The 72,089-nt window shown below is 38.9% G+C and overlaps 1 protein-coding gene and 1 non-coding gene across 2 annotated transcripts; both read right to left on the bottom strand.

Annotated features, from left to right (window-relative positions):
* Positions 1–24,350: 24,350 nt before the first annotated feature.
* Positions 24,351–50,483, bottom strand: LOC141590225 (uncharacterized). Its single transcript, XM_074410831.1, has 2 exons — positions 50,070–50,483; positions 24,351–24,458 (listed from the first exon to the last, which is right to left on the bottom strand). The coding sequence occupies exons 1-2, from the start codon at positions 50,481–50,483 to the stop codon at positions 24,351–24,353; spliced, it is 522 nt and encodes a 173-aa protein (XP_074266932.1).
* A 19,414-nt stretch (positions 50,484–69,897) lies between these two features.
* Positions 69,898–70,003, bottom strand: LOC141593341 (small nucleolar RNA R71). Its single transcript, XR_012521430.1, has one exon. It is a non-coding gene; the product is annotated as a small nucleolar RNA R71 (small nucleolar RNA).
* Between the last annotated feature and the right edge of the window lie 2,086 nt (positions 70,004–72,089).

Raw genomic sequence — 72,089 nt, 5'->3', positions numbered from 1 at the left:
TCCTGCCACAGCCGAGGGCTTACAAAAATATGGCTAAGTGAGGCAATGGGTAAGAAAAGGCAAAACATTTATGGGAATGTGGAGGTATAGGTGGCCAAGCTAGTACCTAAACAAAACCATATGACAACATCCGTTTCTCATGCAATTAAAGAATTAAGCACATGTGCCCTTCATTTGGCACAAAACTCACCAAACCGACCTGAGAATACTCCTCAAAAGATACAGATAAAGCATAGGAGCGAAACCGTCTCATCAAACAACATCTTTTTTTTTCTATTTTTTCACGGTTTCCTTCTTTTCTTTTTTTTTCTTTTTTTTTCACGTTTTTTTTCTTTTTTTTTTCATCTCATCCTCCTTCTTTCTTTTCTACCAACTTCAAATCAAATAATGCAAGCCAAACTTGGCACAATAAATTATATACCGCAAAACAATCTAAACTAGCTTGACAAGGCAGGCTAAATTTGGATGTAGCTAAGGGTCAACATGCAGATTTGGCTAATGTGGAGTTAAATGGGCAAAAATAAAAGAAAAGGAAATGTAAGCACCTCCCTGCATGTGACACCAACCACTAACCCGAATGTATGAAGGCAAAAAGCAATTGAATTTCATATATGTGCAAATTGATGATACATGTTATGAAACTGGTCATAAATGACACCAGTTTATACGGCTCTAATTCCTTAGAATTTATAAGTAGGTTGCCAAAATTTCAGGTTAAGTCTATATGATCAGTTGTATTTTAACATTAACTCGTAGATATGCAATAAGACAAAGCTAATAAGATAACAGTTTTATGCAAGGCTTAAGCAAAGGACAAATTATAGAGCAATTTCATCATTGAAATCTACCGTTCCGACTCAACCTACATGTTAAAATAAACTTGAAGTTTCTGAAAATTTTGAAATTTTAATTTTTATGGGATTTTTGATTTTTTTTTTTGTTTTTGAAATAAATAACAATGCAAACGGAAATGCAATAAACGTGAAACAGAAATGCAATAAAAACAATATGTAGACACGGATATGGATGCATATACCCTCCCCAAACCGAACTGTACAATGCCCTCATTGTACAAAACAGCTAACAACAGCAGCACAAATAGGGGAAAGGGAAAAATGCAAATTAAAAGAGAACGAGTGTAGATGCGGAAAACTCACAAGATACGCGAATAAGGGACCTCCCCAAACCAGCCAGCAACGTGGGAGGTCACTAATAGCTTCATAGTGGCATCATAGGAAGCGAATCAAAGCAAGAAAACTCAATCGAGAGAACCGATTATTAAACAAAATAAAAACTGAAATGTTCGAAAAACAACTAAAAAAAATAAAATCTCTCCGGGTCGCCTCCCGGGTAGCGCTAGTTTCAGTCAGGTCCCAGCTCGACCTTCTTTTCTTCAACAGCTGCTCCAGTCAATCAGAATCAAAGCAACTCAAAGCTCTTAACAGTAGATCATATAACTGCGCTTGTGCTACACAAGAGCATAAGTAGCACCAAAGTATAATAGCAACATAGGAAAATAACATACATGAACGTTTAAGTCTAACGAATTTCCTATGAGAGCTCCTAAATTTGTCAACAAAATAAAGGAGCGCGGGAGCAATTATCAATAATCTAGGGTGCTGATTCAGGTTGACAAATTTCTGACGACAATTACGGTGAAAAACTATTAAATTAATCGTCCATCTAGGAAGGGGTACAGCATTAAAATACGAAGCATGAGTCAAATGAGGTAATGTACTATTTAAACAAACAATAATATAATTATCGTCAACTACCTCGGTGTGGTCGCTCTCAATGATGGAATCATTAACAAAGGAAGATATTACCTCTTCCGTGCTAGGAGCAATCACTGACTCAACTGTCTTCTCATCACCCTCCTTAGTGGAATCCGTCCCGTAAATTGCAGCCTCAAGCGCATCCAGCTCGGCCTTGAAAAGGGGAGATTCACCGTAACCATTATCTTCAGCAAAATCGTCTTCTAGAATGAACCCAAGTGATGTTACATTGCTCTCCATGGCCAAGATCAAAGGTGTAGGGTAATATCCGTATAAGACCCTCTAAATTTAGGACTATAACGTAAATTTAGCATGTGAATTATTGTCATAAAATGTAAATACAGCAATGAAACGATAAGTATAAAGAATCAACCTCGGGTCCTTTGATGCACGGCGTAAAGAACAGAAATCAAACGAGATTCCCTCCTAATTGTTGCACCCAAGACTTGTCCGAGATATGCCCTTGTGCTAGATGGTGTTCTCCGATTGCCTTGCAATATTGGGAGAACTGATGTGAGTTTTTCGAGATGAGAGATCTCGGTTTTTCAGAGAAGAATGCTCTTCAAAACCCTAGTAATTTTTGGCAAAATGAATTAGGTTAGACAAGAGGAGAAACTCTCCTTTTGTCTATGTGAGGCTCGGCCAAACCGAGTGAGAGGAGAGCTCGCGGGCTTTTTAATTTCGTCTTCACTTAAGCTCGCGGTCCGGTCCAAAACTCGCTAAGTGTATATGACGCGGTTTTTACTTATCATCATCGGTTATCGGCTATTAGAACATCAACTAATAACACGGGTTAGTTGAAGTATTAATACATGTCCGACAAAGACGATATTGTATAATTTATTCAATATACATTAATTAAATATAAATCGCTTATATTTAATTTTACGAATTAACTGGTTAATTCGCCTTAGCCCATGATATTTAATCCGTATTAAATATAATATCTCAACATCACATTTTGACTAATTACTAGTCAAATAACTCGGACTAACTGGTTAGTCAGATTTGGCATCTACATGACTGTATTTTCATACCGTCACGTCTCTCAAACGTATCCTATAGGTGTGACTTTTAGGGACCAGTTGATCACCGCCATCTGTATGACAATAACGTCAAACTTATCTAGCAAGCCAACCGTTATTGATAAACGTGGATCAACTGATAATAATACCAAAAGTATGCCCTTTGATCCTTTTAGAGGTTTATAAGTCCTTGCACTAACTGTTAAGGACACCAACCCCAACAAGCTCCCACTTGTCCGTACAAGTGCATGTGCAATGACGTTATCCGCACTAACTGGAGGACACAAGCTCCAACAAACTCCACTTGTCCGTACAAGTGTATGTGCGATAACCGATTCTCATATTCATTTAAAATTTCTCCCACTCAATGTAAAACAATTTGCAGATCTGGATCCACAAAGGTCGTATTTTACAATCGATCTGTATCTAGAGTGGTTTCCCCGACTAGAGAGTAACTTAACTGATAAAACGAATCCGTATCCGAGCATGGCCATGCATTTCGATTCTGACTCCTCGAGTGGCCCTGAGAAATATCGAGTACCTGATAAAGGCTGAATATTTCCTTCAACTCGACTCCTTCCGATCTAAGCACAGCATGAAATGACCCAGAAAAAATCTACTTGGCCCCCTGTTACGGATGACCGTGAGAAAGAAACCAAAGTCACCCAAAATCTGCCTTAGTCTCAAGAGACAGTCGATAGTCAAAAGAATCGACTCTTTGGATCACCATGGAGGTCCTATCCACGACCGGGCACCGAATGTTACAAAACATTTAGGACTCCACGTCGATGTCACAATTGTGTCCTACGAAATATCCGTATAAATCGCCTCTGTGATTGGTCAGTCAACCGGTTGACTTATGGCTCGTTGAACCCACCATCAACCAATGTCACAAAATAATTGCCGAGTTATCACTCATGTGGGCAATTAAGGACCGAAAAGATATAATGTTCGTTCAATTCACTTTGTGGTGTTCAAAATTTGTCGTACAAATCCACATGAAAAACAAAATATATATAAAATATCAAAACGATGATGTCGTATAGAGTACAAGAGAGAATGAATCTGATCCATAAAAGAGTACTACAACTTAGGAACACGTTTAATTCCCATGGAATTAACATGCCCTTCATGCTTATCTTGTCGTAATGCTTTAGTGAGAGGATCTCGCTATGTTATCATCTCAGTAGCAATCTTTTCTATCACTACTTCCTTTTGCTCCACGTAATCCCGGATTAGATGAGCTTTCCGTTGTACATGTCTAGACTTTGGCTCCTTAGCTTGGAAGATGGCACCACTATTGTCGCAATAGATGGTGATCGGGTCATTCGAACTAGGCACTACAGAGAGCCCATGTAAGAATTGACGCATCCATATCGCTTCCTTTGTAGCTTCGGACGCGGCATAGTACTCGGACTCGAGTCGTAGAATCTGCTGTAACATTTGTTTCGAACTCTTCCACCGATCGCAGCGCCATTAAGAGTAAAAACGAATCCAGACTGAGATTTCGAGTCATCTCGATCCGTTTGGAAGCTAGCATCTGCGTAACCGGTTGCGCATAGCTTTTGATCGCCTCCATAAGTCAATGCCCAATCTTTAGTCCTCCGTAGGTACTTAAGAATGTTCTTGACAGCCAGCCAATGTGGTTCACCTGGATCTTTGTTGGAATCGACTTGTCATACTCAATGCATATGCCACGTTCGGACGTGTGCATATCATGGCATACATGATTGATCCTATTGCCGAGGCATAAGGAATCCGTGTCATGCGCTCTTTCTCTTCCTGTCTCTCTTCGTGCTGCGACTTGCTCAAATGCACCCCTGGAGCCATAGGAAGGAACCCCTTCTTGGAGTTAGTCATGCTGAATCTCTCTAGGACTTTGTCTATGTAAGACTCTGATCGAGAGATAACATCCGTCGTGATCTATCTCGATAGATACGGATGCCTAGAATTCTTTGTGCCTCTCCCGGATCTTTCATCTGGAAATGGTTTTTCAACCATACTTTCACCGAAGTTAAGAGAGGTATGTCATTTCCAATCGAGTATGTCGTCAACATACAATATTAGGAAGACAATCTTGCTCCCACTCGACTTGATATATAAACATGGTTCCTCGACCGATCGAGTAAATCCATTTTCTTTAATCACTTGGTCGAAGCGATGATTCCATCTCCGAGATGCTTGCTTAAGTCCATAAATGGAACGCTTAAGTTTGCATACTTTCTTAGGATGTTGTGGATCGATGAAACCTTCGGGTTGCACCATGTACAACTCTTCCTCCAAAAAGCCGTTTAAGAAGGCGGTTTTCACGTCCATTTGCCAAATTTCATAGTCATGAAAAGCGGCGATCGCTAAGATAATCCGAATGGAACGCAGCATGACTACGGGTGCGAAAATTTCATCGTAGTGCAAACCTGGCACTTGGGTGAAACCTTTAGCAACTAGTCGTGCTTTATAGATATCTTGTTGACCTTCCACAGAATGCTTTATCTTGTAAAGCCATTTGCATTGAAGGGGACGAACCTTAGCAGGTAAGTCAACAAGATCCCACACGTTGTTCTCATACATGGAGTCCATCTCGGATTGCATGGCCTCAAGCCATAGCTTCGAGTCAGAACTGGTCATGGCACCTTTATAGGTTGCGGGTTCACTACTCGTTAAGAGTAGAACGTCATCTATGTCATGTTCCTCGACCATACCAATGTATCTGTCCGGAGGAATAGAGACTCTTCCCGACCTCCTAGGTTCCTCAGGAATATTCACCGCAGTCGGGATTGAAGGAACAGGTTCCTCCAATGGTTGCTCGGTGTTTGGTTCTGGAATCTCCGACAGGTCGAAGGTTCTATCACTCTTTGCATTCTCGAGAAATTCCTTCTCTAAGAATGTCGCACTAGCCGCAACAAAAACGCGTTGTTCGGTTGGCGAATAGAAGTAATGACCAAGCGTTCCTTTAGGATAACCTATAAAGTATGTCTTGACCGATCGCGGGCCGAGCTTATCCTCGTGTCTCCACTTGACATAAGCCTCGCAGCCCCAAACCCGTATAAAGGACAAGTTAGGGACCGTTCCCTTCCATAGTTCATATGGAGTCTTGTCAACAGACTTTAGACGGACTTGATTAAGTATTAGAGCGGTGACAGAAGAGCATAACCCCACAATGAGTCAGGCAACACGGTGTGACTCATCATGGATCGAACCATATCAAGTAGTGTTCGATTTCTCCGTTCGGACACACCATTCAGCTGAGGTGTTCCAGGTGGAGTTAACTGTAGGGCAATCCCACAGTCCTTTAGGTGTTGATCAAACTCGTGAGAAAGATACTCGCCACCACGATCTGAACGTAGTGTTTTAATCTTTCTACCCAATAGGTTACTGTACCCTATTCGGTATTCCTTGAATTTCTCAAAGGATTCACTTTTGTGCTTCATTAAGTAGACATAGCCATATCTACTTAAATCATCCGTGAAAGTGATGAAATACCTATAGCCTTCTCGTGCGGTGATTGACATAGGACCACATACATCCGTGTGTATGAGCCCTAATAGGTCGCGCGCGCATTCCAACACCTTTGAAGGAAATCCGAGTCATCTTACCGATGAGACATGATTCACACGTGCCAAATGATTGAAAATCAAAGGCCGAGATAGCTCCATGTTTGATGAGCTGTTTTTCGCGTTTCTCATTAATGTGTCCCATACGGCAATGCCATAGATACGTTTGATCTTTGTCACCAACCTTTAACTTTTTATTCATTACGTGTAATATTTCCGTGGTCCGATCTAAAACATAAATTCCGTTCATGGAGATCGCCTTGTCAGTAAATCATATCGTGTAATGAGAAAATGCAAGTATTATTTTCTATTACAAATGAAAAACCAAGTTTATCAAGTGCCGAAACTGAAATAATGTTTTTCGAAAGACTAGGTACATAATAGCAGTCATATAATGACAACTCAAATCCGCTAGGAAGTTGGATCACATATGTCCCCTTTGAGATGGCAGCCACTCTTGCTCCATTCCCGACACGCAGTCCACCTCACCCTTTACGAGGGGTTCGATGTTTCGGAGCCCCCGCACATGATTACACAGATGAGAACCACAACCAGTATCAAGTACCCAAGTTCCGTAACTTGCGTGGTTAATCTCAATCATATGAATAAAGTAGAAGAAGAGGAAGACATACCAACAGGTTTAACACGACCTGCCTTTAAGTCCTCATGATAAACAGGACATGTGCGTCTCCAATGCCCAATCTTGTGGCAATGATGGCATTCCATGTTTTCATTCTTGCTCTTTGTCGTGCCTGATGAGGTGCTCGACTCACCAGGCCCACTCTTACCTCGAACCCGACTTCTTGAACTTCGCCTTACCTCTTGCTAGGTTTGCACGAGCTTTGCCCTTACCCTTTCCCTTGTTTGTCACAACGAGAACATCCTGTTTCATGCTCCCACCGAACTTCATGTCCTTCTCGGTCTGTACGAGGAGGGAGTGCAATTCATGGGGAGTTTTCTTCAAATCATTCATATAGTAATTCGCTCTAAATTGCGAATAACCATCGTGGAGTGAGTGAAGTATGCGGTCGATCACAATGTTCTCGCTGATCTTACAATCAAAGGTCTCCAACTTCTCGACATTCTCAATCATGCTGAGAATGTGTGGGCTAACCGGTTGGCCCTTACGAGTCTCGTATCAAAGAAGCGAGTGGTATGCTCATAGGTCACGATTCTCGGTGCTTTCGAGAATTCCTTAGTGAGCGTGGTGAAAATCTTGTTCGCACCATGGGCTATGAAGCGTTTATGCAAATTGGGTTCCATTGCAAAAATAAGTACGTTTTTAATCGCACCCGCTTCCATACGAAATCATTAAACTTGGTGATTTCAAAGACTCTCTAGCCGTGGGACCTGGGTTTGCCGGGATGGGCTCTAAGAGATATTTGAGCTTCCGTCGGCGGCGCGGCATTCCGTAATGCCGCCTCCCGGTCATGAAGTTTGATCCATCATTCTTGATCGAGTGGACTGATTCATCTGATTCATGAAGATCCGAAGCCCGGACTCACGGTCCAATGTGGCACTTGGCATTGGGTTATCGTAGAACCACCATTTGTTTATTAGCGATTTAACGATTCGTGATCTACACCGAAAAAGAAAGAAAAACAAAAACGAAATAAGCAACTCATCGAGGTGATTTAAGTCTATTTTAAAATTCATTTTAAACATGTAGACTCTCGCACTTGCATAATTGATCTCCCTCAAGAATGATACAAGTGATCCCAAGATTCAATTTCTGTAAATTGATAAGCCAACTGTTTAGCTAATTCTTCCCTAAGAACTCTTGGTCGATAGATTTCCGTAAATCCTATCTATAGTCCACCATAGTCACAGGATCGTACGAGTGACCATAGTGTTGAGATAAAATAGGTCAATCGGTTCCAACTTACCCGACGTAGAAGGGGTCATATTATGCCTACCGACGAAGAAGGGACTCATTGGAGTTTGACCTATAAAGACCGTTCTCAATTTTTGTTTATACGAGGAAGATCCCATCAACTAAATTATAATTCATATTAAGTGAACGAATAACTAGCGTCTGCGTGAATGAATTAATTTGGGTGATGGCTTAAAAACGTGTGACATACGAATGTCAAAGAAAACTAACTCGTGACCTCTATATGTGTCAGTTTTCATGCAATTATTAGGTGGTTTGGTTTTTAGGCGGAATATGATGCATACTATCGTTACGATAAAATAAATAATTGAATGCAATACGTAAATAAAATTTCCTAGTGTGGCCTATCCTAATAAAAAGAACAAAATACAACTTTGGAATCCACCGTTGGACCCAAGAAGCTTGTCTTGTTGTTCCATCTTGATCCGGGTAGCGGGAGTGAGCATCCGGTCTCCGTCTTTGGTCTTCTCAAAAATTACAATTAAAATTACAAAATATAAACCTAATTACATTCTAATAAAAACTGTAATTACAAGTGAAAAATCCAAAACGGAGATACGAGATCTCAAAATACAACCAAGACCGTGTTCCATCATTACGGTAACACGTTCTACTAAGGCCACACTAAGTTACAACTGATTGCAAAATAAATAAATAAATACGTAATAAAAGCATGCAAAAACATTCATAATTAACGATAAATAAAATGCATCAACTAAAAACAAATTCATTCGTGACATAATTCCGTAATTATGTGAAATTTTTCCAAACCACCTTTTAATGATTAAAATTCATGTGATAAAACCGCTTCTATCAATTTAATTTTAATCCATTACAATCCGTTACTTTAAATACACGTTAAAATAACTTAATGGTACGTGTGTGAACCGTTTCACAATCATAGCGAGTGTACAATATCCGTATAAAGTACATATTATGGCCAAAAGAAAATTTAAAACAAAAAGAATAAATTTTCAAAGCTGCCAGAACAAAAATCCCTCGATCCAGGGACATAAGTGCTCGATCGAGGAACAAAAGGGCTCGATCGACTGAACTGCAAGTCGATCGAGAGGGTTGCCAAACAGAAAGTGCTCGATCGACTAAACTGGTGGTCGATCGAGTACCTTTATCAGCAAATCTGCTCGATCGAGTCCCGAGGACTTCTCGATCGGCGGTAGGGTTTTAAGCAGGTCGATCGAAATGCTGCAGGACTCGATCGAGTCAAAATGTGAAAAACCACTCGATCGATTAAAAACTTGCTCGATCGAGTACAAAATTTCTGGAAAACCTAGACCCTCGTGAAAACAGTTTGTCGAGACAAAATCAATTTCAATTTTTATCAAAAACGCATCAAGACAAATTTGACAATTGACAAAACATGACATATTGTTATAATCTCTGTATAAAACAACAATATGCATAAAAACAAATCGAAAACAAGATGATAAAACCGTGTAAAACATGTCACGGTTTCAACAAGAACAAAAACCCGAATCAGCCGTGTATACATGGCACGAATTCGAGACAAAACAATCGTTTCAAAATCGGTTTATGAAAAATCACAATGAAAATTTACGTGGCCTCGCTCCGATACCACTTGTAGGGTAATATCCGTATAAGACCCTCTAAATTTAGGACTATAACGTAAATTTAGCATGTGAATTATTGTCATAAAATGTAAATACAAAGAAATGAAACGATAAGTATAAAGAATCAACCTCGGGTCCTTTGATGCACGGCGTAAAAATGCGAGAAATCAAACGAGATTCCCTCCTAATTGTTGCACCCAAAACTTGTCCGAGATATGCCCTTGTGCTAGATGGTGTTCTCTGATTGCCTTGCAATATTGGGAGAACTGATGTGAGTTTTTCGAGATGAGAGATCTCGGTTTTTCAGAGAAGAATGCTCTTCAAAACCCTAGTAATTTTTGGCAAAATGAATTAGGTTAGACAAGAGGAGAAACTCTCCTTTTGTCTATGTGAGGCTCGGCCAAACCGAGTGAGAGGAGAGCTCGCGGGCTTTTTAATTTCCTCTTCACTTAAGCTCGCGGTCCGGTCCAAAACTCGCTAAGTGTATATGACGCGGTTTTTACTTATCATCATCGGTTATCGGCTATTAGAACATCAACTAATAACACGGGTTAGTTGAAGTATTAATACATGTCCGACAAAGACGATATTGTATAATTTATTCAATATACATTAATTAAATATAAATCTCTTATATTTAATTTTACTTAATCTTAGTTAATTCGCCTTAGCCCATGATATTTAATCCGTATTAAATATAATATCTCAACATCACATTTTGACTAATTACTAGTCAAATAACTCGGACTAACTGTTAGTCGATTTGCATCTACATGATTTGTATTTTCATACCGTCACGTCTCTCAAACGTATCCTATAGGTGTGACTTTTAGGGACCAGTTGATCACCGCCATCTGTATGACAATAACGTCAAACTTATCTAGCAAGCCAACCGTTATTGATAAACGTGGATCAACTGATAATAATACCAAAAGTATGCCCTTTGATCCTTTTAGAGGTTTATAAGTCCTTGCACTAACTGTTAAGGACACCAACCCCAACAAAAGGTACTCAAGCCTTCCCTTTGACGGTCTTTTACCTAGAATTGTCTAGGTAGGACCTGTAGGACCTATCAAAACAACACTAAAGAAAAAGATGAGAACTGCCTCAAGGAATTAATCCCTTGAGGCTAAAGACAGACAAAAATAAACAAGCAAATGAAATAGTTGCCTCCTCGGCAACGGCGCCAAAATTTGATACCGTCATTTCAGTACCAAAAATAAATACCTTAATACTACTAACAGAAGTCAGCGGTAAGTAGGGTCGATCTCCACAGGCAGGCAGGTCACTATCTACTTGTCTATTCGGTCTGTCTAAGGTCATAATGTGGGGGTTTGAATTGATTTAATTAAACTACTGAAATTAAGGCAAGAGGAAATAAAAAGAGAGATTAAAAATAAGAAAAAGGAACTAGGATTTCGGGTCATCAATGATTATCGGTCAATTGCAGCTAAGGTCACAGATCAGTCAGTTGTATTTGTCTAAGGGGCAACGAATATCTCCTTCCGGTCACAATTCGCCCTAAAACATTAATAGCTTAGCTTCCGCCCTCACTAAAGTGCCCTAATGCTCACTGCAGGTCTCACCCCTTCCAACCTTCCGATCTAGGTCAAGGCTTACCAATGTTAAATAAGCTAATTGTGTCGACTCAACTAGCAGGATACAATTAAAGCAGCGATAAACAACAGAGACATAATAACGACAGATCTACAAGCTAATTAGCAATTAACAATAATCATCGAATCACCTAATCCTAGCAGAGAAATTAGTTAGACATAATAAAGGGAAGAGCAAATGGTAAAGAATAAACACTAAATAAAGAGAGGAAAAGAGAAAGGAGAATTACAGAGTAAAACCCGGAAAACAGAGAACAGTAGAAATGTAACAGGGAAAAAGTATTGTAAAGTAGTGTATGAGATAGGGAAGAGAGTTACAAATGACGTCCCTCTTCCTATTTATAAGAAAATAGAACTTTTATTTAACCTAATGAAGGATTAAAGCTAAAAAGGCCCGAGCCCAATAGAAACCACTCGATCGAGCCCTTTTAAACTACTCGATCGAATAAAATATAGCTCAAACCACTCGATCGAATAGAAAATATACTCGATCGAGTAAACCCTAAAATGCAACTACTCGATCGAGTAGAAAAAGGACTCGATCGAACATAATTGTACTCGATCGAGTACTTTCCAGCGCACAATTCCTGCTTCGCGCACTTAACTTCAAACGGCTGCCATTTCTTCGTTAGTTGGTCAAACAGGGCGATTTCGGTGGCGTTGGAAAGCTAAGAGGACACACTTTCATATCAAATTAGAATCACATGAAAATCAGTTGTATAACTCGAGATATGACTCTTCAAAGTAGGCACTAGCAATTTGAAGTTCTTCCTTTGCTCGCCTAGCTATTTTTCTTCTTTGCGCATCTCAAAATAGCTACATTCCCGCTCCAAATTCACTCTTCCTCCAAATGCATGCTAAACGGACAGTAAAAGTCTCGATTTCACTACTTTCTGGTCCATTCCTGCAAATAGAACAAAACAAACCAAAGTAGCATATTCGGGGCATTTCATAGCATAAAACTACGATAATAGCATAGAAATACGTGCATAAAAAGGCCAAAAAGGACTATATAAAATGCACGTATCACCCTAACGTCGATATCCACCCCATCAGTTATTCTAAGTCCTAATGGACAACCAAACCAAAGAGCCTTAGCAAAATTATAATGTTTGAAAAGCTGAGAAATAGATTCCACACATGGAGATAAACCGTCAGAAAGAGTACAAAAAAAAACGCTCATCTTTCGTTAAAGAAATTAAGAGCCCACAGGAAGGGCATTAGACATGAATTTCCCTAAAAATACCCTTAATTTGTTACAAATAGGCAGCTTTCAGAGCTTGGATTTACAAAAAGAAACGACGTTTGCAGACATCCTAGAGCCATCAGCAACCGAAACTGATTCATTTGAAAGAGCTATAACAGCAACATAGTATCCAAATTTGACAGTGTAATCACCATGTTTAGAAAATTTCCAATAGAAGGAATCACTGAAGATTCTAACGGAATATAAGTTGCGAGGAGTTTTTATTCTTTACTCCCTCACCAGAATCAATACCTAGAGAAAAGAGATCCCATCTCCTATGATTATCATGTAGGTCACTAACCAAGAGCGTAGAATCAGTAGGACCATAAATAATTTCACCACAAAGATCATAAAGACTATTACCTTCAATCCATTTATTCTTCCAAGCATTAATACGAGAATTAGTACCAATCGTCCATGCAATATTGTTGAAGACAATATCAGAATCCCAGACGATGCTTGGGGTACCTTCCATCGATTTTGAAGTAAAGTATCATCATGAAGACCAAGCTTGGGACCAATTACTTTATTAATAAGACTTCCAAGAACACTTAGAATTCTCTAAGGAGATTTAGCAAGAACTTGGTTAAAACAAACAATATTGTGAAGATCCAGACCCCCTTCTCCCACAGGACTACTAAGGAAATATTTACTAAACCAGTCAATAGATTTAGCAATTCTAGTTCCACTCCACCAAAAATGCACCATGAAAGACTGAAACTTTGATGCTACACTTACCGGTATACGAATTACCGATAGAGATTAAAGAGATAGTGAAGAAACAACAGAACGAATAAGAGTCTATTTACCAGCCAGAGAAAGAAGAATGTTATTCCAGGAGGATAGCCTTCGCTTAGTTTTGTCAACAATAGATTTAAATAATTCCCTCTTTGATGACCCAATACTCATTGGTAGACCAAGATTGTAACACCGCCATCTACCAAGGATCCTTAACAAGACCTTTTCTACTATATAAGGGCGTTACCATCTCGGTAGCCCAAGGTAAGTATATCAAATAGACTATAAAATAACATATATTAAACTCTTTACTACATACAGCGGAAACAAAAGAAGAATAACTCAACTATATAACATAAAGAAAATACAACTAGTGGAGCTACTATCGTCAAACGACCAACTCTATGTCACACTACCTCTCCAACCCAGTAGCTACACCAAGACAACATCCACTCATAACCTGAAAGGTCTCACTGCTCACCATTTGCCGACAATATCAAATGGATCACCGCAGACACAGATAATAAGAAGAAACACAACAAAAACACCACCCAAGTTAGTAATAGTATAAGGTAATAAGAAAACAGTAAGTACAACAAGCACCAAAACGAGCAAAACAATACCAAACTCCACTGTCTCCAAATTCCATTGCAACCAATGGTTCTCATCGCAACGAGTAGTCGAGTTCCCATCTCAACAGGTAACCCAAACCACCAGTGATAGACTGCAGCCTTGCCACCTAAACCCTCGCTCATCGCAACGAGCGAACCCAGATCATTAATGTGCACATCCGCCTTGCGACGGGAGCCACAAGAGGCAAACATTGGGATGAAGACCATCTCCTGACAATAGCTTCACACCGATACCAATAATAATAATAATAGCGCCGCCACACCACAAATACAATACAATACTGTAACCGAACCATTACAATAGATCACCCACAGCAAAGGTAATCACATTAACACAATAAGGCAATCAATCAATCGCAAACTGAAACTGAGTTGGGAAACCCTACCTTTTCGCCACTGCATAGCAATCGCATTAATCACATCAAGTTTAGCAAGAATCCACATCATTTCCTTGAAGACAACTAGAAGTCGACAGCGGCAATGACCCGACTCAAAGCCTTCGCGCATAAGCTACGTTCGTCACCGGATTGTGGTTCATGGTAAGGTCATGATTGAGTGGAGAGAGATGGGAGCGTACAGAGTGTTAGGTTTAGAAATGATAAAATGACTTATGAAAAATGTTTTGAATCGTAACCTCCTTATAACATTATAACACGCTGTCAGATGAGCACTCGGTCGAGAATAGGTCATACGCGACCGAGTACTCCGCACTCGGTCGAGTGCCACAGACTCTCGGCCGAGTGACTCTTACTAGGTCGAGTATCCAGTCACCAATACAATCTAACTCCCTTTCCATCTCCCAACCAGGGTCCTACGAGGTCAAGGGTCGATCAACGGGTCCTAAATAGGGCGGGTATTACAGTCATCCCCCTTTAAAAGGAAATTCGTCTCCGAAGTTCGTCCCATACGCAAACCACAATATAACAGAGGTACCCGAGGAACATGTAATACTCAACGCAAATAATAGGACCACAACAACATGTATACCACGATGTCACTATCGTGCCAAATTTGGAACCACCCTACCAAATGCATGCCATTACCAATTCAACTATACTATTAACATCCCTTCCCATGTATTACAACCATACTCTTAAGTAAATAATTACTAAAACAAAATTGGTAAACTTTGGTGAAATTACTAGCTTAATAGAGATTTTATTGCCGTGATTTTATCTACCCCTCTTAAAAGGAACTTCGTCCCCAAAGTTCACTCTCAAGACGTATCAAAGAAAAGCATAAATACGTTAACGCAGACAAGTACTCATAAGCGAATAGAACACCTCATGGTGACATATAATTACACATGAACATTACCCGATGCAACTATGCTTAATGTATGAATGCAATTAGCATGAGCTCAATAATAAATGCATGCGATGATAGATAACAAATCGAAGTATACAAAATTGGTATCACATTGCCATTATGTTCCCATCCACACCAGTTCGCCTTCCAACCATACTGCTGAACCATCACACAAAACTGTCATACCAACACCAACATGGCCGTCTTAAGAAAAGTGGAGGCCCGGTGCAAAAAAATATGAGCCCTCTAAATTTACAAAATCAAAAAAACGTATCTATAGAATACTAGGGCAAACTGTGAACTACAAGTTATTTGAAAAAAACTATTTTTTGCGTAGTTTTTCTTGAAGCGAATTCCTCCACCAAACTTTCAAAACCAATAAAACAAAATCCTTTGATGTCCGAGACATTTTGTCCTTTTTTTAATAGCTAGTTGTAAATGTAAATGCATTAAATTTTAAAACAATATTGAAAATTTATAAAGCAGATAAAAAATTGACGAAATGAAATTCTAATTAATGTTATGGAGTTTTTATTAGGTAAATTAAAATTAAAACCATTTTAGATCCTGATAGTTAAAAAAACGAATGGGTTTGGAAATGTTACTCTATAATCATCAATACAATATTGAAAATATGAAATTCATTTAAATTAAGAAGAAATATTACTTATTGTGATCTCTTTAATTTGAAACTCAAGTGTAAATCTAGGTTTTTGTAGACGATTGAAACAGATTGTAAATTTGTAACTCCAAAGTTTTGATTCTAATCTCTCTAATTGTAAATTTGGAATGTGTTGTGGAGACTGATTTGTGATTTGCAAATTTAATTCTTTTTTGGGAAGGAAATTAATTATCTGGGGAAGGAGAATAATTTGGGGAAGGAGATTAATTTAGTTTGGAAATTGGAATATTCATCAGTCGTGCTTTCTCAATTTTTACTTCATTGCTTTCAAATTATTATTATTTTTATTAATTTTATTCATATGGGTTAGACGGCCCTGAACACCAACTCACCCGTGCCCATATTAAACACACGGAGAATAACAACCTCAATAACTCTGCAAATTACTACACAATGAATAATAGAGTCACGAATACAATCATGAATGCCATCATAGGGCACTCAATCAAGTAACAGCGGGCACTCAGCTGCGTAACGGGTACTCGGTCGATTTGTCAGTTCTTGGTCGAGTACTCTGAAGGCAGAATACCATTTCATCAATTGTCAAACTTAAATATTTGCAAATAGAATAATTAACCCGCCTCCCTGTGGATTCGATACTCATCTTACGACTAGCTATTTTGTTAGTACTGAGATAGGATTATTTTGATATAGGTGATACGACTTTAGCCTTATCAGTTTGCAAAGTGACTTGGTGTTTTCGTCATCCAGGGGTAAGATGAGTATCAAATCCACAGGGAGGCGAGTTAATTATTCTATTTGCAAATATTTAAGTTTGTCTTAAAGGTAACCAATTTATTGAAGGGTTTGTTTGTTTAATTTCTAACAACTAAAGGCAATATAAAATAAAGGTGAAATCAAATATAATTAAAAAGGTCTAGGGATCGGGTTCACGAGGTAGTCATTCGGGGGTGAGATTTAATTCATTGATTGAGCAATTTATATTGTTGAAAGTCATACGATCGGTCGATTCTAATATGTGTTTTTAGATCTAAACTTAACATGCGATCACTATTATTAAGTCAGTCTAATTCAATTATTGTGGCATATACTATTCTTAACCCGGTCGGTGAAAATCCTAGTTTGCAAGACTAATTAACTAATTCTGATCAGTAATTAATTAATTGGATGTAAGACAACAATTGGACAACAATCAAGGGCAATTTAACAATCAATTCATTAATTAACCGTTTTCCAACAACATAGATCCCTTTTCACCCTAGATTATGAAATTAGCTACGCATACTAATGGTAATAACAACAATAATAATTGTAGAAGACATAATTAAAAGCATAAAAGATGAATAACGAATATTAAAAGAGAATTGTATGAATACCGTAGTAAATTAAGGATGAACAAAGTCTAGATCCGAAAGTAATAACAATAAAACTAAACTAAGGTTTTGAAGAGAGATTTTATTGGAAAGTAGCGTAACTAAGTAAAATAAGACGTAATTACAACATAGGGTACAAATTGGGTATTTATAGTAAAACATAACCAACTTACGGAAATTGCGGAAAAACCCTGAAACTAAAGTGTACTCGATCGAGCCTGAGTGTACTCGATTGAGTACATTCTCAGTTGATCGAGTCTGCTCGCACTTGATCGAGGACTCATCCTACTTCAGCTCTTTCTTCGTGTTGTCTTCTTAACTTATCTTCCTTTATTCTTCTAGATTCCCATACCATGCTCCATGTATTCCTTCATGCCCACTCCGCAGTGCTCATTTCATTCCTTTTCTCCATAAATGCATCATTCCTGCATTAAATACAGAATAGTGGAAGTATCGACATTCTAGCATAAAAGGCATTTAATTAATATAAACTAGCACAAAAACCATATCAAAAGGTAACTAAGGGGAGGCATAAATATGCATATAATTATGACTCATCAAACTCCCCCAAACCATCTATTTGCTTATCCTCAAGCGTAGCATCACACAGTACAAAAGACAATCATATAAATGGCGAATAAACAACTCGGAGCTAATGTTGATGCATATACAAATCCCAAGCTATCCACATCTCTAAGAAAGCAATGACCAAGATGTACTAATAAAACAAATTCAAAGGCACGGGTAATAGAAAACGTAGCTCAACTCAAGATGTGACATGTAACACCCCACGGTAATTGAAGAGGTCCAGTGATAGGCTTAAATGACTAGTGCTTAAAGGGATTAGAAGTACTACTCATATCAACAAAGTGCACTTTCTTTTATGGTCATCCATGCGAAAGAACTCCAAAGTTAAGCGTGCTTGGCTGGGAGTAGTCTTAGGATGGGTGACCTCCTGGGAAGGTTCCCGGGATGTGCATGAGTGAGGACAAAATGCGCTATAAAGGACCCGTGTTGATCTGTGGGCCATGTACACAGCCTGGTGAGCTATCATAAGTAACCGCTCCCGACCCGGTTTGGGCCGGGGTGTTACATGACATGATACCGTGACTCATCCAAATGCCTTTAAATCTTGTAATACAAATTAGTTGGATTCTCGCGGATTCACTCATGCTCTCATAAATATGGGTGATTTATATGTGAAGATAGAAAGAAGTAGAAGCACTCACTCGACTTATAAAACATGCATGCAATCTAATGTGATAGAAATTTCTCCAACTAAAACGCATTCACAATATAGATAAAAGTACATGTATCAAGGACAAAAAGGTGGCAAATGGGCAAATGGTATAGAAGTTATTTGTGCCAAAGCACATTATGGATATGTGGAGCTAATATGGGATACAACACAATTGCTAAATAATTTTACTACACCCACAAATGACAATAAAAAGTCCCAATCCCAACCATAGTAGCAAAATAGACATGATAAACACAATTGCGACTGTCCCGTTAAGGTAGGCAAATTCTAGGATTTTAGCTATTAGAAGTAGGATATGAAACGGCTACAAGGGATCAAACGGGCAAACAAAACAAGGTAATGTATGGCTTATTTGAACGGTAAGGACCACCTATCTTCATGTACTTAATCATATGAATGCGCAAAAAGTTAAGAAACTAATGTCACACTTATACAGTTTGATATTACACATTCCACAAGGAGAAACCACACTCAAGCCTAAATAACAAATGAGACCAATTTATTGATGTTCCTGGTCTAGGAAGCTCTATAGACCTCAGAAATTTAAGTAGTTAACCTACATAATTTTATCAAATCTAATTAGCATAAGGCATGTCAAATACGGTTAAGACTCGAGTTATGAACTTTGTTTTCATGAATAACGGGTCAAGACAATGTATATAGACAATAAACTGGGATTCAAATGCAAAAACAATGCAATTTAACATCCTTGTTATTCAATTCACCAAGATTCGACCTAAAACAAAGGAAAAACATGTTTTTTTATTCTCATTTTTTTTATTTTTTATGGTTTTTTTTCTTTGATTTAAATAAATCACACAACATAATTAAAGACTCCTCCCCCAAACCTAAATATCACACTGTCCTCATTGTGACGCCTACAATATAGCAATCACACATAAATCACCAGCAACCTAAAGGACACATCTAACAAGAATGGAAAAGAAATAGAGATAATACAATAAAAGTAAATACAAGGAAAGAGAATACCGGGAAGAGCGTAGGAGTTCCCCCAAACCAATTGCAAAAATAGGGGAGAAAGACCAACCACGCAATTCCACATCATCTGGCTTCGTTTTAGACCCAAAAAGCAACGGTACTCGATCGAGCCTGGCAGCATTCGATCGAGTACCCATCTGGCGAGTAAATTTTCTGCATTTAAAATTAAATGCCATGTAAGGCATAATCAACACAACTTAAAGCACGTAATAGTTAATCAAAAAGTAGGGCTTGTGCTACACACAGACATAAGTAGCACTAATAAATAGTCCAAGCAAAGAAAGTAATCAATGAATAAAGTTCCAGCTCATCAAACTCAAAATCTAATATAAAATATGAGCAAGAATGCTCAGTGCTCTTCAAGTCATCATCATTAGGAAGGAGATGGGGCTCTTCATCCATCCTAGAAGCTTCATCAAAAACTTTGACGGGCTCCTCTCTAAAAATCTCGGCCTCCAAGGCATCCAGCTCAACTTCTATGTCAACATCATCATCAAAGCTGTAAACCGGCTAAGGATGAGGCTCATCTCCATAAATAAAATTATCTATCTCATCCACTTCCTTGCTCCATGGCCCTGATGCAGCAGCAGGGGCGTCGGGCTGATTCCTGACAAAACACAAAGTAAAGGAATCATGAATAGGTGGATCAATAACATTGAGCCTATACCATGGAGCTACTGAATGGGGACGGTTTAAAGCATTATCAAGAACAAACCTAATAGTATCATCCCCAACCCATAATGTCAAACTACCATCCCTAACATCTATGAGTGCTTCCGCAGTGTGGAGGAATGGTCTACCAAGAATTATGGGTACTTGGGACTCTTCAGCCATATCCATAACAATGAAATCAACTGGAATAAAATACTTCCCTACTCTAACTCGCACATCCTCAAAGACACCTAATGACCTCTTTAAAGATCTGTCAGCCATTTGTAAGGTCATACTAGTAACACGGAGTTGACCCATATTTAACTTTTTGCATATAGAATACGACATAACACTAACACTAGCCCTTAAATCGCAAAGGGCTTTATCTATAGCTATACTACCAATATGACAAGGAATAGAAAAAGTCCCTAGATCCTTTAGTTTTGGTGGTGAGTTAGCTTGCAATGCGGCCGCGCACTCTTGAGTGAATGCCACCGTCTTAACTTCATCAAACGACCGCTTCTTGGACAAGATCTCTTTCAAAAGCTTAGCATACGCCGGCACTTGAGTGACCAATTCAGTAAACGACACACTCACTTGAAGATTCTTCACTACCTCCATGAACCTCTCGAACTATTATTCAAGCTTAGACTTTTGCAATCTTTGTGGAAAAGGTAGTTCAATTTTTATTGGCTCGGCTTCTTTTGCTTTGGTAGTCGTTTTAGAAGCGCCGTCGTCAGTTACAGGGTGTACTCGATCGAGTCCAGTGGTCACTCGATCGAGGATCCTATTTTCTTCTTATGACGTAGCTGAAACACGCGAAAATCACGTTCTTGGGGTGCACTCGATCGAGCACAGGTGATACTCGATCGAGCCTGAGCTTACTCGATCAAGGATTATATGTATTCCTCGTATTTTCGCCTATGTTCTTATCCCGTGTTTAATCCTTGCTTAATTCTTTCTCCTCATCACTTAGCTCAAGATTACCCAATCCCTTAGGATGCATATAGGGAACCTCATCTTCATCAATGGGCATATCCGGACTTTAATAAGAAGAGTGCTCCTCATTGAAATAGCATTAACTTGTTAATGTGCTTGTTTACCTTGAGGAGGAATATTGCCGGGCTGTTTTGAAGTATTTTGAGCCGCCATTTGAGCAACTTGAGTGTCTAGCATCTTATTATGGGCAATAAGTTCAGAAATTTGAGCCGCCTGCTTTTGTTGAATTAGTAAACTTTGTTGCAATAAAGCTTTCATCTTGGCTATGTCATTACTTGGAGCTTGAGGAGGAAGTTGCATCTGTTAAAAACCTCCTTGTTTTTGCCAAACAAAATTCCCTTGTGGTTGATTACCAAGATTTTGGGGAATAATATAAGCATTCTGTTGCGGGGCTTGAGCATATGCATTCTGACTCCTTTCAGGGAAGAAGCTATAATATGGAGTACCTTGCTTGAAAGACTGAAAAGCATGTACCTGTTCAATTATACTCAAACACTTGGCCGCAGTATGGACATCAATTCCACATCTCTCACAAGACACTTCTTGTTGAACCATACGAACCATTTCTTGCTTATTACCCAAAGACTGGGTAGTCTTCAACTCAGTTATTTGAGCAGTTAAGGCCTCGAGCTGTGTCATAACAACACTATCTGAGCCACCCCCTCTTGTACTACCTCTGGGGTTACCATACTTAGCAGTATGAGTGGCTATCTGATCAATCATCTTCCATGTAGTATCATCATTGGTATTGTCCTGGAATATCCTATTAGCTGAAGAATCAAGTAAAGATCGATGATCATCATACAACCCGTCGTAAAACTGGTTGCAAAGGAACCACTTCTCGAAGCCATGGTGAGGGACTGAACGAACCAGTCTCTTAAAGCGAATCCATACTTCATTAAGGTCTTCAGTAGGACCTTGCTTAAAACTTGTAATATGGATTCTTAGATTAATTGTCTTCTGTGGAGGGAAATATCTCTTGTAGAATGCAAGAGCTAGTGAATTCCAGTTAGTGATTGCTTCGGTCTCTATATCCAAGTCACGTACCCATTCTGCTGCATCATTTCTCAGAGAGAAAGGAAAAAGAGTGTTTAACTTGATCTTGAGTCACCCCAGCAGTCAAGGGAATAGAACAGCAATATGTGACAAATTTCTCCATGTGCTTGGCAGGGTCCTCACCAGCGTTTCCTCCAAATAAATTTCGCTCTACCAGGCTTATTATGTAAGACGATTTGATCTCAAAGGTCCCTTTATCTGTGGTAGGGAGCTTAAAGCCTTTAGGAATAAAATCAATGGTGGGTTCAGAATGACTTGCCAAGGTCGGCATCTTCAATGCTGTAGAAATAACGGGTGTAGAAACTAATGCGTCCTCTTCAAAGGACGAATCTTCTGCGAAAGTAAACCGCTCGTAGTCAAGTATACTCAAGTCTTCCCTTGACTTATCTCTCTTTGAAATTTTCGTCTATAGCGAAAAGTCTTCTCTGGCTCGGGATCAAAAGGTACAACCTCCGACCTGTCAGATCTCGGCATACACGAAAAAAATAAGAAAAATATCAAACTGTCTCAAGGAAGTGATGCTCCCTGAGACAAAAGACAAAAATAAACAAAAACAAACAGAAAAATTGTTGGCTCCCCGACAACGGCGCCAAATTTGATAAGGCTAAATTCGTATCACCTATATCAAAATAATCCTATCTCAGTACTAACAAAATAGCTAGTGGTAAGATGTATATTGAATCCACAAGGGGGGGGGGGGGGGAGGTTAATTATTCTATTTGCTAATATTTATGTTTGTCTTAAAGGTAACCAATTTCTTGAAGATTTTGTTTGTTTAATTTCTAACAACAAAAGGTAATATAAAATAAAGATGAACTCAAATATAATTTAAAAGGTCTAGGGATCGGGTTCACTAGGTAGTCATCCAGGAGTGAGATTTAGTTCATTGATTGAGCAATTTATATTGTTGAAAGTCATACGATCAATCGATTCTAATATGTCTTTTTAGATCTAAACTTAACATGCGATCGCTATTATTAAGTCAGTTTAATTCAATTATTGTGGCCTATAGTAGTCTTAACCCGGTCGGTGAAAATCCTAGTTTGCAAGACTAATTAACCAATTCTGATCAATAATTAATTAATTGGATGTAAGACAACAACTGAATAACAATCAAGATCAATTTAACAATCAATTCATTAATTAACCCTTTTCTAACGACCAAGATCCCCTTTCACCCTAGATTATGAAATTAGCTATGCATACTAACGGTAATAACAACAATAATAATTGTAGAAGACAAAATTAAAAGCATAAAAGATTAATAAAGAATATTAAAAGGGAATTGTACGAATACCGTAGTAAATTAAGGATGAATAAAGTCTAGATCCGAAAGTAATAACAATAAAACTAAACTAAAGTTTTTAAGAGAGATTTTATTGTAAAGTAGCGTAACTAGGTAAAATAAGACGTAATTATAACATAGGGTGCGAATTGGGTATTTATAGTAAAACATAACCGCCTTAAGGAAATTGCGGAAAAAACCTGAAACTAAGGTGTACTCGATCGAGCCTGAGTGTACTCGATCGAGTACATTCTCAGTTGATCGAGTCTGCTCGGGATTGATCGAGGAGTCATCCTGCTTGAGCTCTTTTCTTCATGTTGTCTTCTTAACTTCTCTTCTTTCATTCTTCAAGATTCCCGTGCCATGCTCCTTGTATTACTTCATACCCACTCCACGGTGCTCATTTCCTTCCTTTGCTCCATAAATGCATCATTCCTGCATTAAAACACCGAATAGTGGAAGTATCGACATTCTAGCATGAAAGGCATGTAATTAATATAAACTAGCACGAAAACCGTATCAAAAGGTAACTAAGGGGAGGCATAAATATGCATATAATTATGACTCAAACATAGCATGGTCTACAATAAAAATATACTCTTGGCCTTATGGTCGACTTACACACACGAAAGAAGTTCAAATGCTGAAAATAAAACCAAATCCAAACCAAGTCCAACAACTAATACAAAGCAACAATAAAATGCAAATCTCAAGGCTCGGCACCCACATCCTCGTCTACCTCATCATCATTAACTGCACCTGACATCTCAGATCCATGACCAGCCTCAGCAACGGTACCACCACCAATCCATCTCCCCTACGAATCAAGCTGACTACCATAGTTAACTCCCCACGGACCTGCAAGACAACCATTCCATAGCTAGTTGGGACTACCTTCTTCTACTCTCCGAGGAGACCGAGTATATTATTCAACAACAAAGAGGCGAGATTGACGAGCCCTCCTCCTCCATTGTCACACCACCCTACCCATTTGAGTATCACGAGTTCAAACCCAAGGATGTCAAGGTAGGAAATGATTACTTGACTCTACTCATGAAAGAAATTCACAAGCAAGCTTACAATGATAGAGTAGATGCTTACAAGGCCAATATCCGCCCCTCCTACATCTAGCTAGGCAAGGACTTCTTGATCCATCATGTCCTTTGCCTAGCTGGGCGGATAGGGAAGTTTTCTTTCCTAACACCTCTAGTGGTGGAAGACCGAGTGGAGAGGAGATTGTTGATGAGGGTGTTGATGAAGAAGGTGAAGTAGAAGAGGTTCAAGAGAATGTTGATGAAGAAGAAGCTCAAGAAGAGGAAGAAGAAAGTGAGGAAGAGCAAGGAAGTGAAAGTGGGAGTGGAGATGATTCCACATCTATGGAGGAAAATGATGATAATGATGATATGATGGAGGATTAGCAAACCTTGGAGGCTCCTACATTCTTTCACTCCTCTTATGGTTTGTCTACTTCTTTTGTTTTCTTTATTTTATTTTGATCATTTGTTTGTGAAGTCCTAGCAACATGGAGGACTAACACCTTGGCTTCATTAAGGTGTTCTTTTCATTGTTCCCAACTTGTAAAATCCAAAATGACAATTTGTAGTTTCATGCATTGCATTCCATGTGCATGAACTACCCCGAAATTCAAGACGTTAGAAATAATGTCTATTTTGGTTTGGGGAAGTCCATGCATCGGGAGCTAATTTAAATTATGCTCTCCGCCATAACAAAAACCCATGCATCATGTAGTGTAGTTTAGTATAGTTTGCATTTAGTTTAAAATCATGCATCATGCTTGCATAATTTCCTATCGTATTGGCCATTGAGGACAATGTCCATACTAGTGTGGAGATGGGAAATTCCAACTTGACTTTTATTCAAAAAAAAAAATCCAAAAAAATTTAAAAATTTAAAAATTCCAATAAAACATGTTCAATTCCTTTGTAGTGTAGTCTTGTATATATTGTTTTGTATATATTGTGTTTGTTCATCCTTGTTCACGTTGATTGACTACGCCACATCCGAGACATGAGGATATTGAAGACCGCATAGTATGATCTTCCCAATCTCCTTTTTCCTTTTTATGTTAATGACTATGTGGCTTTATTTTGATTGATGCGGTAAAAACAATGTGAATCTAGGATTGCATTTAGATTATTTGGCATACTAGTTGGTAGAAGCATATGCATTAGGATGTATATATGTTAGTTGCATCATGGCATGTAGTTTGCATGTTTCTTTTGTGAAACCGTCTACTTGGGAAGCTTGACAAGTGTATATAGGCCCTAGTAGATGCTTTTTCTTCTTAAGACTTTGCTTGTTAGAATACTTGTAAAACACCCTAGGATGTGTCATGCTAGTATCTTTGACCCATGGATTAAGGCCTAGTCAAGAGTACCTTGTGGTGTGATAACTCCTTGGCTACCGTTTATTCCAAGGTGACCCTCGAAACCATGCAACCATCATTCATCCATGTTATACCACATTTTGTCATCAAAAGGAATGGGCACAAAAAGAAATTGTTCAAAATTTGAATTTAAGAAATGAAAAGAAAAGAAAAAGTTTGCAAAATGCATCAAAAGAAAAGAGGAGTAACAAAAATGAAAAAAATCCTATGCTTCAAATATAAGGCACCCTCACTACATATGGGGTGACTTTGAAAATGTTCAAAAAGAAAATGCAAAAAGTTGAAAAGTTGTCAAGTATTGAAATGCCAAAAATCAAAAGAAATGGCAAAAAGAAAGTGTTCTCAAATGTTATATGCCACAAGAAATTGGGGGGGAAAACAATAACAAAAGCAAAATCCCAAATGAAACTCAAATACTATCGATCCCTTTATCCATCGTATCCATTTTTGTGCATGGTAGAGAGGGGACGACCCTTCTTCTTGTCTAGGCAAGAAGGAGAATTCCGCGATCCTCCAGTGTTTCTAACACCATAGGGAGTCTATTCTTGACAAAAGCATTTAATGATTGAGGACAAAGGTACCCTATCTTGACACAACTTGGAGGTGATTTATTGGTATCCTTCTAGGCTTAGTAGTTTGAAGAAACTGCATCTATGAAGAAGTGTGTACCCTTGAATTGCTTCCCTTGTAGATAATTTCCGCCACTTAGATGAGGAAAGTGGGTATTCTTTTGTAGATGCATCCATTACTTGATTTTGTGTGCTTTAATGATTGGATGTGTCGCCATTTTGGCAAGACCCACCTTGCCTTACAAGAAGGCATCCTACCTCATGGTTTTCTTGTTGTGAGTTGAAGGGGCGGAGTGGGACTCGCTAATTGTCTCATGTCGGCTATATTAGTATGTTAGTTTGAATAAAGGTCTAGTTTTTGTCACCTCTTTACTCGGGACGAGCAAAGGTTCGGTTTGGGGATATTTGATGTGACCATTATTTGAGCACATTTAGTCCCCGAATTAGCCTCGTTCCTATGCTTTTTAGTGCATATTTGGGTCATTTACTATCTTTAGTCCTTTGTTTTGCATATTCTTTGAGGTTTTGTTTCCTTGGTAGGAGAGGAGAGCAAACCTTGCATTTTCATGGTAAAATAGAGCTAAATTGATCGAATCTAATGACCAAGCATCAAAGAGAAGACAAGACTAGAAGGCCTTTGTACATATTATAGTAGATGGGCAATGATGAAGAAATCCTTACATCCCCGACTAAATCCCGGAGGATTATTGGAAGAAGAGAGGAAGAAATGAATAAAAGAAAAGTTGTGATGAGATCCGCTCGTCCAGCATAGCAAGACGCCCGTCCAGGACTCCAAAGATCCGAGCGTCTTTGCCATAGGGACTCCCGTTCAACCACGCCCCAATCCGCTCGTCCAGCCATAAAGACGCTCGTCCAGCCACCCCAGAATCCGCCCGTCCCGACCCCTTGGATGCTCGGATTCTCTTACAGACCCATACGTCCTCTTCTTCCCTCCATGAAAGATGCACATATTTGTGAAAGACCGGCAAAAAGGAGACTCGCATCTTTCTGAGAGGAGCGATTCCTCAAGGACTTAATCGTCATTTAAGCCCTTAGTAAACCCTAATTTGTGTACCTATTCCCACTATAAATACCCCATTAGTCTAATTAGATTAATCATGTTCTTCTTATCAATCTTTAGTGTAGTTTATATCATTCTAATCTCTTCTTAATCTTGTAATCAACTTCTAATCAAATATTAATACAAATCTCATTTCCTTAATTTCTCTTTTATTCATCTCTTATTTTAGGTAATTGAAGATTATTTGGGTTATTATTGGGAGATTGACAACCTTCCAATCATTCATCAAGTACTTCTATTATTCTTTGCTTTATTTTGTAATCATTAGTAGGTATAATTCTCTTAATCCCTTTTTAATTATTGTTAATCATCTTCATTTATTCATCATGTTTTGCTTTGTTAATATGATTGACAACCTTGTTAACATGTTAAACTTGATAATGAGTGAGTAGTTTCCTTAACTAGGATTAATAGGTAATTAGGGGAAACCAACATGAGAGATGATTCATGCTTAATTTAATATATTTTCATAATTTATTTGCTTGCTTGTTGTGATCTCAACTTATGCACATGTTATGTTTGATGAAATGCGAGCCTATGAATCCTTGTATTTTTTACCCATCACTTACCTTTTCAATGAGACTTGTCAGACATAAACCAACTCGAGTCTCATTAGACCATGCATATAGTTGAGTAGGGAGGATTAAGTCGACTTGTAGGTGTTGTACAATCTAATCGATTCGGCTCCGGGACCCAAACCTTCCTAGGATTGTAAGATATAAACCAACTCGATCCATCAGAACAATAATTGCTTTCTTATAATTTGAGAATATGTTTGTATGATCAATTCCCATGAATCCCATATGACCCCATGACACCCTAGTGGTTTTAATCAATTGTTTACATCTCATTTTAATCATCTTGCTTGTTTACTTTTATTGCTATTTAGTTTAGTGATCTTCTTATCTCAACCCAAATCGTGACACCCCCTAGACACCGCTACTTGCAATCGAAAATCCTACATCAATACCCGTCCCTTGGGATCCGACCTTTACTTGCCTCTTTACTAATAGTAGAGTTGTTTGTGAAATTATAAATATTGTTTTGGTCTAGGTGCTCCTAACGACAAGTAGCCGAAAACTAAGCTCCAAGTGAGTCCGACCAACTTGATTGATTGATGAAGAGTTGTCAATTCTCCAAATAATAACCCAATAATCTTCAATTACCCAACTAGATCTAAGAATTCTTGAACAATAATTAAGGAAAGATTAAAGTGTAATTTTGTGGAATGATTAAGGACTAATCTATTTTAATCTACACTTAATGAGAGTGTAATCTAATCTAAGGGAAGTTAAACCCTTAGTTATTACAAATGAAGTATATATAGTGGGTACAACATGTTGGAGTTAGTGTCCTCCACAATAGTGCATTTACACAATAAATCTCATTAAGGGAATATCATTAGATATTTACTTATTTGATCCTCGTCAGTTGATTAACGTAAATCGATAACGGTTGGCTGACTAGAGTTTGACGTTATTGTCGTGAGACGGCGGTGATCAACTGACCCCTTTCGGTCACACCTAAAGGAACGAACCCCAATAGACAACTAATTAATTGCATGAGATACAATTTATTTAGTCCCTTGATTTATAGACTAAAAGGTTAGTCGATTATTTTAGAGAAATTTCGAGTTGCGAACTCGAGGCACGGCAGTTATTATTTAATTATGTGATAATTGAATAATAAAGTTTTGGAGACGGGTTTTAGTTAATTAATTGTTAATTCACTAAAATTGTACTAATTGATTAATGTGATTAATATTAGTACGTAAATAATATGTGCAGTGGTACACGTATATTTACGAAGTGATTTAGACGAAATTAATTGGAAACATTTAAACATGAAACGATGTTTAAATAAAATTTACACGTATTTGTGCGACAAATATAAGAACCAAAATGGACCCGTAAATGGGACATTGGACCGTGTAAATGGAGTATAGTGGATGATTATAATCACAATCATTTCACTTTACTTGTGTTTTCTTCCTTAAGTTGTCATAACAACTTTGTGCATGTGACAAAAGATTGGACAATATTGAAACAAATCAACTCCCACACACTACCTACTCCACCCGTCCTCTTCCCCTCCATATAGACCAACACATTGTTCTTTTATTTACTACTTCATTTGTACACCATTTTGCATGTGTGAATAAAAACGTGTTGGTCTTTCTCTCTAAAAACAAATAAAATCATTTACTAAGTTGTTAGTAAAATAAATATTATTACTAAGAGTGTTAGTAATATTACAAATATTATCAAGGGTATGTTTTACAAATATCTAGTTAGTATTTGTAAGATTATTTGGGTGATTTGTTCTTGGGTGCAACTTGAAGGAGACTTTCTTTTTGAAGGTTTTTCAAGGAGGATCATCCATTTCTTTTTAGCTCAAGAACAAACTAGGTAGGTGATCTAGTTTGTACCCATATTACCATAAAATCAATGTAAGGAAATTGTTTTTCCTTATCTTTCATTTTTATACTTTTATATATGCATGCATGTTACATAGATCACTAAAATGATAAATTATGAGATAATTTAATTTTTATTAGAGAGTCTAATATGGATCTATGATCTTTGAAGTGGTATTAGAGCATAGGATTGTAATTTGCATGTTGATTTTAAGCATATTAATTAATTATGTGATAATTAATAAAAACTCAAAAATTATGTTAGAAGAGGTTTTAGCACGAAATTTTTGGGGCATGCACACCTACTGATTTCAAAAGTTTTTGGTAAATTTTGGTGATTTATGAAGTTATTTTGCTATTTTTAATGATTTTTGGTAGAAAACCGAGTCAAAATGCCGTATTTTAGTTAAGAATTGACTACAAATAGTTAAATGTTGATTCGGGTCATGGAATTTTTATGGTGTTTCATGCATGTTTTCTACTTATTTTATGCAAAATGTTGAAGGTTGGTTTAAAGGTTTGCATGTTTATTGATTTTATGAGATAAAAGTCGATAAAAGTGAAATAAATTAATCATAATTTCGAAATATTTGTTCCTGCCCGTGATAAATTTATGTACATTTAAAAATATTATATAAAAGTTAAAAGTGAAATTTAAAATGTGTTTTCACCTTATTTTGATGTTTATTGGTTTTAGTGGTTAAAAACCGATAAATATCGATCTTTTTCTTCATAACTTTTATCCGGATTTTTGGAGCAATTTTTCTGACATTTTGGTGTTCTTGGGAGTGTTCCAGAATACTCAAAATTTTTGTTTCAATTTTTTGGGTAATGTTTCATTTATTTTGGATTTTTACTTAAAAATTATGATTTTACTGATTAAATTAGCAAAATATCACCAAATCAAAATAATTATTCATCATAAAATTAGTGAGGACTAATTTTGAGGTCCAAAATAGTTTGGACAATTAGTTTGGACTTAAATGAGATTTAAGAGTTGATTATTGATTACATGTTAAAAATCGATTAAATCCAAAAACACCGAGATGGATACCAACGATTGATGGATAGGGCGATTTTGGCATCATTTTATAGCATTTTAAGTATATTTATTTAAGTTGAATGAATGATTGTCATTTATTTAAAGAATTTATCTTGTTGTACCTAGTATGGCCAAGTTTATTTTAATCGTTATTACCCGAAATGAATGGGAATATCGATTTGTTTGTAATTAAATACGATCTCGTATCGTCGGTTTGTAATCAATTAATAGTTTTATTTATTTTATTAATTAATTTATAATAGGAATAGCTATGTAATTCATTTGTAATAGTTATTTTTACCGGCGTTTCCAAAAGACGGATTACATTGAGACGGAGTCTATTTTTGAAAGGTGTTCTAAATCCCACAAGAAGAAGGCACTTTTGGAATGAAGAGGCAAGGGACCAAGGAGTTTGTTTCTGAAATGTAATAGACTAGTTTTTATTAACTAGGTGGCCATACTAGGATTTATTCATATGCTTACTTGTTTGCTTGTTTTATTCTCGCGCATGCCAAAATCGCCATTCACATGCATTTTATCTTCGCGGTTGTCAATTCACGTCATTTACATTCGCTAACTTAGTTCACTTATAGAGAATTTATGACTAAATTGACAAGATCTCTCACATAACTAAAATTGAGACTAGCCTTACCAATTAGTAACACCTATGAATCTCTTGTTCATTAGAGCCACGCTCGCCCAAGCGGGGTGTTCTCTTTTTACCTTGAGTAAGTAGGGTGGTAAGCGGTTATCACACGCCAAAATTGGTTGGACTCAATGGGATATAAGACGGTCTTGTGTTCCGGGGCTAGTAGATGGATTTAAGGAAATTCGTCGACCAAGAGTTCTAGAGATAGAATTAGTCAACGTGACTTACCGAATTTACACAATTATGGGATGTTTCGCCCAAGTGATGCTCATTTTTGTTTAATATTTGGGTCTTGGAATCATTTATATAATTTAGTGAGAGATCATTATATAAATGTTAAAACTTGTTAAAGATGTTTCACGAGTAAAATTAAAACATTGAATGTTAATTTTTCCTATTTTTCGTTCATTCTCATAAATGGATGGCATCGCGCACTTCATCCTCCTTTATCTATTTATTGTTATACTTTTTTTCATTCTTTCATAGAAAGCGGTTTCTTTGAAGGAATTAATGATTCGTAACATGAATTACCAATTCACCTACATAAGCTTACAACGATTTTTGCGGTTATTATACAACTTAATTAACGTCCATACATATTAAAAAGGGGTTTCATGTTGCAAACTCATATTACGAGTTTAAAAGGAAGTCACATTTTATCAAGAGAGTCTTGATTTCGGAAGTGACACCTCCGTCATGATGATGACATATTAGTTTTAATTACTCAAGTGTAATTCAAAAGTTTGCGAAAAGAGTTTTCAAAAACACTTATAATACTCCAATATGATATCGTCAAATAGCTCACTTCGAGAAAGGCCAAATCGATTGTTTATGCGCTAAAGAGTTTAGGCATATGATAACAATTGAACGGTTAGGTAGTCCAATTTCGCAAGAAGTTGAGATTTTGCCACATGTTGCACTCACTTTATAGTAATTCACTCTTACTAAGTGTATAAAATATCATGAATGACATGAAGAGAGGTCTTCATGAGATTCATTTTTTCTTGATTGAAGTAAAGAGGAATGTGAAAGTGAGTGGGAGTTAAGAAGAATCAACCCTAGAAGTATGCTATAGAACAAAAGTTGAAAGAGACATCTAGTCAAAGGATAGGCTAGATCCACTATCTTGGAATGAGATACCAAGTACGGGTCATTTCTTTGTAAAAAAGTTTACATGAATTGACAAAACGTAAGACGTCTAGCATAGGACATTTTTGTATCAAAATGGTGCTAGAGTAGCAATGATTTCGATAGGGACAAATGTACCTAAATTTGGTTTTAAAAGAATGTAATCATATATGTTTATACATAGAAGGCATCACTCATGTGATTTAAATCAAAAGGTTGTACCTACTCCTATGATAACTTGGTGGTTGGTTTAGACCACTCAAGTTAGAGGAATTTTACATTCTTCACAAAAACTAAATATTATACTATCTTGTAGATTTTAATGTCTCTAATTCGGTGAACCCAAATTGATCAAACCTCAAGTAAATTCGTTTAAACGAATAAACGATAAGCACATCGAACAACCATTTGATTGAGAATCTTATGGTGTGTGTGCATAAATTATGTTTTCTTTTGAAAAGAAACACAATAGTGAGGTGATTGACCATATACATACGGATGTGTAAGGCCGATAGTTGGTTATAAATATACTTCGTTACTTTTACCTTAATGTTAAGTAGATATGAAAATCTCGTATCTATTTAATAAGACATAAAAGTGATTTTTGAAATGTGTTATATTTTCAAAATGAAGTAGTAAACCAAAAGCACGACAAGATCATAATGTTGATCGGAAATTTCAAAGTGATGACTTTGAAGATCAAATGGGTAATATCAAGTAATGACCTTGATAATCTTTAAGAATATTGTGAACCATAGAGTATGGTATAGTCAAGAAGATAAACCAAACTTTATGAGATATAGTTTGAAGTTTTTCGCAATTTTGTAAGCAATTTTCTCACTAAAAGTTTAAAACCCGACTATAATAGCCTTAATGACTCCATATGAATATGGGTAGGTAGGGTCCCTAACTTGTCATTATTATACATTTGGGACCATAAATGTTTATGTTCAGAACCAATTTATGTATTTGTGAGGGTTATCCAAAATTGAACCACTTGGTTTTTACTCCTCCAAAACGAGAACAAAGAGTTTGTGGCTCGTAATGCTGTCTTTCCAGAAAGATTTTCATTTTATGGAAGACAGAGTGGGAGAAAGTTTGAACTTACGGAAGTCCAAGACCCACAAACTGAGTACAATGCAAGAAGATGTTCTTTATTGAGGCTCAGTGGTGAGTACAATGCAAGAAGACGTTCTTTATTGTGGCTCAGTGGTTATAAGGAGATAATTTTGCGATAATATTGCGTTACTTTTCAAAAGTGACGAATCTTAAACCCTCATCAATGGCTTTTCTATAGCATGAACTCTATGTGATGGCGTGTCACCATGCAATTTGAATTGGTTTCCTTACACAAGATGTGATAAGGAAGGAAACACGAGATGCTTTCGAGACTTGATTTAAGGTGAATACTTTGATAAGTTACCTTGATATTGTCATAAAGGTTACATAAGATGTTCAAAATTTGGGTTGGTTATAGAGAGTTTGCGACAACCCAAATGCCTTTATCAATTCGTATGTTCTTAGCAATATAGCCTCTCATAAGGATGAGATTCGGCAAAAGAATAACGAAACTTTCTCCTTCGGAGAAGTTTTGTTGATCTTGTCAATGCTAAGAAGCCTGGCATGCTTGAAAGATCCCTTTTGTGATCTATATACGTCAAAGAGTTGGAACTTTGGGTTCAATCATGTAGTCTATCAAAATGGTATCACTCGAGTTTCGAAGTACCATGATGATACATGGAGTTTAGTGGGAGCTAAAGTGATTTTCTTAGTCTAAATATGTGCTTGACATATTAGTGACTAGAAATGTAGCTAAGGTGATGTTTCTTAGTCTAAATATGTGTTTGACATATTAGTGACTAGAAATATTCTCGGGTGAATATTTGAGAGTAGCATGGCGCATCTTAAACATCCGGATCTAATGAGATAGATCTCCATGGATCTTAGCATTTTAGTCAAGAGACTTATGTGATAAGATTCTTGACTCGTTCAAGTTGTTGAACTATTAATATGATCTCTTGTGCTTCCGCTGCAGGATCTATTAAATATGCTAAAAGCTTCTCTCGTTGGGACTTATCATATTGAGAATATGATAAGTAATTACCAATCATTTCCTAGTGAGGGTCAGTAGATGATTATCAAGAGCATCTTTGAGTACTTGAGAAGCACTGAGGATTTACTCTTGTAGTTTGGAGGAATTTATGAATTTCGCGTAAAAGGGTTACAAGATAGCATTCCTATGCTTATAAGAAGTTATGGGCTACGTTAAGGAATGGTTAGCATGTAAGAGTATTATGTGCATAAAGAATAAAATGTATAAGAAGTTATACATGTATAAGAAGTTATACATATATATGAGGAGTCATACATAAAAGATGGCATATGAAGGATTTGTATAAGTGTTTTACGTATAAATCATGAACGAAAGCTAAGTACATTACAACATCCGATGTTGTATAAGAGACAGTTGATATCCGGAATTTAATGGAACTAAAGTAGTTCTGTTAGCCGAATATCGTCACCCGAGAGACTGTGAAAACAGTGGGAGTGTTTGACTGGCTTTAGAACCAGAGTCTAAAAACTTGTTTAGACGTGTACTTAGAAATGCTCTATGTGATTAAAAGATTGCATAGAACAAAGGAAAATAGTAATGGAAATTAGAGTGATGCAACTGTTGCTTATCCTCTAACCAAAGCCGTAGGCATAAGGTAGACATGATGGTTATGTCATCTCAATGTGAATTGAGGACTATACCTTAATTGCTAAAGATCGTTATGTAAATATTGGATAGAGTATTGATATTTACATAAGTGATGATCGCATTCATTGTTAGAGTTTCTTTAAGAACTCAATTATTCAGTTTGACTGAAAACATTGAATACCTTGTTTATCTGAATAAGTTATGGAGACAATGTTGAACACTATTCAAGTGAACAAGATGAACATTGTATTTTGTCCCTAGTCACTTAATGAGGTGACGTCTCGGAGTGACTCGATTGTAAGTCGATTGATGGTTGTTCAACACCATAAGGTCATACGTGATGACTAGTCGATTACATAGGCAGAGTGTGTGACACTTTGCCGGACAGTGACCATTTAGAGAGTCCCTAAGTTCTATTATAGACGCCTGGTCGTGGCAGGGATCTCTAAGACGTTCCTATGAGTCGATTCTTTTGACTGGAGACTTTTATCTGAGCAAGTGCAGTTTTCGAGTGACTTTGGTTTTTGTCCTAGGTCGTGCCGTGAAAGGAGGCCAAAGGGCATTCACTAGGTCATGGTGATCTGTACTGTGCAATAGGATAGATAGGGCAGACAGGAATTGTCCACCCACGTTGAGTAACTATATCTCAAGCCCACTCGAGGAGTTAATGACTACAAATGCGTGGCCACGCTCGGAAGTAATCTGTGAAAGATTTTTCCGGTCAGGTAGTCACACTCCCGATAGAGAAAACCACTCGCGATATGTTCATGTGCAAGTGCGACCTGAAAGTCACCTTGCATTGAGTGGGAGATTAAAACGGACAAGAGAATTGGTAGCGCACACCTTGTGTTGGACAAGTGGGAGATTGTTGGAGTTAGTGTCCTCCACAATAGTGCATTTACATAATAAATCTCATTAAGGGAATATCATCAGATATTTAATTATTTGATCCTCGTCAGTTGATTAACGTAAATCGATAACGGTTCGCTGACTAGAGTTTGACGTTATTGTCGTGAGACGGCGGTGATCAACTGACCCCTTTCGGTCACACCTAAAGGAACGAACCCCAATAGACAACTAATTAATTGTATGAGATACAATTTATTTTGTCCCTTGATTTATAGACTATAAGGTTAGTCGATTATTTTAGAGAGATTTCGAGTTGCGAACTCGAGGCACAGCAGTTATTATTTAATTATGTGATAATTGAATAATAAATTTTGGGAGACGGGTTTTAGTTAATTAATTGTTAATTCACTAAAATTGTACTAATTGATTAATACGATTAATATTAGTACGTAAATAATATGTGCAGCGGTACACGTATATTTACGGAGTGATTTGGACGAAATTAATTGGAAACATTTAAACATGAAACGATGTTTAAATAAAATTTACACGTATTTGTGCGACAAATATAAGAACCAAAATGGACCCGTAAATGGGATATTGGACCGTGTAAATGGAGTATAGTGGATGATTATAATCATAATCATTTCACTTTACTTGTGTTTTCTTCCATAAGTTGTCATAACATCTTTGTGCATGTGACAAAAGATTGGACAATATTGAAACAAATCAACTCCCACACACTACCTACTCCACCGGTCCTCTTCCCCTCCATATAGACCAACACATTGTTCTTTTATTTACTGCTTCATTTGTACACCATTTTGCATGTGTGAATAAAAACTTGTTGGTCTTTCTCTCTAAAAACCAATAAAATCATTTACTAAGTTGTTAGTAAAATAAATATTATTACTAAGAGTGTTAGTAATATTACAGATATTATCAAGGGTATGTTTTACAAATATCTAGTTAGTATTTGTAAGATTTTTTGGGTGATTTATTCTTGGGTGCAACTTGAAGGAGACTTTCTTTTTGAATGTTTTTCAAGGAGGATCATCCATTTCTTTTTAGCTCAAGAACAAACTAGGTAGGTGATCTAGTTTGTGCCCATATTACCATAAAATCAATGTAAGGAAATTGTTTTTCCTTAACTTTCATTTTTATGCTTTTATATTTTCATGCATGTTACATAGATCACTAAAATGATAAATTATGAGATAATTTAATTTTTATTAGAGAGTCTTATATGGATCTATGATCTTTCACAATATTAGGTTAATCAAGGGTAGATTAGGAAACATGCTTATGTGTCGAACGAATTAATCCCTTGCACGTTTCAAGAGGATTCACGCGAGATAGAGAACTCTGGGCATCAACTCGAGCGGGTTGTATTTGACTCGAGCGCGTCAGTGGCCAACTCGTGCGAGTTGTTCCCAACTCGAACGGGTTGAGCAGCAGTTCTTCTCCCTTTGATTTTATACTTATGATGCTTCCATAAACTCATTTCTTCCTATCATCTTTGGTCACTATTCTTACCTCCTCTTCATACTAATCCGTCCAAGATCACCAACAAGCTTCCGAGTATGCGCGAGAGATGGGAATTCCGCCTCATTTATCTTCTTTCCTACGAGATAGATGAAATGCACTAGGAAAGCAAATAGGAAGAAATTGACGAATAAAATGGCTATGAAATGCAAAATTAGTATGCAAAGTTAGGCTTAGCTAGGGGACTAAATGTGCGTAATTATGACCCTCATCAGCAAGAGCCGAGCTTGCTTGGTTTTGGGAGAAATTCTGCTTGGATTAGACAACAGGAGGGTTGTAGTTACCCGGTATCAATGAAATCCCCAAAAAACACCCGATGATTATCGGACCACAACATGTTTCGGAAATCGCTACGTTTGATCGATAGTTTGTATAACTACCCGTCGAAAATCTCAGAAAACGGTTTTGAAAATGAAAAACATTTTAAAACATTTCAAAATTACCTGGAGTGTTATATGCACGACGACGGGGTCGCAATGATGCTAATTAGAGTCAAAACCGACACCGAACCAAAAACCGATTCAAAATTAAAATCCCGACTCAACACAAAATCAAAACCGAGTAAAACATAAAACACCCACCCTGAATAACACCCAAACACAAGTTTACACGATTAAGCAAACACAATAAACCACAAAACACATCTTAACAAAATCTAGGATGGAACAAAATACAAATTCCAAAATTGCGAAAAGGACAGGACATCCCTTGTATCGCCCACATGCTCGCGCGTCTTTAGGCGGCAAGCATGGCATCGTCAGCCAAAATGAAGAACACCACACATTCCTCTATAAATACCCCCCAAGCACCACTATTTACAAACACGCGAGAGTCCGCCCCATCTTTCTCCCTTAAAATTCTAGACCTCGACTTCTAAAGTCAAAAACCGACACGTGTTTTCGACCTACCGATTGAAAACACGAGCCTTACACATTGTTTGTTATGGTCATCGTGCATTAAAAACACTTGGATTACCACTAAGACCAACTACACTCACACTAAAGCAAATAAACACTCCATATTTACAAAACGGTTTTTCAAATCAATCTTTCCGACTCACAAGTTATACACTTTGTCGATTTCTCGCCAAGCAACCGAACATGTAACTATGAGGGTGTAATTAATCCTCTTATTTCATGTTATTTTTACTGTTTTCATGACTCTCACATCATAAAACATGCATAACACGATTCAAAACTTGGAAAGATCGAGCCAAAATCGAGTTTTAACCTGAGACAGGAGCCCGTTGCCTTGCCTTGGGGCTTGCGCCTCACATGACTTCTCAGGTCAGAACTCAATGTGTTTGAGTTCTTCATTCCTCAATGTTTTATTTCGTTTTTATTTTCTTTCTTAAAATGGTTTTTACCATTTCAAATCATTTTTATGATAAACATTTATAACCATAAATCATGATCACCCTTGGTTCTTTATACCATGACGGTTATTTCCATGATTCGGTGATATTATTTGGTTAATTACACTTTAAAGGGTATTTTAACACCCTTTTCTTCATTTTAACAATTTTCCTCTTTTATTAACATTTGCAAGCATTTTAGTCATATTCATAATCATCTTTGGTTCTACATAACATGTCGGATTAATTCTGAGTACGATGATAAACTTTGGCTAATTACAAAGCAATGAACTTAATATAATTAGTTCATATCAAGCACATTCCATTTTATTTCATTTAATTTCCCCTTTATCTTAACCATATTGCATGTCACTCTTGGCTAATATATATGCCATGTCGTTTTAATTCGAGTGCGGTGATGAAACGGGTGAGCAAATACATTTTGCATGTTTATTTACAAAACTATTCATGTCAAGCTTGCAAATTCAAACCCGACAACGAATATCATCAACATAATGATGAATACTTTGAGTGACATTCTACACTTTAATAAAAACGCGGTCTTAACGGCCTTTTCTAACAAAAGTTGTTCTTAAAAACCTTTTGAAACGGTTCTAACAACCTTTTTGCAGAACCAGAAGGTTCACTTGGGCTGCCGCCTGACCCGCGCCCTAATGCTTTTCTGTTCTCACCTTTTGCAAAACCAGGGGGAGCCCCTTACACAGCTCATCGGCTCGGACCTTAAAGGCTGCCTGACACTACTTGTATCATGTTTCCAGCACTTGTTTAGGACGATCTTAAGTTCGGTTAACCCGAATACATGACGGATCATATTGACGAGTTTATATTTTACATTTCACATTTTAAGCACCCTTTTTAGACAAATGGATCGCGTTAAGCACCGTAGACCTAACTTTGTAAATGGATGTTTAAATTCCGTCTTTGCATGCAAATAAACCTTTAAATTCAACTTGACATCAATTATTGATACTTGGATAAACAACCGACATAGCAAAGTTCACATGTTAGGTTTAAATTTGTGGATGAGAATTCATGCATTTAACCCGTTTTATCAACTTTTTCACTTAACCAAGTAAGATCGATCAATAGAGGCCGCTAACGCGGGCAGGATTGGGTGTCCGATTAAATGGCTTCCCAATACGTATCCTCACCTCTTACTCAAAACCTTTGGATAGTGGATGACCTTATCCAGGGCGTACGAGAGTCATTCTAGCGATATGATGCTAAAGAGGGGCGAGTTAAAGGGCTTTCCATGATGTTTTCAAAAATGGATCAGTTAGGTAAGATGTTTGGGTGGAAGTTGTATCAATCGATGATCTTGAAGGATATAGACTAGGTAGTTTGCCAACTTTGAGCTTGACAACTTAGTTGCCTATTGTTGACAGACTTGGTATGGTTACGATGGATATGGGAAACCTTGTGTTTACTACCAAGAATCTCGAGATGTTTAACCTCTTTTACAACCCTTAAGAGAGCTTTGTAAGGCTCTTGAGTCTTTTCTTCCCTCTTCTTCTCTCAAGCATCTAATTGCTTCAGCTGCTTTCATGTTTTTCGACCTTTGCTTAAGTTTTAAAACTTTTGTTTTGACTAATCGCTAACCTTTTTCTTTGTGTATGTCCACTTTATACAAGAGTTTTGACTACTAGAAAATTTTTGTTATTATGGAGATTTTAACATTTTTGAGTTTTGATTTCAAACCTTTAAGTTTCACGTCTAATTTCACTATTGGTTAGTGTTTAACTTTTGTTTTGTTTCAAATGTCTTTAAAACCGTTTTGAGATATTCCGGAATTGTTTTAACTAAAGTTATTTAATGCCTCGAAAAACATTCAAATGTTATGTTGTATTTACAAATTGGATTTGTCCTAACGTTTGAAATAAAATTTACACAACTTTTTTGGGTTTCGACGTTGGTTGGATGCTAGGACTTGTCATTAAAGACGTCTAATGACTGTCCAGTACTTCGTAACGTTTGGTTATGAGATTTGTTTTTTCAAATGTTAGCTTGCCTTTATCTTGGACTACAGAATTCTTGTTTGCGACAAGTATTCTCTCGCACCAAGATATTAGACAAGTGATTTCTAGACAAGTGACTTTTATGGTTCGATTTTGAAAATTAGTTTAAAAGATGGTTTTGACCTCAACAATGACTTTTCGTATCAGTTTGTCAACAGAAATGTTTTAAAGAGTCCTTCTTCTTTAATTTATTTTCTACTTTTATGTATTCGAGGACGAAACTTTATTTTAGTGGGGGAGATTGTAACACCCGCTAATTTATAAAACTAAATTATTTAATTTTATTCATGAGATTTAAATTTTTATTCTTTTATTTACGGTTTGATTTAATTATTTTATTTAAAATTGTACTTGGTTTATTTTTAGTCTGATTTTATAAATGTGCAGACTTTTAATTATATGTCACATATTAATAAAATGGAAAAGTGATTTTCAGTCCATCACCATATGGATCATGTGATAGTAGTGAATACATGGTATTTTATGCACTTTCTTACTTTGTATTTATTAAAACTTATAAGATAATTTTTATATCTTACCTTTTATTTCATTTTTATTTAAAATGGGAAGATATTTTTGGTTGTTTAAACAACTATTTTGACTGGTTAACCTATGACTTTTAAGAAGATTTTATTTCTCATTTTAGTCTCTTATAAGCTCTACCTTTTGTCTAAGTTTATTAGGTTTTCTATAGAAAGAAAAAAGTAAATCAAACCCCTGCTACATTCTTTGTTTCGAAAAAAAATTTACGTTTGTGCTTGCTTACCAGCTTCTTTATTTCTTTTGCAAATAGTTTTATGTACGTGTTTGACTTCTTTCTTCTTTATTAGGATTGATCTTTTCTCATCATCCGTTCATCTTACTCTAACGGTAAATATTGCCCTTAATCATTGTCATATATTTAATTTTGGTTTTTATTTAATTAGCATATGATTTAATCATATATAAATATTTTTTTTAGGCGTTATCATCAAGATCCGTACGAGAGCGAGCATTTTATCAATTTGTAATGCGAATAAGAAGTAACTCTTATGGGCGTGACTCGACATTTCGTCAGTTATTATGAGTAATTGCTTGTTTTGTCAATTTTGATGTTTTAATTATTATTAAGATAAACTATGAATTTCGAAAATTACATATTTCATGTCAAAATTTCTGGTTGATGATAAATTATTGTAGATATTTTAAATTATGAATTTAGGTGCGTTATAATTTATTAAAGCCGATTTGTTCGTATCGTGATTTTTATGCTTTTATTCAAATTTTGAGATCTAAAATGTTATATAATGAATAAATTTCGTGTGAATGATTTATTTCAGTCTTATAGCATATTTGGATGTTTAAAAAATTATAAGATCCGGTTTATAGATTTATATTATAATTAAAAGCATTTAATCTTTGTTTTGGCAGAATTAGTTATTGATTTTTAATAATTATTTTTCGGACGTTTTCATTTTCGTGGCTTATGCTACTGACTCACATAATTAATGTAAGAATGGTAAGATTTTTTATATGAGTTGTTTTGGGTAGATTTATATTTTTAATAATTGAAATACAAATCTGGCTGTTTTAAATATGTATTTTTAATAAATGGATTTCTTGACTTTTGGTTTCTGGAAAAACTATTTATGGTCTTTTTATGTTATTCTAGAATGTTTCAAATTTTCTTGGAGACCGAATTGGTCAGAAGCTATTGTTATTAAATCAATTGGTGTTTTTCGGTTTTATTAACAATATGGTTTTTAATTCAGTTAAAATACCAATTTAACATATCTTTTTACGAAACTTTACAGGCTGGTTTGTGTTGGTATGAAAAGTGACCACGTCAAATTTCATAAGTTTCTAAGTTAAACTCGATTTTACATAAATAAAGAACTGTGTTAGTCAAATCGGATAAATGATGGTTTTAAGACTAAATTTTGGAGAAGGGCATTATGGCCATTTATCACATGTGTCCAGAATGTCTAATTTACCTTTTCTAAATTAGTAAAGGACCAAAGTATTTTTTTATTTAAATATATAATTGCTTTGTTTTAAGTTCGTATATGCAGATGTTACTAATTTTAAGAAGTTCCTATTTCAAGAAGTTTCTAAGTCTGATAAAGTTTCTAATTTTGGAAGTCATTACTTTTCAAAGGTTTCCTTTTTAAGGATATTTGAATAATAAATATTCATACAGCAAATTTTAAATAACTTATGGAACAGATAGGTGTAAGTTTAGAATAATAGCTTAGGATATGCTTAGATTTTGCCATCATCTAAATGGACTAATTTGGATTATCAATGGTCGAACTGGGTGTCAAATGAGACCTCAAGAGATATGTACATACCTTAGATTAGGGCTTAGCACAACAGAAATAAGACGCCGCTCTATTATTGGTTGAGTAGCCTAGTTAGGACTTGGAGTTTGTTACCGACAGCATGACACTCAGCCTCGAAAACTTGGAGTTGGTCACCGATACCGTAACACTGGGTTCCAAAACTAGATTGGTACATCGGTACCGTAGCATAGTCCGAGTGAAAATCTATACTAAGACACTAAACTGATTTCCATAAGAAGAGTTGAGATTTTGATAACGTGGTACTTTATCTTTTGAGCTATGGTTTGGTTTGAAAGGTTTTAAATTTAGTTATGTTTTAAACATATGTTGATATATTAATGTTTTCAGTTTTCGGTATTTTGTTATATTAGCATTACTTGTTTAACTTGATGAAATGTGGCTGGGAGAACACCGAGTTACTCCCCACTGATTGTGGTTGTTATGTATATAACATGACAGGTGTTGGTTTTTGCCAGGGTTCAAGTGAGAGCTAGCGAGTAGTTGATCCTACTCTTTTTATTTTGGTTTTCCTTTGGTTTGTTGTTAAACACTTTTGAGGCTTTTAATATTTAGCCTTTTTTACCAAAATTGCCAATTGTATCGACTACCTTTTCGGGAATATTTCACATGGATTATATTTATCTTAATCCGAGTTTGAATTTTTAGTTTATCATTGTGTATTTAATCTCATTCGACACTGTTTCCGCCACTATTTTGAACTAAATTCTATAGGAGATTATAGACTAGGATCTTTACTCTTCCATTCTACCCTTGCCCTTGCCTTCGGGATGCATCTTCCCCTTGTTCTTCTTGCTAGCTCGCCTAGCACGAATTTCGTCCTCTCAACGGATTCTCAACGGATCCGCAACAACAACCGCACCAGGGCTATTACACGGCCCACTACCCAACCCAAGTCGATCCCACATATGGCCCAAAGCCTCCTTGGGACCCAAGCTCCTCTTCTTCAGCGGCCTCATCACACACGGGCTCATAACATCATCAAAGTCATCAAAGAAAGCACGATTTGCCTTGGCTGCATCCTGGTATTTCAAGTCGTTGTCCTTATCGTTGCGAAACTTTGACCTTTCTTCCAAGGTGGAAGCTCTTGACCATTTGACATAAGCGGGAGTCACCCATGTCGTGAGAGCGGGATTCGGCACCTCTCAAGTTAGCCGAGTGGCCCACCAGCTCTCAAAAACCTCCAGTAGCTCGGAGTTTCGGAACACACTCTCTCGTAAAGGATTATCTTGAGCGGACACCTTTTGTTCGCGGCCCATTGGCCTCATAAACCTTTCCGGATAAATGAAGGAAGCAACCTTCAAACCGACCACCATCAAAAAGCTGGAAAAAGCGGTCGAAGCGAGCAATCCCGTGAAGGATCTCAAGCGCCACCACGACACCACCTAATGGATGTGAGGGCCGCCCTCCTCCACCAACTTCAAGGTCCAATAGGCCTTGGTGCATGCAAAACTCTTTGCATACAACTTCTTTCTCATGGTAAGGTGGCGAAAGGAGTAAGAAGAAGCATCAATCGGAGGCTTAATATACCTTAACCTCTCCATAAACCATACTTGGATAATTCTAGGATATCCAAACGATGGTGAATCTCCACAAGGCACCTTCTTATCCAAGGCTTGAATGATCTCGCCAAGCACCAACCAAGACGGGTCCCGTTTTTGCTCCATTTGCTCAATAATGTAAATGAGGGTCATACTACCATACCATTTCGGTCCCTCCTTCTTCAAAACATCAACAAGAAGGTAAGATTTCACTAGGAAAAAGGCAAGGGCTCTTTTCCTAGCAACCTCCGAAACATTAGCATCTAACCGATTGCAAAAGATGTTGATAAAGGACAATATATCAACACCATGAGGAGCGAGAAGATAGTTCATTTGGCTCATCGACAAGCCAAGCATGGAACGAAATGTCTCCTTATAGTACAACCGATTCAGAGGAAGCATCAAAGTACAACCCGACCACCCTCCAATAGCACCTAGTTCTCCGGCAAGCTGGCAAATCTCGCCTTTCGGGAAGACAAAAACATGGTGTTTTGTATCCAAAAACCGGGAACATGCATAAAGGAATGAAGATTGACCTTGACTTGGCGAAGAACCAACAATTGATCAACTCCCATTACATCGAGTTGATATTTTTTGGGAGGCGACAAATGAAGCACAAAGTCACTACTTATACAAAACAATCAGCGCTTTTTTTAGAAAAAGAAGAGTCCCATTTGCATCGCAAAGATGCGCGCGCCTCTTCAGGCTGCTTCGAAGGAATCACACCTTGACTTGTCCTTGTCAAGTTGTTTTTTCTCCTGGCACCTCTTTTTCCTCGCCATAATGCTCGTGCCTCTTATGGCTGGCCTAGGAATTTTTCTATTTTCTCACACTCACATTTCCTTGGATTCACGTTTTATGAAATCCGACACGGTTTTAAAAGGGGGAAGGGTTGGTTGCCCAGATCCGCGATGGATCGTTTCCTTGACGAAATTTTTTCGCAAAATTTACAAATTTCGGTCTCACAAATCGCTCTCGTAAATTCGAGTCTCAATTTCACAAAATTCAAAAATCAACACATTTGCAAACTTTCCTTTTAACTTCACTTCGTCTTAAATTCAAAAGACGGTTTGAGTTTCAATGCAACTCACAAATTAATTTCGGCAAAATTTGACGCAATTTTTCGAGTTAATTTAATTCAAACACGAATTAATTTCTAAAATTTTCAAAACAATTCCCCTTTAAAGATCCAAGTGTGACGTTTTCTCACATAACTTTTAAAAATTCAATTCAAATGAGCAATTTCAAATTCTAACTTCGAGTCATCACAGTTATTTTCGATGACATTTTTGGCGTGTTTCTACGTGTTTATATGCATATGTGAATGCGTATGTGCTACTTGTTCCCTGTTTTCTACACTAACATTGCAGGTACAAATACCAACTCAAGCGAGAAACCGTCCATCGCCGCACTTCTCCGAAACACAACATAAAAAAGCCATGCACAAAAAAAAACTACAAACCAAAAATGCACAAAAGGTCATATATACAAAACTGCCTCACACAAAATACAACGACGCTTATTTGATACAAACAACTGACCATATAAACAGGGTCCGATGCAAATACTTATCATACAGACACTGGACTAAAACAATGAACTGGGGGCTATTTGCCATCTACCGAACCAAGCACTCCCCGTCCCTCCAACCGGAAAAGAAAAGGAGAAACATGAAAAACGGGTCGAGCAGTAACTCGAGCAGGTCAAAATTGACTCAAGCGGGTTGACCCTGAAACTCACTTTTTCTCTCATTTGGCTCGTGACATGGCTATATATGCATCCTATCTACCATCTTCATCTTCTACAATATACTAACAATTGAGATCATGATTGTAAGAACCCTTTCTTTCCCTATCTCTCATGTATAGTTGCATTTATGTAGTTACCTCATGACTAAACCCCTTTCTTTCTATATTAGCAATGGTGTTTAAAATCGGTTTGGGGAGGTTCAACCATGAAGTAACATACATCATAGTTAATCATATAGTATAGCTTGAATTGTAATATATCTCACATGTCTCATATAGTTAGTTGCATATAGTTAAATTTGCATTCTTGTATAGTCACTAATGACTCAACCTCATTTTTCCTACACTAGAAATAGTACTTAAATCGGTTTGGGGAGGTTTGATCATAGGTGAGAACATGCATCATTTAGTGTAGTTTAGTTTGCATTCATTTGTTATATATGTCATATAGAATTGCATTTACTTAGATCATGCATTCATTCATATCATATCATTGCATTTGTACTTCATTTCCATAAATCTTTAAAAATCCAAAAATATGTATTTCTTTTTCATTCCTACTCCTACATGTACATTGAGGACAATGTCCAAAATAAAGTGGGGGATGGGAATCTATTCTCCAAAATACATAAAAATTTGAAAAATTTCGAAAAAGCTTAAAAATATGTTCTTTAATTTCATAAAAATAAAATCCATAAAAATTTGAAAATTACAGAAACCAAAAACATGTTCTTTAATTTAGTAGTGTAGAATTGTATATACTTATGTTTTTATTCTCTTCTCACATAGATATGACACTACATTTGAGGCATTAGCAAAAGAATGTGAAGACCGCTCGGTATGATCACTCTAATCTCTATTTTCCTTCCATTTCTTTTCAATATTCATTTGAGGAGGATGGGCTAACTTGTAAAGGAGGATGTGGTGTATTTTGTTGTTACGGTTTGTGTTGTTATAAGTTGCATCTAGATTATATGGCATTTTAGTTGATAGAAGCATATGCATTAGAGTTGTATATATGTTAGTTGCATCATGGCATGTAGTTTTCATAGTACAAAATTTTGTGAAAATGCCTATTTGGGAAGCTTGGCATGTGTATATAAGGCCCTTGTAGATAATTTTTCTCCTTGAGACTTTGTTTGCTAGAATATTCTCAAGACACCCTAGGATGTGTCATACTAGTATCTTTTGTCCCATGGTCTAAGGCCTAGTCAAGAGTGCCTTGTGGTGTGATAACTCCTTGGCTACCGTTTATTCCAAGGTGACCATTGATGCCATGCAAAAGTTCGTTCACTTCTATCATCATTTTGTCAACCAAAAGGGAATGGGCACAAAAATATCAAATTGAGTTCGAGTTATCAATGTCAAAAGTTTGCAATTGCATCAAATGAAATGAGGAGCAAAAATAGACTCCTATGCTTTAATAAAAGTACCCTTGCTACAAATGGGGTTACTTTGAAAAATGTTCTAAAATGCAAAATTGAAATTGCCAAGTATCAAAATGCCAAAGATAAAAAATGGCAAGAAATGTTCTCCAATGTCAAATGCTATAAAAATGGGGGGAAAATAAACCCAAAAAGCAAACAACTATCATGAAACTCATACACTTTGAATCCCTTTTATCCATTGATGATCCTACTTTTGTTGCATGGTGGAGAGGGGACGACCCTTCTTCTTGTCTAGGCAAGAGGGGGAATTTCGCGATCCTACAGTGTTTTCTAACACCATAGAGATTTGTCTCTTGACAAAAGCATTTAGCAATTGTGGACGAAAGTAGCCTAGTTTAACACAACTTGGAGGTGACTTGTTTGTATCCCTTCTTGAACTTAGTAACTAGGAGAAATAATATCTATGATGGAGTGTGTACCCTTAATTTGCTTCCCTTGTAGGTGATTTCCGCCACTTAGATGAGGAAAGTGGCTATTCTTTTGTAGAGGCATCCATTATTTTTTTTTTGTACTTAATGCTTGGATGTGTCGCCATTTTGGCAAGCCCGCACTTTGCCTTATAAGAAGGAATCTTTCCTCATAGATGTCTTGTTTTAAGTTGAAGGGGCGGAGTGAGACCCGCTTATTATCTCACAATAGCTATGTTAGTAGTATTAGTATAAATAAGGGTCATAGTTTTAGTCACCTCTTTACTCGGGACGAGCAAAGGTTCGGTTTGGGGATATTTGATATGGCTCCTATTTACGCACATTTAGGGTTATTTCTTGTCTTTATCTTCCTTCTATATGCATTCTATGAGGTTTGGTGTCCTTTGTAGGAGAAGAGCACTAACTTGGCTTGACGGAGTGAAACGGAGCTAAATTGATAACATATAACAACCAAGCACCAAAGGGGAGACTAACACTAAAGGCCTATGTCAATAAAACAAGGAAATGGGGCAGCCAAGCAAGAAGAAGAAGAAAGGCCCCTTGAGGACGAGCGATCCAAAGTTGGTCCGGGTGTCCTCAAGCTCTGAACGGGCGTCCCCCGTGCTAGATTGGGCATCTCCCCATACAGCATGATTATCTTCGAGCAAAAGTCGAGCGTCCCTTCCCAGGACTTGCAAGGCTTTGGACGTAAATTAAAGGGCCTAATCGTCATTTAAGGCCTTAGTTAACCTAATCCTTGTATCACTATATATACTCTCTTTGTAATAAATTGAGGATTAAGTCCTCTTAGTGAGGATTAAGTTCCCTTAGATTAGATTAGGAGTATATTAGAATATATTATTTTTTAATCATTCCACAAATTGCAATTTAATCTTTCCTTAATCATTGTTCAAAATTTCTTATTGGGTAATTGAAGATTATTTGGTTATTATTTGGAGAATTGACAACTCTTCATCAATCAATCAGGTTCTCTTCTATTATTCTTTCCTTTCCATTTGTTCATCTTAAGATTGGCATAATTTCTTTACTCTTTATTTAATTATTTTTTTTTGATAAAATGTGAGTAATATATATATAAAAAATAGTAGGATTTACATGTAATGCAAATCCTTAATTACATAAGGTTCTTATGGCAAAGCCAAGTTACATCATTAGCATTCAATTTCTCCCTACCTCTTCCTCTAATTCTAGCTCTCATTCCATCACTTATCTGCAAAGCAACATGTCTTGGATGCATGAGGACCGTATCATTTCTGCATTTGTTTCTCTGAAACCAGATAGAGTAAAGTGCCCCCAAGAACAGTGCAATCTGAACTCCTCTCTGGACAATTGTACCTCCTCTATTAGACCACCAAGATAGATCAACAGCTAGAGGGAAGCTGCACCCTGTAACCTGCTGTAGAGACATCATCACTCGTCTGCTGTACTGACAGTCAAAGAACAGATGAGCCAGTGAATCATTAGCCTGTTCACATAGCAGACAGCAAGCATCAACATCCATCCCATAGGTTAACAGTTTATCCACAGTGTTAAGTGCCTCATGAGCCACTAACCATTCCATGAATTGGTGTTTAGGTAGAGCCTAACTATTCCAGACCACCTTACTCCAGTATGCAGGAGAACTAACATTCCTGAGCCAATCATAACAACCACTAGGAGTGTATCTTGTGGGTTGAACCACCCAGACCCCATCCACAAATCCATGAGCTAATTCCTGCTTAACCTTACAGATCCTTCTCCAAACCCAGCTTGAGTTAGTTGAAGGACTCTACTCAAACCAGTCTCTCCCTCTGATATGGTTACACTGTACCCACTGTACCCAAATGGAGTCTCTTTTCTCAGCAATTCAATTCACCAGACGACCCACCATTGCCTTGTTCCATACCTCCTGATCCTTCAGTCCCAGTCCTCCTTCTTCCTTTGGCTTACAAATTTTATCCCATGCCACTAAAGGGACCCTCTTATATTCTGTACCACTCTCCCAAATATAGTTTCTACAGGTGGCTTCTATATTCTTAAAGATGCCCTTGGGTAAGACAAACATCGAAGCCCAGTAGGAGTGCAAGGTGTTCAGGACTGATTTAATCAACACAAGCCTGCCAGCATAAGAGAACTTTCTTGCTCCATAACTATGAATCCTCCCACAGATTTTCTCAATGAGACAAGCACAATCAGACATCTTAAGTCTTGTAGTTTGAATAGGCATTCCCAAATATTTAAAACGGAGAGCACCTTCAGTAAAGCCTGATATCTTTAAAATATCAGTCTTAATGTGATCAGGCACCCCTCTAAAATATGCATTGGATTTAGCAGGACTAATTTTAAGACCAGATGCTTTTGAGAAGGTGGAAAAGGACTGTAATAAGAGCATCATGGAAGTAGTGTCACCTTTACTGAATAGCAACACATCATCAACAAACATCAAGCAGGCCAACCTTTGATTTTTGCACATTGGGTGAAAGTGGAAATCATACTTAGTAGCTGCATACCTCAAAGTTCTTGTTAGATACTCCATACACAAGGTAAAGAGGAGGGGTGATAATGGATCCCCTTGCCTAAGCCCTCTCTTGCCCTGAAAAAAACCAAACATATCCCTATTTAGAGCTAAGGAGAAGGATGCAGTGGTAACACACTGCATAATCATGCTTTGGAAGCCAACTGGGAATTTCAGCATCCTCAATAAGTGCCCCACAAACTGCCATTCCACTGTATCATATGCCTTCTGCAGGTCAATTTTAAATAGACATCTGGGTGATGCATTAGGTCTCTCATAAAATCTAATGAGATCCTGGCATATCAGGATATTCTCCTGAATACTCCTGTTTTGAATTAATGCACCCTGGTTCTGATCTACAATATGTGGTAGCACTGCAGCAAGTCTGTTACATAGCAACTTAGATATAATCTTGTACACAACATTGCAACATGCTATAGGCCTGAACTGAGTAACATTCTGAGGTCTCTCACATTTTGGTATTAAGGTAAGAGTGGTGGCATTGATTTGTGTCAGTAATCTTTTCTGAATGAAGAAATCCTGTACTGCTCCAATCACTTCTCCCCCTATCTCTCCCCATGCATCCTTAAAGAACTTGCTCGTGTACCCATCTGGACCAGGTGATTTAATATCTGGTATGCTGAATAGAGCATCTTTAACCTCCTTCCCACTGACAGGTCTCATCAATGCTGCACAATCTTCTGAGCTGCAAATAGGTCCCTGCTCAATTATTCTTTTGTGTATCTTGCCAATAGCCTGACTGGTGCCAAGCAGGCCTTTATAATAGTCCAGGAATGCAGCTTGAATTTGATCAGGGGTATCACATACTCTCCCAGAAGTGTCCTCAATCCTGAACACTTTATTCCTATGTTTTCTCTGCTTAAGCAAACCATGAAAGAAAGCACTATTTGAATCCCCATCTTGTACCCATTTGTGCTTTGCCTTCTGAGCTAGAAAGCTATCTCTTGCTGCAGCTAGCTCTTTCAGACGTGCAGTAGCTTCTGATTCAAGAGCTCTCTTCTGCATATCTGAAGGATCCCTGCCTAACTACCCTTGTAACTCCTCTATCCGCTTCTATTTGATATCAGTAGCTTGTTCAATGTCACTAAATTTCTCCCTGTTCTGTTGCCTTAGAGCAGGTTTCAGCAGCTTCAATTTCTTAACAAGCTTAAACATTGGAGTCCCATCCACTCTAGACTGCCAAGTATTTCTCACAATAGGAATGAAATCCTTGGATCCACCCCACATATTGAAATATTTGAAACATTTCTTGCCCTGCACTTGCTTGTTGCTGCTCACAATACAAGGTGTATGGTCATACATCCCCTCTGGAAGAAAGTGGGCAAACAAATCCTTCAGGTGATCACACCAATCCTTGTTAACCAACACCCTATCCAATCTACTATATATCCTCTCCTCAGGCTGTTGCTTGTTATTCCAAGTATACAGAGCACCAGTAGCTGTTATATCCAGGACACCACAGTCAGCCACACAATCCCTAAATGGCTCCATCTCAGAAGAAGGCACATTTCCACCAACTCTCTCATTTGCTGCCAATACACAATTAAAATCTCCTGCTATAGCCCAAGGTCCAACAATAGTCCCTGTAATTCTCCTCAAATGTCCCCAAAGAGGAGCTCTATCATTAATACCATTGAAGGCATACACCATTGTCAAGTAGAAGACAGTCCTACTCACTAATGATTCTACCTTCATATGGATAAATTGAGCATTATACTCCAGAAAATGAACTCTAAAAGACCTAGGCTGCCAAAGAATCCAAATCCTACCTCCATTGTGATATCCACTATTAGTAGACATGCTCCAATTATTAAAATTATTTACAACTTTATGAAAAGCTTTGTTCTTTATTTTAGTTTCTAATAGGCCAAAGAGACCTACACCTTTATTTTGCAAAAAGAAATTAATAGACTTCTGTTTACCAACTCTATTCATTCCCCTAACATTCCAGAACCCTATACTATCCATTAGATAAAATGAGAGGGTTACCACTACCATTTCCAGCTGCACCAGCTTTACCAGGAGACTTAAGTACCTCTTTGTACGAGTGTGCACCAAAGGACTCCCTGCTATACCCATCCTTTTCCTTTTCCTGCTCACTGTCTTCCCTTCTCAATAATACCAGTCTCTTGACTGGAGTTTTAGGCAACTTGGAAGGAGTGTTAGTAGGTTTGCTAGGGATCACCTGCATTTCTGTTGTAGCTGTCTTGTGGTTGGCAGTCTTCACAACTGGCCTCCACACTTTCTTGGTCACTGTCTTTTCTTTAACCAATTTGTCTTTCCTACACTATTCCTGATCATACCCCATACCTTGACATTTCTTACATTTGATGGGTTTCCACTCATATTCAATTTCAATGTGGTTTACTAACCCATGCTCATCCTTGAAAGCTATTTTGGCTGGCAACTCCTGATCAACTACCAATTCTACCATAACACGAGCAAATCCCAGCCTGGTTCTTTCCTCAGTAGTTGTATCATTCTTGACATATTTACCTACAATGCCTGTAATTTTTGGTAACCCCTTTCCCCAGAACTTCAGAGGCAACCTATGCAATCTTATCCACGCAGGAACATATTTCACATCCTCTTTAGTCATCTCCATGTATCTTTCCCAAGCTTTCACAATCATTGGCTTGTTATCAAAAAGATAATGTCTTGATGCAAGGACTTTCTCTTTCATTTCCATCGTTTTAAACCTAACCAGGAATATCTCATTGGGCAAAAATGAAATCTTGTCTATATTAAACCTCGTCCAGATTCGCCTTATAAAACCTTCAACTATGTCCCATGGTGGATTAGCTCCCAATATGAAGCAAACAACAGCCTGTTGCCAATACTCTATTTCTTCTGCAACATCTTCCTGGTCTAACTGCAGCATCTCCTCACTCCCTGTTTCAGGCACATTTTCTTGAGTATCTATGCTCTGTTCATCATCCTCCTTTTCCTCCTCGCTCTCATTAATATTATCCTCATCTTCTTCTTCGTTTTCTGATTCTGTATCAGTCTCTACTACTAACTCTGGTATCCCTACCACTTCATGGATATTCTTTGTTTCCCCTTCCATCTCGACATTAGGTCCATTTCTTACATTATTAGGGCTTTCTGAGACCACTTGATCTTCTACATTTTCCTCCAAATTCTTCACCTCAGACGTAGGAGGGATGCTCCTCCCACGTAGAGTCAACTCTTTGTCTCTGTTGGATTGATTTCCTGGCCATGGGCACAGAAATCAATGGCGGCGCAGCATGCCGTGCATGGATTCTCTTGGTTTTTTCTCTCTAGGGTTTTAAGTCTCAAAACGTTCTCTAGGTAACTCTTTACTTAATTATTGCTTATTGTTTCACTCTTCCATCATGTTTATAACTTGTTAAGATGATTGACGCCATTGTTAACATGTTTTCCATGATAATGAGTGATTAGTTTATTAACTAGGGATTAGTGGGGGATTAGGGTAGTTAATCATGGCGAAGATTTATGCTTAATGAGTTCACATGAATGCTTGCTTATTGTACTCTCAACTTATGCACATGTTATGTTTGATGAAATGCTTGATTGACAACCTAGCATGTTTCTCTTATCCTTTCAACAAGACTTGTAAGACATAAACCAACTCAAGGCTTGTTAGACCATGCATATAGTTGAATAGGAAGAGTTAAGTCGACTTGTAGGTGTTGTAAAGTCTTGATCGACTCGGCTACGAGACCCAAACCTTCCAAGGACTCGTTTATGTTATCTCACCATGAATAGGGAAAACCAAGTCGACTTGTAGGTGTTGTAAAGTCTTGACCGACTTGGCTCTGAGACCTAAGTTTCCCTAGGAATTGTAAGATTTACACTAACTTGATTCTAACAATAATAATTGCATGAATCTATATGATTCGTTTATGCTATTTCCCCATGATTCCCCTATGATCCCATGATTCCCTAGTAATTTAAATCATTTCTTCACATCCTTGTTTTTATTACCTTTCATTGTTTTTTATTGCTTTCATTAGTCTAGAATCATCAACCCAAACCAATTGTGAGACTAGCATAAATTGAGATAGATAGACTTAGTGACACGACTGTCGCAACCCTATCAAAAATAAAACCAACCGGTCTCTAATAAATGCAGTTGAGGCAGTCGGGTATCGAATCCACGGGGAGATGGGAGAATGTATGCTAAACTAAGTCTGTTTAAGTAACTGTTTCTTGGGGGTTTTAAATGTTTTGTACTAAACTACGGAGACAAGAGAGAAAGAGAGTAAAGAGAAATAAAGCAGAAACTTAATGAGTTTACCGAATAAAGAGACACAGCTAGTATAGTCGGTTCACCATTATTCTCAAGAAAACTAGTCAAGGGTCATAGATCAATGCAAATTCGGTCTACAGTGTAGTGAAAAGGTCCTTTCAGTCCGCTATTCGCCTTAAAACATTACTAACTTAGCTTTCGCCCTCATTAATGCTCTAATGTTCACTGCAGGTCTTACCCTTCCAATCTTTCGATCCAGGTCAAGGTATAACAATGTTAATCATCTAATTGCGTCGACTCAAGCAAACAGGTACAGTTAATTGCAGTGATTAACAACACATATCTAATTGCACTAAACCCTAGTCACCTATTCATAGTCTCCTTAATATCATGGCTCTCCTTTGTCCTAGCAAAGGAGATTAGCTATGCATGATTATTGAATAAACAACAACAACACATAAACTAAGAGGATTAAACATAAAAATAGATCGATAGATAATAGTCTAAGAAGAGAATTAAAAGAGCAAAGAGATTAAAAGAACAAGAACAATAATGCAAAAGCAGTTAATTGAAAATAAAGAGAAGAGAATACCAAATACAAGAGAGTAGCAATGGAGAATTAGGTTACTAGTGTAAAGTTCTAAGAGAGAAAGTAAGATAAAGGAAAAAGAAGAAGTTTTTCTAATGACTGCCGTCACTTCCTATTTATTCCTAATTACAAAAAGAATATCCAAAGATTAACTAAAATCCGCGTATATGACCAAACCTCTCGATCGAGTGAAATAAAACCACTCGATCGAGGATAAAACTCAGCAAAGCTTTCAATCGAGCAACAAGAGTACTCGATCAAGGACTTCAACAAACAGCTATTTCCATCGAGTAAAGAGAGAACTTGATCGAAGAACTTAAGCAATGTAAAGCATTCGATCGACTTTTTTAAGTGACCAACTTGGTCGATCGAGCTATATTAGCACGGGTGGACTTCTTGAACACCTTCCGAAGCCATTTCACATATCTCTAAGTGACAGATTCCAAGCAGCGACATTTCCTCATCCAAAATGCATACGGTTGGGACAGGTTCAGGCTCGATTTCGCTCCTTTCCGGTTCATACCTGCACTTAATACAAGACAAACCAACGTAGACTATTCGGGGGCATTTGTAGCTAGATGCCACATAAATAACAAAGAAATGCGTGTAAATATAGGGTAAAAACCTTATATAAAATACACGCATCAAACCTTTCCAAACCAAACCTTTGCTTGTCCCCAAGAAAACTATGAATGCAACTAAAGACAACTAATGGATTGGGACCAACTCATCAGCTTCAAATCGCTCACCCAAGCTAGTTTAATGCAGCTACTAATAAAGTGGCAATAAGTAAGGGCAAACGAGTTAAATCAATGCTTTAAACTATTGAACCGTCGACATTGCAAGACTCATATATATCGGACACTCACGGGTCGCTCATCATACAACATAAGCATAAGGTGAGTATATTGGTACGAGATAGAAAGAAGTAGAGACCCTCACCTAACTCGACCTATAAGAACATGCATGCAGCTGACATGAAACCGAATTCTACCGACCGTACATATGCACTCCAACCAATCAAGACTGAAACACACGTCGAGGACTTACATATGATGTGAGTTGAGGTTATTGGGTAAGAAGGGGCAAAACAGATTTGGATAAGTGGAGATAAAGTCAAGCGAGTACAACCATAACCAAAAAAGTGAATCATCCCGCTTCACTACTCAATACAAAATGTAGAACTGTGCCATTGTGGCTAGATACGTGCAATTTATATAGTCTTTTTAGCCTTTTGTTGCACTCATTTCTATGCCTTTTGTATCGTTATGTATTGCAAAATGCCCCGAATTGGCTACTTTGGTTTGTTTTGTCTGATTTGCATAAATGAGCCTGAAAGTAGTGAAACCGCGCCCTATTCGTCCTATTTAATATGCATTATAAGGATACGGGAATATTGGAGCAAGAGACGTGCCTTGGAGTGCGTGAAGGAAGGTCAAGGAAGTCACCAAAGACGAGTTAGAGGCTGATTTGATGGAAAAGCACTCGATCAAGAAGAATTGAGGGTCGATCGAGTGGTTTGGCTGACACGAGTGGCCGATCGACTGATCCCTGGAGTTCGATCGATATGTGCCTTATTGTAGTTCCTCGATCGATAGCTTTAATTGCTTGATAGAGTACATATGCTGGAGAAGACCTCGATCGAGTGGTCTGAATCCACTCGATCGAGAGGTTTGCTGTCTTGTGCGGGCTTTAATAACCTGTGTTGGTTTATTTTGTTAAGTATTTTCGCTCCCCTATATAAGGGATTCGAGATTAGGTTAATAAACACTTCTGCTTTAGCCTTTAAACACTTCTCTTAATTACTTTTACAGCTTAATCTCTCAACTCTTTGGATTATTCTTTACGCCGGAAACTTAAGATTGTAATCATTCTTCTACTCTTAATCTTAATACTTTCTTTGCATTAATCTTTTGTTCTTTCAATATTACTTTTGCCCTATGTTTGGGCTAAAAATAGCATAATGGAGAAGGCCCACTTAATAAAGTAAAGGCTATGGATAGAGTGGTAAGGAGGAAAGAAGTGTCAGGGAGAAGGTAGGGAGAAGTCAGGGAGATCAAAGAGAATTGGCAAGGGAGTCCGGGTTTGGAAAGAGTCCTTATGGAAATTATATTCCCTTTCCATATTCAAGGTAGGACATATCTAGGGTTCTTACGCTATAAATAGCCAAGGGAGCGAATCAAGAATTCATTCATTCAACACCTGCATTCATACATCAACATTCAAGATCACTTCTCTGCAAACAATATACGTTCATTCTAAATCTTGCAGGCCAGACACCTAGGGTCAGCAGGATTAGCTTCGTACCATAATTGTAAACATCCTCCTATTCATATAGTGCAATACTTGGCAGGGTACCGACCCTCCCGCGGTTGTTCCCACATTGGGTTTTCCGCGTCACCAAATCTCTCGTGTCAATTTACATTACGCACTTTATTTTCCTATTTACTTATTGACATACGCACCATTATACAATCGACCAACGAATATAGACTACATTGACCCTAATCAATCGACTTGGGTAAAAATACCTAAACAGTTTGGCGTTAACCGTGGGGCATTGTGGTCGTCAATCGTTGATATTCTAGATATACAATGGAAAAGCAAGCATCTGAAGCCGTGTCAGGGAGCAGGCAACCATCGCCACCACCACTATCTGCCCAAAATCCAACATCAACAGTGGCCACGCAGGATCCCGGACATACCTCAAGAATCATACCGACAACAAAAGCTTCTCTACCTCCTAAGACTCCTGTTGTCACAGCTCACTCCAGATCAAACGAGGGAACAACAAGTTCAGGCACCACTCCGCCACCTAGTCCCATACAAATCTTACTCACTGGCATGGAAAATCTTCAGAAAGCTATGGAAAACATGAGAGAAGACCAAAGGAGAGCAGATGCTGAGGCAAGAAGAAGAGACAGAGAACTCTGGGCACAGATTGATATCCCAAACAAAGATCTGTCGCCGCCCCGGTAGGTGGGACAGTGAAGGAAGATCTCCTTTGATAGATTTAATACGGGAGTATCGGGCAACAGAAGATACCAAATGAGCTAATAACAAGATTAGATTTGGCTACAAAGATCGGATGGAAGAATAACACCACGAGGGTTAGGATACCTCACACCGTATAGCCGGTAGCCGCTAACGCATAGGGACACAAACAGTGGCCTCTCCGTCACAAGCCCCGCAAAGAATCGGGCAGACACCCGCAGGGATCCGAGTCAAACCAAAGCAAGTGAACTCGCGCGAGGGGACAATCGTTACTACAACCCCCCGATCACGGAGCTTATCGAATCTTCAAGAACCCGGATCGGGAGGAAATACGCAGATAATGGCGACGACGTACCCCGTTCGGCCAAGATAAATAATCAGATTTGAACTAAAAGAGATGCTAAGCAGGGTCCCAGGGCTACCACCCCCACTCGAGAAAGCAGCTCTGGACAGTTATGCCGACTCACCATTCGTAGACACCATATCCATCGCAGCCATGCCAAAGGGATTCACGAATCTAAATATGCCTCTCTTCGATGGCACATCAAGCCCCTTTGATCATATCAGCCAGTATAAACAGAAAATGATGACGGTAACAGCTATAGGACAAGTTAAGGAGGCATGCATGTGCAAAGGATTCGGGTCCACCCTAACAGGACCAGCACTTCGATGGTTTGTGAGCCTGCCCAATAGGTCGATATCTACATTTGCTGAATTGGTGAACGCATTTACCCAACAGTTCACAAGCAGCAGAAAGCCACAAAAGACGCAGAGACCCGTATGCAATCGTCCGGGCGGAGAGAGAGAGCATTGGAGAATACAATACTAGGTTCAACAATGAGAAGGTAGCAAAGACGAGAGTGTGATGTCTCAACAGCAGTAGAAGCCTTGAAGGGCCTCCACCACGACTTCGATCTATATAAGCGATTAACCATGCATCCATGCCATAGTTTCAAGCAAGACAGAGAAGGCAAATGCCCGTAATCGAGTTAGAGGAAGATGTCTTAGCTGAGCCGACTTGCTAAGCACACCTAGTATCTCCAAGACCTCACCGTAGAGAAATCAGGAAGAAAGCAAACCACCAGCAAGAAGGACGAGAGGTACAGACCATACGGGAGGGGAGTCAACAGAATCGAAGAAAATCAGCTACTCCCCACTCTGGCAGAATACGGGTTCACCACAGGAATAGAGGAATCTTGAAGGAACTCAGGGAGATGGGAGATGGAGTCAGATGGCCCAACCCATCGGTAGGAGAGCAGGCATGGAGGAAGGACAGCAAGAAGAAGTGTGAGTTCTACCGGGATATTGGGCACAACACTGAGGATTGCTATACATTACGAAGAGAGATCAAGCGCCTGTACGAACAAGGAAAGCTGAGCCACCTATTACCACGTGAGAGCAAGCAGCAAGATAAGGTAGGCTCCGCCAAACCGGCAGACCCACCCACATGCACCAAAATTATAAACGTGATAACAGGCGGCTCAGACTTGAGCGGACTGACATATTCTGCAGCCAAGAGATACGCTACAAATACCAAAGGAGATAGGCCAGCCAATTCGTGCAGAATTTCTCACAATGACCTGCCAGCAGTCAGCTTTGATGAAGAAGATGCATACGATGAGCGAGAACATCACGACGCACTTATTATCACCTTATCAATGGCCAATTGCACAGTTAAAAAGGTCTTGGTAGATACAGGAAGCTCGGTCAACTTGATCATGCTGAAAACTATAGAAAATATGGGATTCAGCGAAAAGGATTTACAGAAGAAGACTATTCCGCTAGTAGGCTTCAGTGGAGAAACAGCCAGCTCGCTAGGTGAGATAGTCATCCCCACCTATGTGGGAGGAGTCAATAAACAAGTCAGGTACCTGGTTATAGATGGCCCCTCTACTTATAATGTCATCTTAGGAAGACCATGGTTGCACTAGATGAAAGCAGTCCCCTCAACATACAACCAGTGCATAAAATTCTCCACCCCATGGGGAGTAAAAACGATAAGAGGAGATCAGGAGGAAGCTAGAGGCTGCTATAAGAAGGCACTCAAGTGCACTGCCAGCCCCCCCGCATAGCCATTACAGAAGCAGCCTATCCAGGATGAATACATCGAACCGCCAACAGAAGAGCTGGATCAAATCAACCTGGATAAGCCGCACCCGAACGAACCGTGCTCATTGGAGCAGATGTACAGAAGCTTAAGACAAAGCAGCTTAGTCAAGTTCTTACAAGATAACATGGATTGTTTTGCATGGTCACACGATGACATGACAGGAATAGATCCGTCCATCATAACACATAAGCTTAGTGTAGACCCAAAGTGTAAGCCCATCCAATAGAGAAGAAGGAAGTTTGCAGCGGAGAGAAATAAGGTAATCAACCAGGAAGTAGATAGCCTGCTGGCAGCAAAGAAAATAAGAGAAGTAAAATATCTAGAATGGCTGTCCAACGTAGTGGTGGTGCCTAAGAAGAATGGGAAGTGGAGAGTATGTGTGGACTTCACCGATCTCAAAAAAGCATGCCCTAAAGATCCATTCTCGCCGCCTCATATTGATGCAATGGTGGACGCAACAGCTGGACATGAGATGTTAACATTCCTGGACGCATGGAGTGGATACAATCAGATCAAGATGGATCCTGCAGATCAAGAGAAGACAACATTTATGTCTGAAAGAGGAATATATTGCTACAACGTCATGCCATTCGCCTAAAAACGCAGCTCCACATATCGTAGGTCAAGTTAACCGCATGTTCAAAGAGCAGATAGGAAGAACAAGGGAGGTGTATATTGATGACATGGTGGTGAAATCGAAAAAGCCGGAGATCACATGCAACATCCGGCGAAACATTCAAAGACCCTCGGGAATACAAGATGAAGCTAAATCCATCTAAATGCACCTTCGAGTATCTTCCTCGGCAAATTCCTGGCTATATCGTAACTCAAAGAGGAATAGAGGCCAAAGATCGAGCGCATCAAAGCCATCTTACAAATAGAGTCACCTGAGAAGCCTAAGGATGTTCAAAGACTAGCCGGGAAGGTAGCAGCCCTGAACAGGTTCATCTCAAGATCTTCGATAAATGCAGTCGTTTTACGACGTACTAAGGAAAAGCCGAAGTTTGAATGGACCTCTCGAGCACGAGCAAGCCTTCGTAGAGAGTCAAGCACTACCTCGTGACCCCGCCGCTTGTCAAAACCACACCAGAGAACCACTATTCCTATACCTAGCCGTCACACAGAGGTAGCAAAGAGTGAGTCCGTCCTGGTCAGAGAGCAAGAAAGGGAGCAGAAGCCAGTATACTACGTGAGCAAGTCTCTGCTGCCGGCAGAGACGAGGTACACATCCCTTGAAAAGTTAGTACTAGCATTGGTAGTGGCATCTCGCAAACTGCGCCCCTATTTTGAGTCCCACATTGTACATGTCGTGACCAATTACCCACTAAAAGCTATCATGAGGAAGCTTGAACTGTCAGGAAGAATGTCTAAATGATATGTACACCTCAGTGGGTACGACATCCAATATGACCCCAGAACAGCAATCAAATCACAAGCATTGGCCGACTTCATGTCAGACTTCAGTCCTGCCATCCAGAATCTAGCAGATAAAGAGATCCTCACTTTAGGAGGGAGCAAGGAGCCAGAAGTCTGGCAGATGCACATTGACGGAGCCTCCAACCAAAGAGGGGCAGGCGTAGGATTAATTCTGCGGTCACTATAGGGAGACCTGATAGCGCAAGCAGTAAGATGCGATATCAAGGCAACCAACAATGAGACAGAATACGAGGCCTTGATATTGGGAATGAAGCTAGCTTTTGAGTTAGGGGTCAGGAACCTGCTCATATCCAGTGACTCTCTGTTAATAGTCAACCACGTGAATGATGAGTTTATAGCCAGAGATTCGAAGATGATTGCATACCTAAAAGTAGCAAAGGAGTTAAAACAGAAATTCGAAAATTGCAAGCTTAAACAGATCCCTAGAGATCAGAACGTGGAAGCAGACGCCCTAGCAACCCTGGGGGCAACATTCAAACCAACAGAGCGATCCAGCATCCCAATAGCACACATGCTGGAACTGTCCATTCAGAAGACGGACGAAATAGACAGAGGTGAACTGGAGGATCCACAGAGCGAGAAAGAAATCCGAGCAGTTACAGAGGAAGGTAAGAGCTCCCAGCCAAACAGGCAGCCAGGCCAAATAGTCGATCAGGCAGACGACTGGCGCACACCTTACCTAGACTGGCTGCGCTATAAAAAGCTACCAGATGATAAGAAGGAAGTGAGAGCTTTCAGAGTGAAGGCCTCCAGTTTCATACTCATTGATGATACATTATACAGAAAATCACTAGCAGGCCCCTACTTACGGTGCCTGGACAAGGAAGGAGCACAGACTGTGTTGCATGCTCTCCACAAAGGCGAATGTGGAAACCATGTCAAAGGAGTCCGGCAAATAAAGTCCTCGAGACAGGGACTACTATTGGCCTACAATGAAGGCGGATGCAGCAGAGTACGCACGAAAATGTGATGCCTGCCAGCGCTCAGCGCCCATGATCTATCAGCCAGCAGAGCCCCTGCACCCTATCATTTCTCCCTGACCATTCATGGCATGGGGCATGGACATAGTAGGCCCTCTACCACGGGCCACAGGAAACAGAACCTGGATGTTAGCAATGACAGATTACTTCTCCAAGTGGATAGAGGCAGAAGCATTCACGGAGGTAAAAGACAAACAGGTCATTTCATTCATAAAACGAAACATTATTTGCAGATTTGGTATCCCATCAGAAATCATATGTGACAATGGCTCACAATTCATCTCCAACGACACCGAGGGGTACTGTGCCAGGTGGAGCATCACCTTAAAAAAGTCAGCACCTAGGACTCCAAACTCCAATGGACAAGCTGAATCCAGCAACAAAATCATTATGGACAATCTGAGAAGGAGGTTACATTAATTAGGAGGAAAGTGGGCAGATGAATTGCCACTAGTATTATGGTCAGACAAAACGACACCAAAGATAGCAACAGGTCAAACACCCTTCAGCCTGGTGTTTGGCGCAGACGCAGTTATTCCGTCAGAAGTTTTAGTTCCCACTCACAGGTATGGAAATATGACAAGGGAACTGAATAGTACAGAGATGACCAGAAGCCTGGACACAACTGACGAGCTGCGAGCAAGCGCAAAAATCCGTCTGGCCGCCTACAAATAGTCGGTGGCAGGAGTTATAACAAGAATGTAAAAGTCGGGCTCCGGAGGTAGGAGACCTGTTCTCCGAGAGGTGTTTCAGAACACCAAGAATCGAAAAGCAGGCAAATTCGCCTGCAAATGGGAAGGACCATACCAGGTAGAAGGAGTTGTTGGCCATGGTGCATACAGACTGATGACTATGAACGGTCAAATCATACAACGCCCACGGAACATACTTCATTTGAAGAGATATTACTTTTAATAATAAGTAGACTTTAGCTTTCAGAATAATGTACTGTGAGAAGCCAAATCATTTTTAAACATAAAATAAAAATCCGGTGGTAGGCATACTGCCAATTTCACTCTTATTTCTGGTGTCTTTAGTTATTTTAAGACTTTAAACTACTATTGGATGGTGTGGTCTGGCAGCATCCTGGGACCACAATTGCTCTGGTACCCCATGAGATGGCGACAGGTACTTCACATCATTCTAATAGATTTTCTTATTTTCAGGCTTCTCTAAATACATCACTTTGAATCCTAGTGTCTATGGTACTTTGAAAGGATATCTAGCAGGACTGTCAACTGCCAACGCGGGGTGATAAGGCACACGGCACTCCAACATGCCTAACCTATTTTCTCCACAAGGAGCACCCTCACCAAAGTGACGTGGAACATACGAAAGGGAGCCTGGTTGACAAATTGAATACGCTTATCCAGCCTACCCCGATACCACCCCCGGATGTAGCTCGCACTAATCGCAATTAATCGTGGCCCCAACATGCATGCACAAACGTAGGGATATCTCTGCGCTACTGAATCCTGCAGCGTCTCCATCTGGTCCTAGAATGACGATAAACTTGCCTCAATGACGCCCTTGTTGGCTTAAAACGAGATGAACGCACCTTGCGTCATGAACAAGGTTAAGTAGTCCGAAACTGCGGCATACGCCTAAATCAGCCATCCGGCTGACACGGCAGCTAGCTTAGTCTGGATCAGTCTTTTTTCAGTGACCAGGTGGGTGTAAATCGACCTCCTAGGTTGACACGGCCACTCCTCCTTACATTGTGGCATACGCCTAAATCACCATCGCCGACACGGCAGCCTAGTCGAGTCGAACGTTAGCCTCTTCAGGGTGACAGGACTCGCCTAAATCAGTCAAACAGGCTGACACAGCAAAAACTTCCAGAATCACCCCCAGCGGCCTGCTCAGCCAATGCAGGAGAATTCACCTCACCAACCGCAGGCATCAGCATACTCAGATTAGGTTGGGTGGGATAGAGCATCTCCAGCTGCTTCTCCTCTTCCTCTATGGCCTGCTGGGTAGGAGCCACCTCGAGGGCAGCACGCATCCCGCTGATCGTTCCCCGCCAGGTAGCATAGGCAACGACATTGGTGGCCAGGAGATCGCCACCGATTTTCTCATCGAGCGCTTGAGGGAGTCGAGAGAAAGTATTGCACACCGCCCGAGTACGCGCCACCGATCGCCCCCTCTTTCACTTCTTCTTGGTGACAAAGAAGCTCGGTCTTGACTCCACCACCCGCTCCTTCAGATCGATCCGCTGCTGTGCCAAATCAGCAATAGTCTCCTTCAGCTCCTGGTTCTTGGCGCTGGTGGCACGGCTGGTCGTCTGCACTATGTTGATCATCTTCCTATTGTAGAGTGCAGACTGGAGGGTCTGGGGAAGAGAAAATCAAGAGTCATCAAAGAAGTCGGGAGGCAGAATCCAAGAAAAGAAGACAGATAGACAGGTAGAAAATGAAGGGTATTTACCATGAAGGCGTTGTGCACGTCATTTTCAGCCATCTCCTCTGGGGTGAACTCCGAAAACGTTTCCTCAACAGGAGGAAAGAGCAGCTGATCAATCTCCGGCCAGTAGGGCACCTTGTCCACGTTCCCAAAGCCCTCTGTGAAATGAGCAATAATGCCTCCGCAAGATGAAGCCCGAGGACTGGCAGGAGGAGTAGGCGGATGGCGAGATAACGGGTTAACCTCCAGGGACTCACGTGCAGCAGAACTGGAAACTGTGGGAGGAGTCTAAAAAGATGCAGCAGGAGCACTCCTCTTGGAGGCGAGGCCACATCGGGCTGGCGTAAGGTCTCTTTCTTTTAGCACTTTGGAGGATGAGTTCCAATTGATCAACTTTTGAACCTCGCAAGCATATATAGTCTCGATTTACGTAATGCTTGAAATATCGGCAAAACAAAGATGCAAACGAAAGTGGTTACGTAAACCTTAATGTAAGACATACGTGGGCTGATTGAGGAGGATTGGAGGAGGAAGCAGGTGAAAAACCAGGAAGCAGGTCTGGGAACTTTCTCTCAGATTCGAGATGCTTTGAACACTTTGCGCAGGCGGGATCTTGGCGCCGATACGGGTAAGGTCACAGGGGCCTGCACGAAGACGATGAAGTAAGCTAGTAAGCAGCAAGATAAAATAAATCAGGTGACAGGAAGGCTACTTACTCAAGTCGAACCCATTTCTCGAAAATATAATCGGCAGAGGTGGATGGAGTCCTTCCTCACGTAGAAGAAGTCCTCAAACCATTTCTCATCGCAAGATTTTGACACGTGTCCAAGGAGCCTCTCCACGGCCCCGGAATGAGAATTGACCCCCGCCAGGGATCGATGTTGTACATATGGGCCGATTGCCCAGAGTGACAGATTTGCAAGATTCGACCAAGAACAGAGAATAGAGAAGAACTCTCCAAATGGCAGCAAAAATTTGTGCCATGGCGAAATTTTTGGTGAAGATAAAATCTTGAATGAGTTTAGGGAAAGGAAAATGGAGGCCATATCTAAACGGGTACAGGTAGAAACTAACCCACCCTGGACGAAGGGCGTCAGCTTTTTATCCCGGTTCAGGGATGGCGATATCCACCACGTCACCAAGACCAAGCATATTCTTGATCGTAGGGATGTCGGCCGGCGTTAAAGCAGAATCACAGTCGTGGGGGTGCTTAAAAAGCCCCCGAGCAGGAAAAGTGGGGTCGAGATTACGATCAGAAGGTGTGGAGGATTGACGAGTTTTGCCCATGGTGGAGAGAGAAAATAAAGATTAAAAGAAGAAGAGAATATGGATTACCTGTTGATGAAGACGGGGAAGGGGAACAGTGAAGCCGGCGAGGAGTGAAGGAGGAGGAAGGTTGAGGGTTTAAGAGAGAAGAATTTTTTGAAATAATTTGAAGTGATTAATGAGAGTGGAAGAGGGACGTTGGAGCTATAAAGAGGAGAGAGGGAGTTGGGTGCGAAGAAAGAGGAGAAGGGCGGCTGGAAATGATGGCTTGCATGGGAAGGAGTAAAAGACGGTGTAGGGTTTTTTAACATTTGGTTACGTAAAATTCCTTGCTCAATACTTGAAAGCGTACTTCACAAGAAATTTGGGGCAAACTGTTTGGGCTAAAAATAGCATAATGGAGAAGGCCCACTTAATAAAGTAAAGGCTATGGATAGAGTGGTAAGGAGGAAGGGAGCTCGCGGATAAGGGAGTGGAGAAACGGGCTTAAAGAGAGGTCAGGAGCCCATCATAGAAGGCGCCCGCGTTAAGGAAAGAAGTGTCAGGAAGAAGGTAGGGAGAAGTCAGGGAGATCAAAGAGAATTCGCAAGGGAGTCCGGGTTTGGAAAGAGTCCTTATGGAAATTATATTCCCTTTCCATATTCAAGGTAGGACATATCTAGGGTTCTTTCCCTATAAATAGCCAAGGGAGCGCATCAAGAATTCATTCATTCAACACCCGCATTCATACATCAACATTCAAGATCACATCTCTGCAAACAATATACGTTCATTCTAAATCTTGCAGGCCTGACACCTAGGGTCAGCAGGATTAGCTTCGTACCATAATTGTAAACATCCTCCTATTCATATAGTGCAATACTTGGTAGGGTACCGACCCTCCCGCGGTTGTTCCACATTGAGTTTTCCGCGTCACCAAATCTCTCGTGTCAATTTACATTACGCACTTTATTTTCCTATTTACTTATTGACATACACACCATTATACAATCGACCAACGAATATAGACTACATTGACCCTAATCAATCGACTTGGGTAAAAATACCTAAACACCCTAGTCTTGTTTATGCTTAATTGTTATCGTTTCATTATGCCTTTGATTAGCATGCTTATTATTATTATTGTTGATACCATTAATAACATGAGTAGCTAATTCTCTTTATGTTAGGATTAGGGAATCCATGGTAGGATTGTGACGATGTAGTGAATAGACTAGATAATTTACATGTGAGAATATGTCCCCATAGCAATTTAACTGTAACACCAATTTAGTTGAGTGCACGCTTCTAAATTACATTAATCTGGTTAACTTTACTCCTGGATCGGAAGATTGGAATAAATAGACCTGCTATGAGCAGTAGATGACCGTAATGAGGACGAAAGTTAAGTTAGTGGAAATCTAGGAGAGAAAGTGGTCCGGAAGGACCTTTCCCTTATCCTTCTCACAGTAGATTGTCTAGGCTATTTGCAATTGAGTCGATACACTACCATGGTGAACCGAAATCTTGGCATAGCCTCTCTTATTTGATCACTCTTATCGTATTTTCTCACTTTTATTGCTCTTGCTTAATTTTTTTTTCCTTTAATCTTTTAGTAGTTTAGAAATCAAAATAAAAACCTCCATATTGTGACTTAAATAGACGGACCTTTAGACATATATCTTGCCTCCCTGTAGAGAATCGACCCTACTTAGCACTAGCTTCCGTTAGTATATTTAGGTTTATTTTTGGTACACAAACAACAGTATCAAAGTTTGGCGCCGTTGCCGGGGAAGCAATAGCCATATCTGCCTTTTGTTTCGTTTATTTTTATCCGTCTCAGGGAATTTTCATTCCTTGAGACAGTTCTCACTTATTTCTTTCAGTGTTGTGTATACCCAGGTCAAACAGGTAAGAATTAGTCCCAGCTTATTCTGAGCCAGAGATATCTTTTCGGCATAGACTCCGTCTGCAAAGAATGATTCGAAAGGAAGACTTGAGTACTTTCGAACCCTTGCTACAACACTTTATTTTTGCAGAAGACCCGTATTGTGAAGAAGACAATTCTATTTCTGCAACCAAGCAAGTAAATATGCCTAATATAGCGAGTCACTCAGAGCCCATAGCTGCCTCGATTCCCAAGGGTTTCAAGCTCTGAATTGAGGATGGTAACACTTTCGATATCCGTCCGTCCTATATAAATTTGGTCGAAAGAAATCTTTATCGAGGTGTGGCGGGTGAAGATCTGCGAAAACATATGGAGGTCTTTATTGACTATTGCTCCACCATTCCCGCCACTAAGAGAGTGACCCAAGACAAGATAAAGGAAGTCATGTTTCCTTTTTCATTAACTGACGGAGCCAGGGAGTGGCTCACTGATCCTAATCGCACCGCAGCCAGTATTACCAACTGGGAAACTCTTGCTCTCGCCTTTTATAAAAGGTACTTTCCTCCACAACGTACTAATCAGCTGAGGGGATAGATTACGAGTTTCAAACAAGCACCTGATGAAAATTTCTATGAGGCTTGGTGTTGGTTCAAGAAGTTGGTGAGGTCTCTTCCTCACCATGGATTTGATCAGTGGTTTTTGTGCAACCAATTATATAATAGGTTGTATGAAAACCATCGTGCTGTACTTGATGCCTCATCTAATGGGAGATTCTAAAAGAATATTGATGATGATAAGGGATGGGGCATTATTGAGGAGATGACGACCCATTGTGCTGAGTACGGGAACCCGAGGGACGGTATTCGGACAGTACATTCAGTCGACAATGCAGTTGTTGCTCAACTGGAAGCCATGAATGCTCGTTTTGATAGATTGGAGTTGCAAGCTACCGGTGATCAACAGACGGTTCATCTGTTGACTAGATAGGAAACTGTCACTTGTGAGAGATGTGGGAGCAATGACGGTCACACTGCTGTTGACTGTCTGACAGAAAAGGAACAAGTCCTTGCCTTTCAGCAATATAGGCAAGGAGGGGGTTCCTATTACAATAACCAAGGGGAAGTCCATCCCAATTTGAGGTGGACCAGTCAGAATGTTCTCAATCCTACTCCTCCACCGCAACAACAACAACCCTATGTCCCTCCTCATAAAGCTCAACAAGGCATCAAAAGCCTCCTTATTTCCCTCCACCGCATCAAGGAGCTTCATCTTCTAGTGGGGTCAGTGAGTTAACTGAGTTGAAGTTGATGATTCAATCATTGACTAAGAAGCTGCAAATGAGTGACCAACAAAAGGAAGCTTCGATTAAGTCACTTGAAACTCAAGTTGCTCAGTTGGCCGCGAGCCAATCCACGAGGAAACGGGGTCATTTACCGTCTCCATCGGAGAAGAATCCACACAAGACGATAAACTTGATTAACCTGCGAAGTGGTCGTTCTTATGAAGGACCAAAATTTTCAACTTTTGAGGACATATTAGACCCAAGAAGTGTTGTTGCGGATGATGAACAGGCGTCTATTGCTGAAAATATGCCTAGCACGGAGAAAATACTCGATCGACTGATTTTTGGTGGTCGATCGAGTGGAAATGCAGCAAATATTACTCGATCGAATGGTTCTGAGGGTCGATTGAACAAACTGGATATTGAAGGAATCGATCGAGAGGTTGAAACCACTCGATCGAGTGAAAAGTCTGAAGAAATTATTTGATCGAGTGGAAATGTGCCTCGATCGAACACTGTTGATATTGAGGAACTCGATCGAGAAGTTGATAATACTCGATCGAGTGAAAATTCTCCTGAAAGGCCTCGATTGAGAGGTAAAAAGGCCCGATCGAGCAAGGATGAGTTTGAACCTGCTGAGACATTGGAAGAAAGGAATAAAGGGCTTGAAATTCCTATGACTGTGCCCTTTCCAAGGCGATTGCAGAACAACAAGGCTATTCAACAATTCTGGAAATTTGTCGAGCTCTTGAAAAGCCTACATGTTAATGTTCCGTTCGCCGAGCTGCTTACCCAGGTACCCTCTTATATGAAATTCATGAAAGAAATTTTGACACGTAAGAGGCACATAAATGATCATGAGACGATAGCTTTAACTGAAGTAGGTACTACCTTAGTTCAAAATAAGTTACCACCCAAACAGACTGACCCGGGTAGCTTTTCAATTCCTTGTCACATAGGTACCCATTTAATTGATAACGCGCTATGCGATCTAGGTGCTAGCATGAGCGTCTTACCCTTGTCTCTCGCTAGGAGACTCGGTTTGACCAAATTTAATTGCACTAACATGGCCGTTCAGATGGCTGGCCGTAGCATATCACGGCCGTTAGGAGTTATAGAGGACATACCTGTCAAGATCGGGAGATTCTTTATTCCCGTAGACTTTGTAGTGCTTGATATCCCCGAGGACACTCACACCCCTATCATTTTAAGGAGACCATTTTTATTCACTGCTCGTGCAGTGATCGACGTCGGGGGGAAGACACTCACATTTCAGGTAGGAGATGAAGAATTGATTTTTCATCAGTCTAAATCTCATAGGGGTCCCATGCAAGTTCAACCTTGCAATGCCCTATCCTCTATTGACTCAAATAAAGAGACTTCAGCTGAGAATGTTGAATTTTATGCTGCTATTATAACACCTCCGCCTTAGACTGAGAGCGAAAAGGAGGAACATTCTTCTGTTTTCCTTGCTGCAGGTACAGATAAAG

This window comes from Silene latifolia, chromosome 7 (assembly GCF_048544455.1).
Source record: "Silene latifolia isolate original U9 population chromosome 7, ASM4854445v1, whole genome shotgun sequence".
NCBI lineage: Eukaryota > Viridiplantae > Streptophyta > Magnoliopsida > Caryophyllales > Caryophyllaceae > Silene > Silene latifolia.
The sequence above is the reverse complement of the archived record's forward strand: the minus strand, read 5'-3'. Positions and strand labels throughout refer to the sequence as shown.

What these genes read in the sequence shown, in the direction of transcription:
- LOC141590225 (XM_074410831.1), bottom strand. Translation starts at nt 50,483, where the DNA reads ATGGAATGGTTAGTGGCTCATGAGGCACTTAACACTGTGGATAAACTG. An exon ending in AGAAATTGAATGCTAATGAT is followed by an intron (nt 24,459 to 50,069) that starts GTAACTTGGCTT and finishes CTTGATTCGTAG; the next exon opens with GGGAGATGGATTGGTGGTGG.